Raw genomic sequence first — 72,089 nt, forward strand, 5'->3', positions numbered from 1 at the left:
AGAGGATGTTGAGTCCTATGAAACTAAAAATGGTGGACATTGAGTCCTATGAAACTAAAAATAGAGGACATTGAGTCCTATGAAACATAAAGTAGAGGACGTTGAGTCCTATGAAACTAAAAATAGAGGACGTTGAGTATTATGAAACTAAAAATAAAGGACGTTGAGTCCTATGAAATGGAAAAAAGAAGGCGTTGAGTCTTAGGAAAGTTAAAATAGAGGACATTGAGTCCTATGAAACATAAAGCAGAGGATGTTGATTCCTATGAAATTAAAAAAAAAGAACATTGAATCCTATGAAACATAAAGCAAATGACGTTGAGTCCTACGGAACTAAAAACAAAGAATGTGGAGTCCTATGAAACCAAAAACAAATGACGTTGAGTCCTATAAAACTACGAAAAAGGACGTTGGGTCCTATGAAACATAAAGCAGAGGACCTTGAGTCTTATGAAACTAAAAATAGAGGACATTGAATCCTATGAACCTAAAAACAAAGGACATTGAGTCCTATGAAACTAAAATAAGGGGATGTTGAATCCTGTGAAACTAAAAAATAAAGGACATTGAGTTCTTTGAAATAAAAAGCAGAGGATGTTGAGTCTTATGAAACTAAAAATGAAGGACATTGAATCCTATGAAACTAAAAACAAAGGACATTGAGTCTTATGATACGTAAAGTAGAAGATATTGAGTCCTATGAAATTAAAAACGAGGACATTGAGTCCTTTGAAATTTAAAGCAATGGATGTTGAGTCCTATGAAGCATAAATTAAAGGATGTTGAGTCCTATGAAACTAAAATGGAGGATGTTGAGTACTATGAAACTAAATACAAAGGACGTTAAGTCCTATGAAACTAATAAAGAAAAAGATGACGTTAAGTCCTATGAAATATAAAGTAGAGGATGTTGAGTCCTATGAAACCAAAAATAGAGGACATTGAGTCCTCTGTGAAACTAAAAACAAAGGACGCTAAGTCCTATGAAACTAAAAAAGAAAAAGACGACATTGAGTCCTATGAAATGTAAAGCAGAGGATGTTGAGACCTATGAAATGTAAAGCAGAGGATGTTGAGTCCTATGAAACTAAAAATGGAGGATGTTGAACCCTATGAAACTAAAAAAGAGGTCGTTGAGTCCTATGAAACTAAAAAAGAGAATGTTAAGTCCTATGAAACATAAAGCAGAGGATGTTGAGTCTTATGAAACTAAAAATGGAGGACATTAAGTCCTATTAACATGCTAATAGGTACTGGTATACAAAGGCTCATACTTGTATGAAGGCGAGAGGCTGACTCTTTAAAAGGGTCATTCATCCCAAACATGAAAAGGAAAAACACTAGATCTCAAAAACTGGCATATAAAGAGAAGATTGTGATGAACTTAAAGCCTGATATGAAGCATATGAGTTTTGGAATGCATTATGATGAATGAAAAGAGGCATGCGAACCTCCCAATGAATGACGGCTTTGTACCCAACAATGCAATGGAAAAGGTTTTAAGCCATGAAAATTGTGTAAATATTCATGACATTCTTTCTCTCTTGTTATACTTTGCTGGTCTTCTTCTTCTTTTTTTTTTTTTGAAAACACAGATTGGCTGCCTCTTTCTAGAAGATCTGATGATTCACGCAAACTCATCCTGCCTTTTGTTTGATTCAACCGCTTGGGAATTTTTTATGATGGCAGCAGAACCATTTGACATTTAATAAATCAACTGAAATATAATTCCAGGGTTTATCCCTGATGCAATCCTACCCTGCAAGGGCATTAGATAGAAGACTCCAAGAAGATTGAGCCAGAGATATAAGAAAAGGCCCTAGGGTTCTCATGAGCCTTAGGGTAGATTTCGGGCCCATGGGCTAAGTATGAGCCTGCTTATCTTTGTACATATTAGATTAAGGTTTCATTATTTTTGGGTCTTGTATTTAGGGCTCCATAATATAGGTAAGGTACCCTAGAAATGTAAGATTTTTCAGCCCTTGTATTTTAAGGCACCTAGAGTAGTTTTTGTATTAAGGGTAGTTTTCTAATTTCACATGCATTAAGTGAATATTTGATATGTGTGGTTGGAAATAAATGTAGAAGCAAGGCTTCATGGTGAATATGATTCAAAGGTGTTTTGATGATAACAATGATGACAACAAAAGATGATGACAAAGGTGATGAACAAAAAGCTCAAAGATCAAAGAACAACTCAAGTGAATCAAAGAACATTTCAAGTGAATCAAGAACAAGTCAAGAGTTCAAGAATCAAGAAGAATTCAAGACTCAAGAAGAAAGCCTAGAATCAAGAATCAAGATTCAAGATTCAAGATTCAAGATCTCAAGAATCAAGATCAAGATTCAAGACTCAAGATTCAAGAATGAAGAAAAGACTTAATCAAGATAAGTATTAAAAAGTTTTTTCAAAACTTTGAATAGCACATGGTTTTTTTGACAAAACCTTTACCAAAGAGTTTTTACTCTCTGGTAATCGATTACCATATTGTTGTAATCGATTACCAGTAGCAAAATGAGTTTGAAAAAGTTTTCAAACTGAGTTTACAACGTTCCAATTATTTTCAAAAGGCTGTAATCGATTACAATGTTTTGGTAATCGATTACCAGTGCCCTTGAATGTTGAAATCCAAATTTAAATGTGAAGAGTCACATCCTTCCACTCAAAAGCTTTGTGTAATCGATTACACTTATTTGGTAATCGATTACCAGTGACTGTTTTTGAAAAAATCAAAAGATGTAACTCTTCAAAAAAGTTTTGACTTTTTCAAATGGGTTTTAAGTTTTTCTAAAAGTTATAACTCTTCTGAATGGTCTTCTTGACCGGACATGAAGAGTCTATAAAAGCAAGGCTTTGTTTTACATTTCAACAATCTTGAATAGTTTTCCAATCATTTCATTACAATCCTTTACAAGCCTTGAATCTCTTTGAACTTCTTCTTCTTCTTTGTACCAAAAGCTTTCTGAAGTTTTCTGGTTTTCCAAACCTTGAAAACTTGTGCTATTCATCTTTTCATTCTCTTCTCCCTTTGCCAAAAAGAATTCGCCAAGGACTAACCGCCTGAATTATTTTTGTGTCTCTCTTCTCCCTTTTCCAAAAGAACAAAGGACTAACCGCCTGAATTCTTTTGTGTTTCCCTTCTCCCTTGTCAAAGAATTCAAAACGACACAATCTGAGAATTCTTTTGATTCTTCCCATTCCCTAATACAAAAGTGTTCAAAGGACTAACCGCCTGAGAATTCTTTTGTATCCCCATTCACAAAGTATCAAAGGTTTAACAGCCTGAGATCTTTGTCTCAACACATTGGAGGGTACATCCTTTGTGGTACAAGTAGAGAGTACATCTACTTGGGTTTGACTGAGAACAAGAGAGGGTACATCTCTTGTGGATCAGTTCTAGTGGAGGATACATCCACTAGGTTCAAAGAGAACAAGGGAGGGTACATCCCTTGTGGATCTTTGCTTGTAAAAGGATTTTTACAAGGTTGAAAGAAATCTCAAGGACTGCAGGTCGCTTGGAGAGACGGGTTGTTGCTGAACCAGTATAAAAAATCTTGTGTGTTTGTTTCCTTCTTCCCTACTCTTTTACTTTCTGCTGTGCATTTAATTTTCACTTTTACTTTCTGTTAAGTTTCGCTTCTACTCCTCATTCTCTTAAAAATTTAGTAAAAGCCTTAAAAGAGTAATTTTTTAATTAGTAAAGGTTTAGGAATAATTAATTCAACCCCCCTTCATAATTATTCTGAGGCCACTCGATCCAACAATAAATTTAATTGAATTGGAAGAAGCCCAATCGATCCAACAATAAATTTAATTGAATTGGGAGAAGCCCAATCCAATTAAATTTTAGAGGTGAGCATTTTCTTGCTACACCCCATTCCGACATAATATAGTCACATTTTGTGCATGTCCTTCATGCTTTACATGTCTCATGACACCTAAGCACACTTAGTGGTTAATCTTGGACTTGATCTTGAATTAGTGGGCTGAACCATAGCTAAAATTCACTAATCATAATTAGTGAAATTTTGGCTCTACAAATTCAATTTCAAATTCAAGTGAAATTTGATTAGAAATTCAAATTTCCCTCCAATTTTGTGTGGCACTTAGGCTATAAATAGAGGCCATGTGTGTGCATTTTTCAACTTTTATCATTTGAGAATTATAATTCAAAGTTCAGACCTCTTTTGAGGCATAAAATTTTGTGCTCCCTCTCTCTTTCTCGCTCCATTTCTAGGGTACTAGTCATAAGGACCCTCTATCTAGAATCTTTGATGAGTTGAGTTCCCTCAAGTTATGGAAAGAAAAACTAGAAAGAAAAGAAAAAGGAAAAGAGAGGGTAAAAATAAATCAAGATGAGAGGGAACAAATAAGGGAAGAAGAAAGAAGGAAAATACTAAAAGAGTTAAGAAAAGAAAAACATGTCTCCTATAGTAGTCATAACTCTTGCAAGAGCCTAAGTGAACAACTTCGTGACTATTATGAAGGAAGGCATAGGTCACATCTTAGACCTCACTCCCATAGGAAAGAAAGCCTTAAGAGGCTAACATTAACCTCCTATACTTCTATGGGAAGGACAATGTAGAGGCTAACTTAGATTGGGAAATAAGGGTAGAGTAACAACTTAAAAGGAAGTCAACTTCAAAATCTTATGGCTTTCACTCTTATCCAAAGAAATACCAAGGTCAAGGCATCTTAGGGGTGACACCTTCTAAGCCCAAAGATGATAAGGGGAAGAAAATAGAAAAACAACCCCTTAAGGCTAGTATGCAAGAGAAGACTAGCTCCATGAAGTGATTTAAATGTCTTGGAAGAAGACACATTACTTCTCAATGCCCCACCAAGAAAACCATGATTATGAGGGGCCAAGACATTTATAATAGCCTATCTACTACTTCACCTTCCTCTAGTTAAGGGATCTACCCCCAAGAAGGACAACCTTTAATGGTTAAGGAGGAGTGTAAGGAGGTAAGTGTCTCCTCCAAGAGGTTAGCTAAGAAGGAAAGGCATTTTGAAATAAAGGCAAATATTAAAGAAATTTCCCTTCTTAGACAACCTCCACATTTTCTCTTTAGTAAAAAGACACTTGTTAGCATTGCCATACCTCTTAGGCTTGAGTTTATTCCTCAAGTAAAGGAGTTGTTGGATGAGGGTTTGGTTCGCAAGAGCTTAAATCCTTGTGCTTTGTTTGTGCCCAAAATAGGTATTATTAGGCACCAAATCCATAGAATAGGTGGTATGATGAATGTTTTGAGTGGTGCAACCCGCTTTTGTAAAATCACTCGTGCACCCAACATCTTCATGATCTGTGTACATAGGGACTCATTAGGTAGGTTTTTTCTTATTTTTAGTTTCAATACAAACTTAGGTACTCATATGGGACACCTTAGGTTTGTTATACTTTTTGGTAGGAATAATCAACATGAAAATACAGAAAAAGGTATGTTTTATTGCATTACTTTTCTTAATTTTTTAAATAGTGATCAAGGGGTTCCCATGAACCCTAAGAGAATAAAGGTCATTCCTGAGTGGCCCACTCCACCAAGTATAAGAAAAATTTGGGGCTTCCATGACTTAACAAACTTTTACAAAAGGTTTATCCCATTATTTTCTACACTTGTAGCACAACTCATTGAGTTGGTGAGGAACCATGTTCCTTCATGGGAAGATGCCCAGGAAATGGATTTTCAGACCTTACCTTACTTCAACATACCAAACACCACTAATACATATGTTTTTGTTCTTTTTATAGGTGTTGAGAAAAAAGCCCAGAGTTTCAAGAACCTCGGGATTTGAGGTCAAATCTTTTTCAAGGGGGAGGGAATGATGCAATCCTACCCCGCAAGGGCATTGGGTAGAAGACTTCAAGAAGATTGGGCCAGAGATGCAAGAGAAAGCCTTAGGATTCTCATGAGCCTTAGGGTAGATTTCAGGCCCATGGGCTAAGTATGAGCCCGCTCATCTTTGTACATATTAGATTAAGGTTTCATTATTTTTGGGTCTTGTATTTAGGGCTCCATAATATAGGTAAGGTACCCTAGAAATGTAGGAATTTTCAGCCCTTGTATTTTAGGGAACCTAGACTAGTTTTTGTATTAGGGGTAGTTTCGTAATTTCACATGCATTAAGTGAATATTTGATGTGTGTGGTTGGAAATAAATTTAATTGAATTGGGAGAATCCCAATCCAATTAAATTTTAGAGGGGGAGGTGAGCATTTTCTTGCTACACCCCATTCCGACATAATATAGTCACATTTTGTGCATGTCCTTCATGCTTTACATGTCTCATGACACCTAAGCACACTTAGTGGTTAATCTTGGACTTGATCTTGAATTAGTGGGCTGAACCATAGCTAAAATTCACTAATCATAATTAGTGAAATTTTGGCTCTACAAATTCAATTTCAAATTCAAGTGAAATTTGATTAGAAATTCAAATTTCCCTCCAATTTTGTGTGGCACTTAGGCTATAAATAGAGGCCATGTGTGTGTATTTTTTCAGCTTTGATCATTGGAGAATTACACTTCAAAGTTCAGACCTCTTTTGAGGCTCAAAATTTCGTGCCCCCTTTCTCTTTTTCCCTTCATTCTTCTTCTCCTACCTTCAAGCTCTTATCCATGGTTTCCTATGGTGGTGAGCTTCTTCCTGACTCATCTTCTCCTTGAAGTAGCATCTCCAATCATCTTTCTCCTTCTCCATTCCGCTGCTATTAATCTTCAAGAGGCAAAGGACTCCATTGATGAAGAAGATCCAAGGCCTACAAGCTCCACAAGGAGCTACATCAGTCCCTTTGTTTTTGTTTAAAAAACTTCAATTACCGTGCACAACACGGAAATATAAGTCTTTGACCACGTGAACCATTGAAAGATGGCAATGGATTGTTACACTTATGTATATGACCAAGTAAAACTTTCCTAATTTAAGATCGTAAAGGAATTCCATGGGTCCATTGATCCCGTTGAAGCTTGATGATATGGGTTGACCCTGAAAAGAGTTACTTAACAAAGACTACCCTCTTATTGGAAAGGAGCCCTAGGGACTTTTGTTAAGACTTTTGGTAAACGTACCAATTGTTGTCATAGGTTTCACATTTATAAAAAAGTTTGTTTCCACAGGGACTTGAGTTTACTTAATTTATTCGGATAAAGGTTATCAGTTTAATAGTTATGTACAAATTTAATCGAATGTCATTTGGTTTTGGTTTAACTAACTAAAGATAACTGAAAGTAAAAGAATAGTAAAAATAACTGATTTTTCAGAAATATGGAAATAACGGAATTCAGTGCGTTGAAAATACGGAAATTGCAAAGACGATTTAAATTAATTCAAGAATGTTGGACCTTGTGGCCTTAACAACTTACGAAGGGGTGAATTAATTTTCCACTAACCAAATTTTAACTCCCTTCTTAAAGAGATAGGCTCAGAATGCAAAAGAAGCAACAATAATTTTAATAATGTTTTTTAAACATGCAAGACACAATTGATTGCAACAAACTAAATAAGATAAGGGAAGAGAGAATGCAAACACGGTTTTATACTGGTTCGACAAATTCCGTGCCTACGTCCAGTACTCAAGCAACCCACTTGAGATTTTCCAATCCCTTTGTAAAAATCTGTTTACAAAGTCTGAACCACACAGGGACAATCCTTCCCTTATGTTCAACATTCCCTACAACTTAAGAGACCCTCAGTCCCTTAAACAATCTCTTTGAATGAGAAGAAAGAAAGAAAAATTCTCTCTTGAAGAGAAGGATATTACAATTGATGTCCATGGATGAACTCTTAATAGATTTGCAGGTGTTTGCCCAAGAGTTTCTTTTGAGAGAGCATTTGACAATGAAGTTCTCTTGGAATCTCTCTCATTTTATTTTGAGAGGATAAGACATTTTGGACTAGCAAAACTCTTTACAAAATTCATGCCCAAGTCACCTATTTATAGGCCTTTGATGGCCATTCACAAATCCAATGAAAAGATGTGACTGTTGGCAGATTTTCTGAAAACTCTCCACTAGTAATCAATTACAATGTCTGTGTAATCGATTACACAGTTATAATTTGAAGGGTCATGACTTTTGAATTTGAATTTCAAGAGTTTCGTTGCTGATAATCGATTACAGACATTGTTAGACAAGTGGCCTCAGATATCTTAAGAAGGGGGGGGGGGGTTGAATTAAGATATCACAATCTTTTTTCCTATTCAAAAAATTCTATTTTGATCTTAACCCAACAACTCAAGATTCCTTTCAAAAATGAACTCCTAAATAATAATGAAAATTAATCTTATTGAATAGAAACAATAAGCAATAAACAATAAAGAAGTTTAAGGGAAGAGAAAATGCAAACTCAGATTTTTACTGGTTCGGCCACACCCTTGTGCCTACGTCCAGTCCCCAAGCAACCCGCTTGAGAGTTCCACTATCTTGCAAAATCCCTTTACAAGTTCTGGACCACACAAGGACAACCCTTCCTTTGTGTTCAAATTTCTTTACAACAAGAGACCCTCGGTCTCTTCATCCCTTTTGAGAAATAAGATGAAGAGAAGAAGAAATCTCTCTTAAAAGAGATAGATTGAACAATTGAGTAGTCAAATAATTCCTTATTGAATTGCAAGTGTATTGGCCAAGGAATTTTAAGAGGATAAGATGATTTTTCTTTTTAAGAGGATAAGACCTTTTTGTTCTGAAAAACTCTCAGCAAATTCGTGTTCCAAGTCACATATAAATCGACCTTTGATGGTCATGTAAAAACCATTTGAACAGATGTGACCCTTGGAAATAATTTTCTGAAAATCTCCTCTGGTAATCGATTACAAGACTTTTGTAATCGATTAGAGACTTTAAAATTTGAATTAAAATGTTCAGTAACTTCTGGTAATCGATTACCATTCATGTGTAATCGATTACACAATGTAAAATTTAAATTCAAACTTGTAATGGTTGTTATAAATCATTTTGGCCACGAAATTGAAGAAAGAAAAAAAGGAGAGAAGTTGAACTTTGAGTTGTGTCTCACAAGACTCTCATTCATCAAAGTTACAACAAGTGTTACACATGCTTCTATTTATAGACTAGGTAGCTTCCTTGAGAAGCTTTCTTGAGAAAACTTCCTTGAGAAGCTTCTTTGAGAAAACTTCCTTGAGTAGCTAGAGCTTAGCTACACACTTCCCTCTCATAACTAAGCTCACCTCCTTGAGAAGCTTCCTTAAGAGGATTCCTAAAGAAGCTAGAGCTTAGCTACACATACCTCTCTAATAGCTAAGTTTACCTCCTTGAGATGAGACGCTAGAGCTTAGCTACACACCCCCTATAATAACTAAGCTCACCCCATGACAAAAAAACATGAAAATACAAAAAAAAGTCCTTACTACAAAGACTACTCAATAGAATGGCCAAAATACAAGGCCCAGACGAAGGAAAAACCTATTCTAATATTTACAAAGATAAGTGGGCTCATACTTAGCCCATGGGCTCGAAATCTACCCTAAGGCTCATGAGAATCCTAGGGCCTTCCCTTGGATCTCTAGCCCAATCTACTTGGAGTCTTCTACCCAATGCCCTTGCGGGATAGGATTGCATCATTCCGTCCACCTTGGAAAGGATTTGACCTCAAATCCCGAGGTTCTTCATACTCTGGGCTCCTTCCCTCCACACCTGTAAAAAGAACAAAAACATATGTATTAGTGGTGTTTGGTATGTTGAAGTAAGGTAAGGTCTGAAAACCCATTTCCTGGGCATCTTCCCATGAAGGAACATGGTTTCTCACCAACTCAATGAGTGGTGCTACAAGTATTGAAAAATATGGGACAAACCTTTGGTAAAAGTTTGTTAAGTCATGGAAGCCCCAAATTTTTCTTATACTTGGTGGAGTGGGCCACTCAAGAATGACCTTTATTCTCTTAGGGTTCATGGGAACCCCTTGATCACTATTTGAAAAATTAAGAAAAGTAACGCAATAAAACATACCCTTTTCTGTATTTTCATATTGATTATTCCTACCAAAAAGTATGACAAACCTAAGGTGTCCCATATGAGTACCTAAGTTTGTATTGAAACTAAAAATAAGAACATACCTACCTAATGGGTCCCTATGTACACACACCATGAAGATGTTAGGTGTACGAGTGATTTTACAAAAGAGGGTTGCACCACTCAAAACATTCATCATACCACCTATTTTAGGGACTTGGTGCCTAATAATACCTATTTTGGGCACCAACAAAGCACAAGGATTTAAGCTCTTGCGAACCAAACCCTCATCCAACAACTTCTTTACTTGAGGAATAAACTCAAGCCCAAGAGGTGTGGCAATGCTAGCAAGTGCCTTTTTACAAAAGAGAAAATGTGGAGGTTGTCTAAGAGGGAAAGTTTCTTTAATGCTTGTCTTTATTGTTAAATGAGTTTCCTTCTTAGCTAAACTCTTGGAGGACACACTTACCTCCTTACACTTCTCTTTAACCACTAATGGTTGTCCTTCTTCTTGGGGGTAGATTTCTTCACTAGATTCTTCCCCTTTTGCTTTTTCACTTTCACTAGAGGAAGGTGAAGTAGTAGCCTCATCTTGGCTACTATAAATGTCTTGGCCCCTCATAATCATGGTTTTTGTGGTGGGGCATTAAGAAGTAATGTGTCCTCTTCCAAGAATTTAAAGCACTTTATAGAGCTAGTTTTCTTTTGCATACTAGCCTTAGGGGCTTGCTTTTCTATTGTCTTCCCCTTATCATCTTTGGGCTTAGAAGGTGTCACCCCTAAGATGCCTTGACCTTGGTCTTTCTTTGGATAAGAGTGAGAGCCATAAGATTTTAAAGTAAACTTCTTTTTAAGTTGTTGCTCTACCCTTATTTCCCAATCTAAGTTAGCCTCTACATTGTCCTTCCCATGGAAGTATGAAAGTTTAATATTAGCCTCTTGAGGCTTTCTTTCCTTTTCTCTTCTATGGGAGTGAGGTCTAAGATGTGACCTATGCCTTCCTTCATAATAGTCACGAAGTTCTTCACTTAGGCTTTTGCAAGAGTTATGACTACTATAGGAGGCATGTTTTTCTCTTTTCATTTCTTTCATTATTTTTCTTCTTTCTTCCTCTCTTATTTTCTTTCTTTCATCTTGACTTATTTCTTCCACTCTTTTTTTTCCTTTTTCTTTTCTCTCTTATTTTTCTTTCCATAACTTGAGGGAACTCAACTCATCTAAGATTCTAGATAAAGGGTCTTTATGACTAGTACTCTCACCATTAACACTAGATGAATGATGACTCATGTTGGTTTCTAAGTTGTGGTTCTTTTCCTTTTGGAGGTTTGAAAACAACAGGTAAAAGAAACTATGGTTGAAACTAGCCAAAATAAACACTAAAAGAGGTGTGAAAGATAAGGTAAAAAACTAATTGGTAAAAGGAAAGCTATCTAGGCGGTTTGACAATGGAAGGTAAAGGAAATAAGCTATGAAAGTAAGCAAGAAATGTAAACTAGGTGAATCCTAAGAGTGTTTGGATGACCACATTCAAGGTTCCCAACAAAACACTCACTATCCTAATGAAAAATTGCCAAAAATTATTACACAAATGGAAGTTTGGTAACCTATTGGAGGCTCCCAACACACTTCCAATGAAAGACCTTTTTGTTACAAAACTTGAAAGCAATGAAGGCAAGTAAATTGTAAATTACAAAATTACAAAATGGTCCTCAATTTTGGTGGTTGTTCTTTCTTTGGTGATTCACTCAATTTGGAGTGCTTCTTAGTCCAATAGCTCTTAAGGTGGTTGGCCCCTTGCTTCTTGACTCAAATTCTTCAAGGGATGGCACCAATCCTCCTTCCAATTCCCTAGATGGCAACCCACAAACAAGGAAACAAAGATACAAGCAACAACCAAAGACAAAAAAAAAATGAAATGAAAGCTAAACCAATGGAGTTTTAACAAGACAATTTTTCAAGTATTATTCAACAATTAAAGCAATGAAAAGGACATAGAAGCAAGCTAGGACTCAAAGAGAAACTTAGAATGGCTCTAGAGTAGAGTAAAACAACAAAAAAAAAAGACTCAACAAACCTCTAGCTTTGACACTTTTTTTCACAATAATTTTCAATTGAAATTTCGGAACTAATATTGGTATAACATAGGCACCAATTATAGAATAAATTTTGAGCCAAAACAACAAGTACACTTCTCTTTCACTGTTGTTTTTCCTGGATACTGATTTTTCTGCCAACTTGTGTGATTTTTCTTATTTTTTCCTTTTATCCAAATCACTTGTTTCTTTTTTTTTTAACTTTTTTCCAGATGTCTAGAAAATTCAATAAAAAATTTCAGCTCAAAATTCGAAGTAACCAATTCTCAGTAATTTTTACAAGTTTGTATGTCCAAGCTGCCAGCACCAGCGATTTTTTTTTTAAACATGGTATATTGATTTCCTTGGGCTTACTTTCAACCTTCCTATGTATGTTGAACTCACTAGGATTGTTTACCGCAGTTTTAGGAGTTCAATATTCATTTAGGATCAACATTTCAGCCAGCAATTCAATCACCAAAACTCAAATTCACAATAGACAAAATCACAAGGAAACCTAAAAGCTCAAGAAAAGGTTCACAATCAAAGACTCTCTAAGAATTTTGCGTGAACATGTTAAGGACTAATTAACATGAAAGATTTGACTCAAATCAAATAATAGGCTAAAAGAATTTCATACACTCGTTAACAAAAGAGTTAGACAAAGAAACAAGAAAATAAAATTCAGAACAACATAAGAAATCTTATGTGACAAGTTTCATGACTAGACATGACTTCTATGACAAAACTACAATAGGTGAACAAGTCACTCTAGATTTTTGAGGTTTTCTTCTACTTTGAACCATAGAAAATCAAACCTAGCTTCTATAGCAAGTTTAATCGGTGGAAAATCAAATCTTCTTTCTTCTTTCATCATCATCTTCTTTCTTCTCTAGTTTTTTATGTAGTTGCATTTCTCTCTACCATTGTAGGAATAAAGGAATCAAATTTAATGGCTTCGAATATCTTTAAATCTAAGGCTTCATTAAAGATCTGCATTTGGGTTTTCCAATAATGATAACCCTTATCATTGAACATAAGAGCCTATTGATAGAATTTCCTCAGGAAATGGTAAGTTGGATGAGGCCATATCTATTCTTGAAGTTTTTAAACTTTATACAAGAATTCTGCTTTGATACCACTTGTTGGACCTTGTGGCCTTAACAACTTACGAAGGGGTGAATTAATTTTCCACTAACAAACTTTTAACTCCCTTCTAAAAGAGATAGGCTCAGAATGCAGAAGAAGCAACAATCATTTTAATAATGTTCTTTAAACATGCAAGACACAATTGATTGCAACAAAATAAATAAGATAAGGGAAGAGAGAATGCAAACACAGTTTTATACTAGTTCGGCAAATTCCGTGCCTACGTCCAGTACTCAAGCAACCCACTTGAGATTTTCCACTCCCTTTGTAAAAATCTGTTTACAAAGTCTAAACCACACAGGGACAACCCTTCCCTTGTGTTCAGCATTCCCTACAACTTAAGAGACCCTCAGTCCCTTAAACAATCTCTTTGGATGAGAAGAAAGAAAGAAGAATTCTCTCTTGAAGAGAAGGATATTACAATTGATGTCCATGGATGAACTCTTAATGGATTTGCAGGTGTTTGCCCAAGAGTTTCTTTAGAGAGAGCATTTGACAATGAAGTTCTCTTGGAATCTCTCTCATTTTCTTTTGAGAGGATAAGACATTTTGGACCAGCAAAACTCTCTACAAAATTCGTGCCCAAGTCACCTATTTATAGGCCTTTGATGACCATTCACAAATCCAATGAAAAGATGTGACTGTTGGCAAATTTTCTGAAAACTCTCCACTGGTAATCGATTACAATGTCTGTGTAATCGATTACACAGTTATAATTTGAAGGGTCATGACTTTTGAATTTGAATTTCAAGAGTTTCGTTGCTGGTAATCAATTACAGACATATGGTAATCGATTACATGTTGAAAATTCAAAATCAAAACCCTTTTCAACAGCTATTTCTCAACCCTGTCTTCTGGTAATCGATTACATTGCCTGGTAATCGATTACTAGAGCCTTGCATGTCTTGAAATCACTTTGTTTTAAGGCAAGGCTTGATCTTGAGTTAATCTTGAAGCAATGCTTTTTTTGTTGAATCGATCTTGTATTAATCTTGAAGCCATGCTTATCCTTTGAAGCAACTTTGTTTGATTCTTCTTTGGCATCATCAAAATCATGTATACATACATTCATAAAGAAAACATAGGGTTGGATTTCATCGTTCATACCCTTAGTATCTTAATAAGATTAACATGTATAAATCATTTTCTAGCATTATTGATGCATACATAATTATCCCAAGTTGATTCCTCGCACTTAGAACCTAAGAATATTTACTAAATATTGATCCCTCGCATATATAGTAAATATCACAGCATTACGATTATATTCTCGTGCTTTTTGCAATCAAAACATTATGCTCTATTCCTGGCAACGTAACACAGAGTAAAATAATTTGGCTCAAATTCTAAGATTACTTTTCAGTCTCACTTAGAATCCAATTTCATGACACTAGTGATCAAATAGAATCAAGCATTACGAGCATAATGAAATTACAAACAATGAGTAGAAAAGATTAATACATATATAATATCAAAAGGGATACATAAGGGTACAAAGATTACATCCAATCCTTAAGAAAAACTAACCGATCATTGTCCAAAGCATAAGACTAACAAGAGAAATGACGAAGGAAGTGATCCACGGTCACAACTCTGTTGCGCCTCGGCTCCACTTTTACCCTTCTCTTTCTTCTTCTATGTTTTTCTACTGATTTCAGGCTATTGGTATATATTTTTTCTCTTCCCCTGCACGACTATTTATAGAAAAGCCATCTAGTGTAGGGGGAACTCACCCAGGCAAGCTTGGTTACTTAGGCCTTAATGAATCAACTCGCCCAGGCGAGCTGGAGCTCACCCAAGCAAGTGGTTTGCTTATGGCTGAAGTTTTCTCTTTAGCCCAGGCGAGCCAGATGCTAGCCTGGGAAAATTTATGGGAAAAAACCTTCATGAAATGACCATTTTGCCCTTCCTTAATCCATCAAACAACCATAAAAAACCTATAGAATCATGGATGAATCTTTCATATTTAAGCAACAATATTAGTAAATATACAATATATATATATATATATATATATATATATATATATATATATATATAAACAACTAGATTTAAGGGTAATTTGGAAGAAAACTATTACAATCAAAGGATAAGTGCTAACAATTTAATCCCAAAAACAACTGAAATTTGGCACTTTTCAACTTTGTGTGAATGACTGATGTTAAATGGACCCCACTATCACAATTGCCTTCGGGCTTCTTCTGCGAGCTCTTGGTTGAATGAGTTTTCTTCTTAAATGTGCAAGTACAAACCTTGAGATTCTCTTTTTTCTCTCTTTTTTAATAATCACAAGTGTTCCATTCCAGAATCCAAACTCAAAAGCAAAATTAGTCCTTCCTTGATCCACATGGGCTTTATCTGGCCTATCTGCAGGTTTCGTTGGTCCCACAGCTCCCTGTTTATCCAACACAGTTAATTAACATAATTTAATTACAGTGAACACTTTAATTGGAAAAAACATTTAATGAAAGTGAAATACTTGCTCTGATAAATGTTTGACAAGATGTGTCAGCCAAGCAACGAAGGTGTTAAGTGTCTGCCCCACTAACTGAACCTCTTTAGTGGGTACAAGAATGGGAGCATCTGCATCTCTAACTTCCTCAACACCAACTTTGACTTGATCATGGCGCAAAGGGATGCTATGAACTATTGTCGACCCCTCATAAAGTCTTCCTAGGGCAACTAGGAGGGGAGGATTTTCTTCAACGTACAACCCGCATTTCTCTAAGTCACCTGTGTCTGGATCGTTCCCTAAGGGATCAACACAACTCTCCTTTGTGCTGACAAGAGTAGCTGAAGGACCAACCTCAGGCTTAGGAGGCAATGCGAGTCCTTGTGAATGCATCTGCGATTGAAACTAGGACTGCCTCTGACTGAAGGACAACATTAGTTGTCGTGTCACTTTTTATGTGATCGACTCCTCCAGTTGGTCCCTAATTTTTAGTATCAGTTGGTCCAGGTCTTCGGGAGCCATGCACAAAGACGTATGAGAGGTCCTTGGAGCCGGTTCAAAGTATTGTTTGATCATGACACTGGCTCCAGCAGCACGCACACGACCAGGGTGTTTTGGTCGCCCAATGGTAGCAGTCAGTACATCCTGATGTCCATGGGCGACAAAGGAACCCTGTGAGGCCTGCTCCTCCAAGGAATCCTGTAAAGAACACATTTATTTGTTCACTCAATCAAACAATAAACATAAATAATTGCAATTCATAATTGAAATTTACTTACAATCTTGTCAGCAATTCCCTTAGCTGCCTCAGAAGTCATTTACCCAGTTTTCTTGGTGTAGGCCAGCTTCTACTTCACGTGTCGTCTGATGGGAGATGAAGGATCAATTAAATTAACAATCAACTAACTATGCACAATAATTTCTATTTTGAAATTTCAAATTCCAACTTCCAACTTCAACTTCCAGTAACTTCCACTTCCAACTTCCAACTTCCATTTTCAACTTTCAACTTCCAATAACTTCCATTTCCAACTTCAACTTCGAGTAACTTCCACTTCCAACTTCCAATTTCAACTTTCAACTTCCAATAACTTCCACTTCCAACTTCCAACTTCCAAATTTTAATTTCAATTTTCAATTTTCAATTTTAATTTATCAAATTTCAATTTCAAAATTTCCTTTTCTAAATTTGAAATAGTTTTCTTAAAATATGAAACTAATTTGAAAAGTTTAATAGATTCTTTATGCAAGTCATTGAATGCATCTTTAAGTTCATCAAAAGAAATAGATAAGTCATCTCATAGTTAGAAGACATTAACTCTTCAAAGACAATCAAAAACTCAAGTAGAAATAATCATCAAAGACAATTAAAACTCAATCAAGAACAATCATAAAAAACTCAATCATTAAAGATAATCAAAACTCAATCAAGAGCAATCATAAAAAAACAATCATTTAATATTAATCAAGCAAAAACAAGCACAATAACACATCAATCAAAAAACACAATCAAACATAATCAAAAGCAATCAACAAAACACAATAAAAAACAATTATCAATGACAATCAACATAACTATCAATCATAATCATCAAGGACAATAAAAAACTTAAGCAGAAAACAAGCATCAAAACTCAATCAAAAGTTAACAATCATAGACAAAAATCATCAAAAGTAATCAATTAAAGACAAGTGACCTGTTGGTATCATTTGATATCACTTGTTGGACTTGTTGATCAAGTGGCCTTTGTTTGTTGTCTTCATAAATCGCATATTCACTATTTTGGGGAGAAATATGAATAAACTCTTATGCATCTCCCGCCATGTGTTTGGAGAAATTGCTATCAATGTATCAACTTTGATCTTCTCCATTTTCATAGTCTTTCAACATGAAACCCAGACTTATGATTTTATTCTCTGAATCACTTGAAGAATTTATGACATTATATTCCCAAGTGATGTATGCTTTCTTTTCTTTCTTCTCTTTGAAATTCCTCTTGTCAAATTTTTCCATTCTTCTTTTAAAGACAGGATGACAATCAAATCTCATGTGCCTAAGTTGATCGCATTCAACATTATGGGGCTAAGGAGGAATCTTCTTCTTTCTTCTTTGGTCATCATTCCATTCTTCTCTAGTTTTTTTCATATAGTCACATTTCTCTCTACCATTGTAGGAATAAAGGAATCAAATTCAATGACTTCCCATATCTTTAAATCTATGGCTTCAATAAAGATCTGCATTCGGGTTTTCCAATAGTAATAACCCTCTCCATTGAACATAAGTTAGATGAAGCCATATCTTAAGCAGGGGTGAATTAATTTCCCACTAATAAACTTTTAACCCCTTTCTAAATGATAGGCACAGAATGCATAAGAAGCAGCTTTCAATTTAATAATGTTCTTTAAACATGCAAGCCAAAATTGATTGCAACAAAATAAATGAGATAAGGGAAGAGAGAAACGCAAACTCAATTTATACTTGTTCGGCCAATTCCCGTGCCTACATCCAGTACTCAAGCAACCCACTTGAGATTTTCCACTATCTTTGTAAAACTCTTTTTACAAAATCTGAACCACACAGGGACAACCCTTCCCTTGTGTTCAGTATTCCTTACAACTTAAGAGACTCTCGGTCCCTTAATCAATCTCTTTGTATAAGAAGAAAGAAGAGGAATTCTCTCTTGAAGAGAAGGATATTACAATTGAAGTCCATGGATGAACTCTTAATGGATTTGCAAGTGTTTTCCTAAGAGTTTCTTTTGAAAAAACATTTGGCAATGAAGTTCTATTGGAATATCTCTCTCATTACTTTTTGAAGTCAGACACACACATATATATAGGGCCTTCATGCCTTTCCAAAATGGTTTGAAGAGATGTGTCTTTTCAAAAAGCTTTTTCTGAAATTCTTCACTGGTAATCGATTACAGGTTTCTGGTAATCCATTACACAGTTATATTTTGAAGGGTCATGACTTTTGAACTTGAATTTCAAGAGTTCTGTTATTGGTAATCGATTGCAGGTTCAAAAATCAAATTCAAAATCCCTTTCAACAACCCTTTTTCAAACTTCCCTTTTGGTAATCAATTACACTTCCTGGTAATCGATTACTAGAGCCTTGCATGACTTTGAAACCCTTTGTTTTGAGGCAAGGCTTGATCTTGAAGAAATCTTGAAGCAAGGCTTTGTTTGTTGAAGTAATCTTGTATTAATCTTGAAGCAGTGCTTATCCTTTTGAAGCGGCCTTGTTTGATTCTTCTTTGACATCATCAAAATCATGTATACATACATTCACATTCTCCCCCTTTTTTATGATGGCAATCATTATCAAGCAAATTCTTTTTGACATCATCAAAACCTGCATGATTTACAATGTCGTACTTTTCGCATACGGTGTCATCGACATTGTCCTTGTCAGCTGCAAGTGCCCATTTTGACGCCAAATCAGGTTTAAACCATCTCCACCGCTCCCCCACAGTCTAAATTATTATCTTTTTTTTCCTCGGATCAGATGCTTCAGGGATATCAAATTCAGCCTGACAAACGAAAAATTACATTTTATTGTTACTAAATTAAAATTTTATTGTTCATCAACAAAATGCAACATTTAACTCAAATACTTAAATATCCTCCCATATCAAATCCTTCTAAGCAGTACGGACTAGTTTCCAATTCTCGTATGTGACATTCACCTTATCACAAGTGAAGATCCCCAAATATGTTCTTAACTTCTTTCTGTGGGGATCGTCGACTTTCCTGGTCGCAGGATCCACATGGACTAAGAGTCTCTCTGCCCCAACTAGTCTAGTCATCAATGGTCTTAGGCGTGTGGCTTTTCTTGTCCGCTTCAAGCTAGAGGGCGACTGTGATGCTGCACCAGTAGGAGGAGGAGGAGGAGGAGAGCTGGGTGGTGTAGCCATTTTCCTGTAAAGAAAAAAACATTAATTTTCAACATTATCACAAAAATCAATAACTTATGTAATTAAATGGACTAAAATGAAGTACATAATAGAAAATTACATTAGTCGATGTTAATTAATTCTCCTTCATTATGATCATTACGATTAGCATGAACGTTGTCAGCTTCTTCTTCTCCGACGACATTAGGCGACATTTGTGTGGACAAAGGACTGCTAGGCAATGCTTTCTTTTGGGGAACTGCTAGGCAAGACAGAGTCAACATCTCTTTAACCACTATTGTTGTGCCTCTAGATATGTTGTGGATGGTCTGACCATGATCAAAGACTAGGAGAAGGAGATAACCCAGGAGACGATGGGAAAGTTGTTCTATGGAAAGCCTCGCCCAGAAAGAGGTGACAAGAAGTCTCTCAACACCTTCTTCAGGATAATAAACTTGACCTACTTGTGTAGGATGATCCACAGTGTGTTGTTGAACATAGTTATGCCTGGAGTAGGCTCAAGGGACTACGTTAGTGACATAGATCGTTTCTAGATCTACAAGATCATGGTAGGTGAGAAGGTGAATCTACCTGAGATAATCTTCTTTTATTGGATGCAAGCCTTCAAGGACAAGTTCAATCCCAAGGTGAAGAAGAATCCTATTCCATATGGAATGCTCTTCACCCAGATTTTGAGGCTAGCTAGAGTGCAGGTTTCTTTGATGTAGCCATCATCTAGAGTCACTCATTTAAGGTGGAAATCCTAGAAACACCTACCCCTTTACCTTCACCTTCCTTAGCCCTTCCTTCTCAACCAACACCTAAATCTGCTTCACCCCATCCTAGAAAGGCTAAAGTTAGTACCATTACTAAGGCCAAGCAACACTTTGTTGAAAATGCTAAGAGAAAGGCAAAAGCAGAAAAGGCCATGAAGAAGGTAAAGGCAGAAGTAGCAAAGAAGGTCGTTACCCTTAAAGGATGGGCTTCAAAGGAGATTCATCAAGAAGCTATTATAGAATTTCTGAAGACATCTATCATACCCTAATTTCGTCCGGGGACCATTGTTTGGTGGCATGCAACCTTTGCTTGACCGCCTTGAGGTACTTAACCCCCATCGTTAGGTAATCCGTAAAGTTTCGCAGCATTCCAGAAGTAAAGAAGAAACATTGTTGCGCAATCCGTAAAGTTTCGCAACATTCCGGAAGTCAAAAAGAGCATTGTTGCGTAATCCGTAAAGTTTCACAACATTCCGGAAAGAAAATGGATGTCGTTACGGAATCATTAAAGTTTCGTGAGATTTCAAAAAGAAAACAGCCAAAAACATAAAAATGGGGGGTGAACTTATCAAGATAGGGGTGTAAATAGCAATTCGAGTCTAGGCTCTTCTGGAACATTTCGGAAGTTGGGTTGCGTAAGGAGGAAGCAACTGGGCGGCAAGCTCTTCCACGTTTTTGAAAAATCATTTCCGGTTCTTTCGTGGCTTCCGTAAAATTTCTGAAAACCTTGGATAAACATATTTCACTTAACATTGATGAAAGGGAAGAGAAAAAAAGATGAAAATCAAATCCGAACCACTTCCGTAAGGGTTCCGTAACTTTTCCGTAAAATACGAAAAGGGGGGTGAACTTAGTAATTTGGGTGCTCTTAGAAATCTTCTTCATTAAGTCTCGGGGTGGCAAGCACGTCTCTTTTTCCCTATAAATAGGGGAGGGGGGCTGTTTCAAAAAATAATCATCACCCCTTAGTTATGCATTTCGGCTATTTTGGGCAAAAAATACGTTTTCGTGAAGAAAAATCGAGTCGAAGTGCTTCTGTAACACTTCCGTAAGCGATTCTATGGAAATTCTTCATCGCTCTTCATTGTTCTTCACCGTTCTTCATTCGTTCTTCGTCGTTCTTCGGTCTTCAACCGGTAAGTTCCCGAAATCGAATCTTTCAATTCATTCTATGCACCCTTAGTGGTCCCTACTTGTTTTGTGTACTTTCACTTTAATTTCGCTTACTTTCAGTTTTCTTTTCTTCCGTTTTTAACGTGCTTTAACCGTTTATTTAAGCCATTTTCTATCCTAATAAATGATAAAATGAATTTCAACCGATAATTTGCGTTGTAATCTCGTTTAATCACTGTTAAAACAAAATCTAACCGACCATTCACACTGTAATCTCGGTTAAACCAAAAAAGGCAAAATAATAATAAAATAATCAAAATATCTTTGAATAAAATAATCAAAAAAATCAATCGGACATTTTTCTTTGAAAGTTTCCTTGGATCAATTGACTAATAACCAAAGTGAAACTAAGGCTAAAATCAACTCACAAATCAAGCTTTGTCTGCAAAAAATCACTAAAAACCATTTTAAGGTCCAACGCCTTAAATGATCCTCTTTGCTTTTATCGGTTAACATGGACCATTCAAAAGCATAAAATCAACATGTAACTTTACTGCTTTTGTGAGAACTACGTAGGTCTGATTTCCTCTTCGATAGAGGATACGTAGGAGCAAAAGCCCCGCTTTTGTCGATCTCGTGAGATGATTAGAGGTCCAACACCTTAGCTTTCTCACCAAGTAAAATGGATCATTTTAAGGTCCAACGCCTTAAATGATCCCCTTCCAAGTAAAAAGAATCACTTGATTCGCCCCTTTTGAAAGAACTACGTAGGTCTGATTTCCTTATCACAATTGAGGAATACGTAGGAGCAAGGGAAACACCCTTGTCGACCACAAAAAGATAAAAAATACAAAAAGGCATAAAAACGTAAAAAAGGGAAAATAAAACAATTTGAAGACATCTTTGCACACTCGATTAAAGGCTGCCATCCTTTATGACGAACACGCGGGGTGCTAATACCTTCCCCATGTGTAAATACAACTCTCGAACCTTTCACACTTAAAGTTTGTAGACCACACCTTTCCGGTTTTTCCGACGTTTTCCTCGAATAAACGTTGGTGGCGACTCCGCGCATCTTCCTCCCATGGAAGACGCACCCGTGAGCCCTCGCGTCGCCCTTCCGTCGAAGGGTAGGTTGCGACAACATCGATAAGGGAAGAGGAGCTGAGAAATGTAGTTGCCAATGACCAAGTACCTGATGAGGTGCTCTTCCATCCTAAGAGTATGTATGTTTTCTTGAGAAAACACTTTTCAAAACCAGGGAGGTGATTGCTAAAACTCTTCATGGTAGGGCTCATGCTAAAATAGAAGTCAAAAGATGGAAAGTCCTTAAGGAGTTCTTATTTAAGAAGTTTTTTGAAGCCTCAATGGATAGTTCCTCTGATGACGAATTTGGGGATGAGTTCTTTCTCAAGCTTGAAGAGGAAGAAGAAGCTATCAAACAAAATGGGGAAAAGAAGTAAAAATAAAAAGAATGCACCTATAGCAAAAGAAACACAAGCTCAGGGGGAGTGAATCATCTGAGGGGGAGATTTTCCTAAAATCTTTAAATTGTTATTCTTTTTTATTCATCCTTTCTCCATGTAATATGCTTTTAATGAATAATATGAGAGTTTTCTTATTAAAGGACTTTATCTCAAAGTCTTATGATGCATTATGTTCTTACATTTCATATATTTCCTCTGATAAGACTAACATTGCACTTAACTATCATTATATATATCATATATATGTCTTCAAATTTTACATCTGTATTTGTTTGACATCATCAAAAAGGGGAGATTGTTAAGTCAAAAGAAATTTATGTCTTCAAGAAAAATCAGGACTCCTAATTATTTTGATTAGATGCAAATAAAGGCAAATAGTAAAAGTTGTGTATGATATGCTATGAGATCATAATCTGTATTTGTCCATCTATATTTTCAGACAATACATTCATAAGATGATCTGGTATAACATTTAAGTAATGCAATTAAGACCTTCACTTAATACTCTGTTTTTGAGATTCTATTATGCTGAAAACATTCTCCTAGGATTTGTCACATTCCAAAGAAGAATAAATGAAGTCCACAATCTGGAAGACGTTGATCCTCGTCAAAAGGTGTGCTTTATTGTTATAAACCTAATATGATGAAAGAAGTGACTTCCTATACTCCTAGGCAAGCATACCAAGTTGTACAAGTAGTATTAAAATGGTATGACCGAGTATCGATTCCACAGGGACTTCGTTGTACTCAGAGTTATATATATCTAATGTTAAAGCAATTAGTGACTCAAATCGAATCTTTTTCATTGATTAACTACAAATATAAACTAATGTGAATTAACTACAAAGCAAGAAACATGAAAGGTTAAGAAAAAAAATGCTCGAAGTTGTGAGATGATGTTGTGATGAGTTTAAGGAACGTGTTGGGGCTCCGTGTACCAAAACTACTCTTGATGTAATTATAATAGAGATTTCTCTATTTAACATGAATATGATTATTACCTGCCCCTTCTAACATACTCTAACCATGATCCCTCAAGTGAGAGAGTCTAAATCACCTAATATCGCTTCTAATCCCTTAAGAGTTATATTAAATAATTTGCATTGCGAGTAGAGATGCATAAATAGGCTAGACAATCCCACTCTATCTCTAGACATGGATTACCTAGATGTTCTTTCCAAGTTCTTAGCATATAAAATTTCCCAATGCCTAAATCCTAAAACAGTTCATGAAAATGGATGGTGAGACCAAAGACATGTGAATGAGCAAAGAGATGAACAATAATATCAACATCATATTAATAGATAGTTTAGAATCATTATATCAAAGAGATTTTGGTTTGCAGAGCTCTCAAAAATGGGTGGTTTTAGCCTCTCATTGTCATGAGAGACTTACAAATATAATATGGGATCTAATGGAAGAAAAATAGAAAGAAATGGAATTTCCTTGCATCGATTGTGTATGGCTTCCTATGTCTCCTTTTCTCTCCTCTGTTGTCCTTTGCTTTGTAATAAAGGAATGAATGAATGAATGTTGATTTTTTATATATATATAATCACTTTTTGCAAATATCTTCCCACTTGATGACTAATCAAAATTGCCACTGTGTGCTAAGTCTGCATGTGCGCGCTGAGCGTACATGCAAAGTCTAGCTGGTATAAGTGATTATGCACTAAGTCGCCAAATGCATAGGCGCTAAGCCACCAAATGCATGTGCACTAAGCCACCAGATGCATGCTAAGTTGCCATATGCAAGCTAAATCGCCAGATGCGCCCTATAGTTGGCCTCTAAGTTAGCTTCTTGCACTAAGCAGGCTTCTTGGGCTAAGCGGTCTTGATGCGCTAAGTGAGAAGGTCACGTTGAGTGTGACACTTCTGTTCTTCAATCCTCTTCCATACCTCTGCTATATCTCTACAAGAAATACAACCAAAATTACTATAAAATCATTAACTTTAGCATCTCCAGGATAAAAACTCAGAAGAAGTTATGTTGCTATTGTTTTAACACAAAAGAAGCAATAAAAAAGAACAAAAATTGGATAATTGCTATGTGATTTCAAAATAAAAATGACGTATGCATAGCACTTATCACTTCCCTACTGGGGTACAAACCATGCTAGCCTATTAGCATGGACTTTGCATGAAGAAACGACATGCATTTAATGCAAGCATTAAATACTCCAACAAACTCAAGACTTCAAACAAAGAACAAAGTGAAGAATCCAACCATTGTGAGACAAAAAATACTTGGAGATGAAGGCTATATATAGAAGAAGCTTTGAAAAACAAGATACGAATCATCTACGCGAACAAACTCTTTCATTCTTTCCTATAAAGCTTTATGTAAATTCTTGTAAAGATACTAATTTCTCAAAACACTTTGTATACCTTAAGAGAAAAAAACTAAAAGTACCGAGTGATATCCATTTGTAAGATGATAAGAAATTTGATCAGTGTGCAAAATTCCAACAAATCTTATTAATCTATTTAGAGCCAACATTGGCTTGGTAGGACAAAGAATAGTGGATTTAAGTCAAGCTTGTGGTAGAGCTTGCAAGAGTAAGATTAAGAAGTGGCAATGAAAAATACTTGTAACTTTGTTAAGTTATTGGAAACTCGGTGGGTTACCAAGAACGAGATGTGGTCTCGGGTTTAGGATGAACCAACATAATTCTTTGTGTGCTTGTCTCTATTATTTTAACTGACAAATGATTTGAATTTGTTTTTGGATCTTATATGTTGTTTTGTTTTACAAAGAAAACTATTTTTCTCGTCATCTGATATAGTATGATCTCTAAGTGTTTTTAGGTCTATTTACATCATACGATAATCCTATTTTTAGTCTTAGAAAAAGTTTAAAATTTCTAAAAACATAATTCAACTCCCCTTCTTGTATTATTTGCTTCTATAGTTCCCCTTCAAGCGAAGCCTTTTTTCGATCCACGAGTATCCAATGATGGTCTTAGCTCTTAATCGTGGTTGCCAATATGCTCTCCATTGTTAGGCCCTTAGAGTTTATTCATTATTGCCAACATGTTATAGTTAATTACTTGCATATGCATTCCAGTGTTTCACAGTGACAGAACAGGCCAACTGGCCTCCATATACTAAAAGACTTTCAATCTCCATATATGGACCTAACGCTAGAAAGGATTTCAATACAAGGGATCCCCATGTCTAGATCCACCATCAATTCTATTATACTCGCTTGAGTTAATCACCTAGGCGAACCATATTAGCTTTGATACTGATTGTTGGGAAACTGATCGAGGGGAATAAAACACTGAAGAGATTTTTACCAATGAGCCACAAGAACATCACACAAGTAAACTTGACACCACACTTCAATCAAAAACTTTAAGGCATCATGTTTATGGGTCTTCCCCACTTATATGTTGTTCAAGTTTTCCATTTCTACTCAATGTTGAACTTCACCTTCAGACTTGAACTCCAATAGAGGGATTTGGAGAAAAGGGGAGGAAATTTAAAACATTTGAAGTGGATTGATTAAAATATCATTATTTATGTTTTAAAATCTAAAATTATAAGAATATAAAAGTAAAATAATTTTAATAAAAAGAAGAATATTAGCGACACTCTCTCAAACACTCTTTTTTTTCTAACACTTTCTATATGATATTAAATGAGATATATAACCCACAAAATTGATGATTTCAACCAATTACAAAAATAGTGTCATTGGAATTCATTTTTTTTTATAATATCTTCCTTTTTTCTTTTGAACCAAACATAGAAAGGGTTATTTCCCCCCTTCCTCTTTACCAAACAAAATGTGTAATCAAAACCCTTTTTCTTCCTTCCCTCCTCCTCAACTAAAATCCTCCCCCCTACCCTACAAACACAAATTTTAAAAAATTAAAAATAAAACTTATAGTTGCGTAATATTTTTTTGTGTTGCACAGACGTACAATTTTTTTTTTAAATATCTTATAGTTCTGTAATAATTTTATATTTTTATAAATAGATTAAAATTATTATTTTTATTTTATGCTTCCTTTTTTATTGAAATAAAATGTGATGTGTGATTAAAAAAGTAACACTTTGAGGGTTGTTAGTCTTTCCTAATATCTTACTTTTATAAATCATAATATTTTAACTCTCAATATACAATAGTTCTATTATAATATACTTAAAGTGCTTGTTTTTTTAACAAGACAAGAAATGCAAAAAAAAAAAAACTAAAATATAAAAAAAAAACTAAAAGTTAGTTATTAATATCAATAAGAAATGATATTTTATTATGGCTAAAATATGTTTTATATATATATATATATCAAAATGTTCGAAATTCGTCCTTGTAAAATTTTCGGTATGTTTTTTGTCCTCGCAAAATTGAAATGCATTGTTTTTTGGTCCAGAGCTAGATTTTATGAATCCAAACTTATGTGGCATTTTTTAATTGAAATTTGAAAATATAATTTTTGGCGGTTAAAAACCATCATAAATTATAGAAAAAATTTAAATAAAATTCAAATCACAATTTTTGTCAGTTAAAAATTGCCAAAAATTGTAGGAGTTATTTATTTTATTTTATTTTTTTGCAAAAACACCCCTTTCTTTTTTAAAGCACAAGCCCACCTCCATCACCAAACACCACCATTAACACCATCAAATTGAACCACGCCTCAACCACTAGTCCACCATCACCACTGCACCTCAACCAAATAGCCACCATCTTTTACCCTCAAATATGAAATTCCCAACCCCAAATCTGAAATCCCTAACCTCCAAATAACCTATATTTAGAAAATATTGTGGAGTGTGTGTGGGGAAGAATAGTGTGGTTATGGAGAGTCATGTGGACAAGGAGACTTTTCGGTGACATTCGTCAAGCCACTTTGTCTTGTCCCATGTCTATTATGATATTCCATATTCCAATTCAATTGGATACCAGAAAAAATGAATTCGGATTGTAAATTGTTTGGCCACAGAGGAGCCAAGTTGGGTGGGAATACATCTTCTAAAGGACGTGAGTATGGAGTTTTACACGACATGGTTAACTAGCTAGGAACAAAGGGGTGAGGATGATGCCATTTGATGTCAGGGTTGAGCCAGCAGCCTTGATGAGGAGGAAGTCATTGTCGAAGGTTGTCGTGGAGGTGGGAGGAGGAGGGGCTGAAAGGGTTCAATGGAGTAGAAACAGAGGGGGTGGAGGGAGAGAAGGAAGAGACCATGGTCATATTAGAGAGAAAAAGAAAGGGAAAGAAAAAATAGGATAAGTGTCTAATTTTTAATGGACATACCTCAGAAACTTAAGTTCGGATTCATCCAAGTCTAATTTCAGGCTAAAAAACAAGACATTTCAATTTTGCGAGGATGAAAAACATATTAAAAATTTTACAGAGACAAATTTCAAGCATTTCGATATTTATATGGATAAAAAAAAACATATTTTATCTTTTTATTATTGATAGATGACATGGATGGATTACAAAATTTTCTTTGAGGGATATTATATAAATATTAAATTTAATTATATTTGAAAAATATATATGTATATTAAAATTGTAAAACATGTGTCAGTTCCACGTGAGTTTACCCAAACTCAGTAATATCTTATTAGAATGTGGATGAGTATAAAAAAATATAAACTTGTCTCTTTTAAACTTGAACTCATTCTGTGTCTTATGCAGTGGTTGGGGAGAGTTAAAACTTCTCCCACCATGACATGTTGTTATACCTATTTTATATATGAATATTTATGTATATAAAATATTTTTGGAAGATATAAATTGAATGACAGAATTGACATAAGAATAAATTAAATAAAAAATTACTGTAATGTATCTTCTAATATTTATTAATTAAAATTATGTTATTTTTCTACTGTAATAAACTCTATTGTGTTTAATGAAATTACGTGATTAATTTTTAACATATATTTATAGTTTTAAATACTTTTAAATATAAGTTGAACTTATTTCTTATTTGACCTCAAACTTACAAAATTTCAGGACCTGCTTGACACACATTGAATCATTCTTACACCACTTTATTTTATAAACAAGAAAATATAACTCTCGATACATTCTTAGTCTTTCTTTCCATAAGTAATATTTAGCATAAAAAATCTTACACTGCGCTATTTTACACTTCACTTATCTCAAAACATGATAAAAGAAAAGGATAATATGTTACAATATATATTTTATTTTATTTTATTTTCTAGAAAAATTAAAATTAAAGTAAACAAGAATAGTATATATATACCTCACTTTTTCTTCAAATATCATTAGTGATTTATATAATTTTATTTTTCTCCCCTAAACAATGTACAGAAGTGTAAAATAATAGTGTTTTTCTCACTGCTGTAAAATAATAAATTAAGTAGGGTACATTGCAAAAGTGATTTCCAAAAGAAAAAAACAACACTCGAGAACAAACAACAAGACATGTATATTCATTCATAAAAAAGACAGGTTCAAACGTTCAGTAGTCTTTAAGGAACACAACTGACAAGAAGAGCATTGAATTGAAGGAACATACCAGATAACTGATTAACGGAGTTAACGATCCAGCTACACTATGTAGGTTAATTTCTCCTACATCACAAGGACTAAAAAGTAAATACACGAAAAATATGTTGATATGCTTCAACTATGTGTGTATATCATAAGGTGTTATGACACTGACAAGACTACAAATATTCAATAATTACCAACATAACCAACAAACAAGTTTCTGCACACAGAATCAGATATCTAATTAAACTCTAGCTACATCATATTCACACGGAAATTCAAGCACTTAACTTCTTGCTCCAAAAATAAGCAATTCCTCACATTATAAAAGGAGAATAGAATTTGCTACTGTTGTTGCATGGTGTTGGCATCATCTTCTTTCCTTCTTCTTCTGAACCAGTTTTGTGACGCAGTGTTATTCTGGAACTCAATCGAATCTTCTTCTGTTCCTGAATCATGAGAACCCCTTGCATGATTCTTCAGCCATGGAATCATGAGGACGAACACAAAGAGTAGAAAGAAGGCAGAGAGAAAAACAAAAAGCAATATCTTTCCATGTAGGGAAAAGTGTTTGTCATCAGAGAATTGAACCTCATCTACTTCTTGTTGTTGTTGTTGAGGACTAAAAGAAGTGTAAGGGTAAGTGGTCATGGCAAATAGACTCTATAAGAGTAAAGTGTGAAAACTAAGTAAATGATGATATATATAATAATTAAGGCTTATAATATTTTCTTTGATATATATCTTGTTTGGCAAGTTTTTGGAAAAGTGGGTATGAAACCTTTGACTTATCTTTCAAAATGCACCAAACCTTCTCATTCAATCTTTTTCTTTCCTCTGGCTATTGTTTTAATTTCTTCCTTTCTTAATTTGTTGGTTTGTATGGTATGCTTATAAACAATATTTGCTTTCCTATAGATTTTTGTATTTTTCTTCTTTCCTTGATGTTGGAGAATATTTTAGGGTACAACTGCAGTGGTGGCAGCTTAGTAGCGGCAGAACCAGGTGGCCCATGGTTACTTTGCTGTTTTCACTTTTTTTGTGTCATCTGATCCTTACCAGCGATTTTTTTTCATGTAGTGATAAAACAAGGAAAAATATATATGAACACCTAAATGCTAATTAACGGTTAGAAAGAGAATAAAAAAAAAGAAAACTATACATATCATATGATGTAATAAAAAGAAAAAGATAAAAAGAAATAAAACATTTTGATGAGATGTTCAAAATAATAGAGTGTTCAAATATATCTGTATAAAACAATCCTTTATTTTTTATTTTTTTATTGGGTGTCGACAATTGGATATCGTCCCTAAGCTCAGTCGATATTCAGAAATTAATATTTCCAAATACATACATTTTTTAAAGGTATGACCTCTTAATTTTAATTTATATATATATATATATATATATATATATATATATAACACATGATACAAACTAAATTTATACTGCTAAGTAAAGTAAAATGTAAGTTTTTCAAATATAATTAACACACTAAATAACGTTGAAAACTCTTCTTATGACCCTTGTCTTTTTAATTTATTATAATAATTTTTTTTGTTAAACATTAAATTAATATGTTAGTTTATTTTTATAATCTTTATGATTAAGCTAATGACATAAACCCTCATATAATAAAATTATATTGAATAATTGCTTAATCTGTTTTATGGCCGCAAAACACTCATGGAGAGATATGTAAAGTTTTCATTTGAGTTATAATTATTCTCGTAATAAAAAAAATTATGAAAAAATTTAAAATTAGAAAAAGCTGTATTATACGAGTTTCTTCAATCAAATATATTTTTATAAGTCATTCAAACTGTATCTAAAATATGTACAAAATAATATACAATAATGTACCAAAAAAACTATATCTAAAATATTGATTAAAAAATAATATAAGGATTTTCAAATTGTATATAAAAATTAAAAAATATACAAACAATTCTTTAGTAGTTGATAAAGGGTATTATTATATAGGTATAAATGTGTAATTGTAAAAATATTTTTTCAAATCTGAAGCAGATATTACTCTTTATTAAATTATTTTAGTTCAGTGAATTAAAAATACTGAATGTATTTTTAGTATGCAAAACATTTAATATTTTCTTTAAATAATTTTATTATTTGTAAGATTTACTGTAAAATTAAATTTATGTATAAAGTAAACAAATGAGATTATTTACTTTTTATTTATTTTAAACTAGTATTTTAATTTGTGTATTATATAGGATAAATACTTATATATAATTAAAATTATGAAAATAAATATTTTAATATATAAATTATATTTAATATTTATGATAATAATTTAATGGTGATGAGATTATTTTTAAATTAAAATGGATATACAATTAAAAAAAGACTTACATATTTTTGTAGTCGTTATAATTTAGTTTTTTTTTATACTTTTGGTCTTGCAAAATTATTTTTTTAGTTCTTACTAATTATATTTCTCTCAGTTTTGCAAAAGCAAAAGACAAAAGGACATTAAATTACAAGAATTAAAAATATATTTATATCTTAAAAAATTATTTTTTTATTGGAAAATATTAATTATTTATTATTAATTTTTTTATTAATAAATGAATCAAACACGCAAAGTTTTTCTCCCTCCCTTTTCCTTCTACCATCCTTCCAATCTTATAACTCCCCCCGTTAAAAAAATTAAGAATATAGATAAAAGGTTTGTTTGAGATGGTTTAGGGAGATTTTTTTTTTTAATCATCCGTTAACGACGTAGAGAGATATACCTCTCAAGAAGAAGAAAACAAAAACTATTGACAATATCTAATTTAGAGAGTGAGTGAGATGAGTATTATAATTTATAGTATAAGAGTAGGTAAACAATATTGTAATTTTAATTGACTAAAATTTAACAAGCCAAATATTATTCTTGAGTTTGAATTCCCAAATGCAACTGCACCAAAAAAAAAGTTTAACGTATTTAATGATAACTTAACTGAAATTCAAATAAGGTAATTAAGTTGGTCATAAAACTCACCAAGATTCCAATAATAGATTTCAAATTCTACATGAAACGGACAATCTCTGCATAGCGAGTAGCGACACATAAAAAGACAAGCCCAATCTAAATTATCGTCATTTTCTTAATTTTTATGCATGTTATCCTCTCTACATTGTGTTAAAAAAAGGTTTTAAAATTGTATGTCTGATACTTTCATCTTCTTAATTAATTTCAATGCTTGGATTAATCAGACATTTTTACGGTAAAAAATATTACTTTCATCCCCGGCCGAATTAAGTCAATCTGAGGTATTATTCATTTTCATGATTTGAACAAAAAGACTAAAATATTATAAATTTAAAATTTAAATATGAAATTGATAAAAAAAATAATATTAAAAACAAATTAACGCTATCTCTATGTTTTTAGAAATAGCCGATTAGTTAAATGCCATCTGAAACCGTTGCATATATAAATGAGATAAGGAAGGACCACCAAAGATTCTTATGGTTCATACATTTACAATCACATGTTTTTTCTGGTTAGATTTTTGAATTTTTTAAGAGATGTTAGGTTGGAAATTTAATTTGCATTTTTCTAGCTAGTCACCGACTGACCGACACAGAATTTGCATTTAGAATATGCTGTTTTTGTTTTGTTACTTTTGTGTTGATTAACTCTTTGAAAAAACTCATCAAAGTTGACCTCAGTGCACAATTTTAATATATATTTACAAAATTTCTATTTTGAACATATATATATTGTATTTACACTATTAGAAAATAAGTTTCTAATATTGGTTATTAAAGACTTTTAAAATCGGTTATTAACTGATGTGAAAACTATCAATGTTAAAAGTATTAACATTAACATCGGTTTTTGAAAATCAATGTTAAATTAAACTACACAACATCAGTTTTCGGAAAATCAATGTTAACAAATTCATTTTATTTACAATTATGTCATCACCTTTTTGTTATCATCAATTATCGTCAAAACCGATGTCAACCAGGCAATGTTAAATCCTATTTTTGTAATAGCATTACCAAAATCTGAAACTGTATCATGTCAGGTTGGACATGGCCAATGCAGACTCCAAGATCTTGCACCTTGGATTGAGAGCTCCCTTTGTTAAGAAGACAAGAGGGGGAACTACAAAATAAAGAACCCCAACGCTCAAGTACGTGAGTTAAGAGAGTATGAGTAAGTATGAAAAGAGTGAAATGAAACCTGATATTTATAGAAGGGAGAGTGAATTGTGGGTTCTTATTTGTAGGGACTGTTATAATGATGTAACAACCCTTGCAGATAATTACCGATTTTTAGATAATAGTCACCAGATAATGTTGGCTTATAGATAATGTGTAGCTTAGAGATGATTATTTACCTGTCACATGATAAGGAAATTGCAATACATTTAAATAATAAGATATTAGAGATAATTTGTCAGTTGAGAGTCTGGCTGCTAAGGGCATGTTGTCCGTGCTCCTTTGTCAAAACTGACATAGAATGCTAACATATATGTGTCTCGGAGTACCACCACTATTGCAAAATTGATATTCTACAACGTGTTTTCAACGTCGGTGGTGCAGAAAACGTCTTTGTTTACAAGACAATGGCATTTTAGTAAATATAACTTGTATTTCAACTACATTTTTGTTAAAAACGATGTCGAATTCGCTTTACAAAAACGGGTTAATAGGCACGTCGTTGTATTCTATTATTCAAAGACGGTCGTTATAAACACCATCTTTGAAATTGAAGCAATTTAATTAATTTCTTTTTCCCTCACAAAGTCGTATACCCTAGCCCTCGTCTGAGTTGCTTCCTTTCTCCCTCTTCATCTTAGTCGATTGTCTCCATAGGCTTTCTAGCACCTCAGTGGTGTTATTTTCATTTTGCACTACCCTTTCTCCCTCTTCGTCATAGTCGATCATCGTGAAGGCTTTCCAGCACCTCTGTGGTTCTCGCGCATGGTTGACTACCATCTTCGCTCCTCGTCTTCGATCAAGGTTTGTTCCTCGTCCTCGATCAAGTTCCATTCCTATTTTATGTTTTGTTTTTCTTTCTTTCGTTTGTAGTCTCATGTTTTAACTGAAATTGTTGATTTATTCCATATTTTGTGAATTTAGTCATGGTGAACCCTAATTGTAGTATCCTGTGAGCATTCCTATTTGGTTTGTCTCCTCTTCTTCGATTTGTCAACATCACAGTAAACCAATGGTTCGATTTTGCATTTTAATCTCTTCTTCGATTTGTCTCACCTCGTCGTCATTGGGTCACTACTTACTATGGAGGCCATGTAAGTAGTTCTGCTCAATTGCGACATTCATATAGATATTATTCATTCCACAACATACCTTTTGTGTATTAATTATAACTTTTAGAAGCTGTTGTACTCAGCATTGGGTAAAATATTCATTCATTTTCTTTCAATAAGATATTCATTCTGCAAATTAAAGTGGTTCACGAACCTTACCTAAGGCTCTCTTTCGGTGCTCTTGAAAACATGGGAAAACAGAGCACACAATTCTCTGCCCTCAACTACACCACCTTGCACTTGATCTGGATGCTATTTTTTTTTATCAGCCAGAAATGCTTGGAGAGCCCATTGCATCTCTGCGTTTGCTGCACTATGAAGGTATTGAATCTATAGCCTTTATACTTGGTATAGATACAAAATTTTCTCAATAAACTCGCATATCATGTACTGAATTCAACATACCACATCTAGGGGTCTCTTTAAAATTTTCCATGTTTGCATGTTCATGTTGAATCGTATTTATTTCTCGTGTTATATAACCAGGCTATTTCCAAGTCAGGCCTCAAAAATTGTATCAATGATTTGTTGTTTGTCTTGAGAATGATGCTGGATCAGATCATTCATGTTACGGAAAAGTGAAATTGAATGAGTTAATTGTATTTAATTTAAGAGAACAAAATGAGTATATACATTTATTAAAAAGCTTGGAGGAGCTAAATATACCTTTTGATGCTAAATTCTTTCTTCTCTAGGATGGAGCTCTGATGGCTTTGTTTAGAGTGCTTTTAATTGCCAGTGATAAGTGTTAGTTCTTATTACTATTAGTAGTGCATGGCTTGTATTGTACAATTCCCCTATAATTAAATAATAATGTCAAAATATCCCGTACAAGAAGCTTCTAAGAAAATTTAAAATTTGTTTCAAAGAATAGACTAGATTATTATCCTAAACTAGAATAGAGTTTTTCTAATAAGCCAATAATAAAACTAAGTGAAAGCAATGTTGCAGGTGAACGCAGACCTTGACATGGAACTAAATCCCCAAGCACAACCATGGCCATATCAAGCGAAGAGCCTTAATAGAATGTTTGGAAATGGTAATCCTCACAACATTTGCAAATTGCAAGGACACATATCACTAACAGTTCCCTCTTCCCATGCTAAATTTAATTAAGAGCATGTTGTTCCAGTTTTTCTTATTTTCATCCTCTAGTGTGCTCAGCATAGGAGATTATGTGACTACGGAAGGAAGGGTAGTAGTACGAGATCATGTATCTATCATATCAAAGGTATGTAATTGTTTCCTGATCTTACAAGTTAACCTCTTTGGAATTCTTTGCTTTCTGGACTAAACATTGATCAGTCAACACTACTTGACAACTATATATTTGGTTGCTGTTGTACTATTTTTATTTTTGAGAAATTAGGAACTTGGGGTTTAGGAGAAAATATCTGATTACACAGCTTTTGCAAGTTTGGCTTGCTGCAGCAAGTTGTGTAACCAAGGATATCAAAGAGCTTGGGGTTTAGGAGAAAATATCTGGTTCAGGTTTGTTGTGAACTTAGTCTTATGATGCTTGCATAAAACAACAATCTGGTGATCTTTTATTCACATACATTTCAGAAAACATTCTCTTTTTTATTATAGTAGTAGTTCCATTTTCATTTTTCTTGTAGCATTGATTTTTATTTATTGTTCTGGAATGCTTAGTTTGTGAGAAAATGTCTTGTTGCGAAGAAGCACAAAAGGGTGCTTTAATGACTGCCCTTGTCTTTTGATCATATACTATAAATATATAACTTAGAAAGGCAAATATTGTTGTTGATAAATTATTCTGCATTCAGGATTAAATTTAAAGAGAAAAATGATCATTATATACCACAAATATTATTTTTGTTACATCCAGCTATACTCATTCCTTATAATTTTAAATTTATTTAGATCTTTCTTGATTTCTCATCTCTTTTTTTAATTTAAATTAATTTAAATAAGATGCTTTATACTTTAATTCATTTTATATTTCCTAAATGCCATTGTGATGACAATTTTCTCATAGGTAGCCCAAGACACATTCTCTCAGGATCATGTAGTTTTAACTAAATTTCATGTAGTTTTAACCAAACTTCTCTTCAGGACTAATGTCATCAAGGCCTGAAATTGGAAACAAGAGTAACACACAGAACAATGCAGAAAATGAAGGGTTTGCTGAAAGCCAGGGCAATGAATTTATCCCTGCAGGTTTCCCCGTTGGTCCGTGGGATGATTCTGCAATCATGTCTGACAATATGACAGGTCTGAAGAGATTTAGAGATGAAGATGTGAAACCATTTTCTGGTTTAAATGCACCTGAAAGTCAGGTAGAGTACCACTGGACCAAGGTAATATATTTGGTGTGTAATTTTGAACTGCAATGTTAGTGACATGCTTTTGGAGATATTATTGCTTATTTTTTTTAAAAAAAAACTATTATTTCTCTAAAATAAGTTGAATTCAAATACACACACCTAATTTTTGTCATGTTATAAGAAAGAAAGATACAAGACGTTATAATAGGACCCACCATAATTTGTCTAGGCTCCATCAATACTTCCTCTCATGTAACAAGACATTGTCCTGTTACTGAAATTATTTCCTTTTATTTTTTCACTTGTACTTGGTTTCTTGATTCTAAAATAGGCTGCTGAATTTTCCTTGATAATTTTTCATGACTTGGAAAGGACCAAATATTTTACACTGTTGAGTATTTAATCCACGCCTTGGCATAATTGGGCAAATTGCAAATTATTGGCATCTAATAAGGTGAAACTGGGCTGTTTAATAGTTATCTTTGTGTCAACTTCCCTTCAGGTTAGAAGAAATAAAATTAGTGGAAGTTGGTCCTAGTGTAGGTATTGAGGCTGGTGATCATATCTAGGCTTCAAGGTACATCCTCGAGGTAATTCATTTTGACTACTTGATACATTGTTATTCAAGGGGGGAAGGAAAAAATAATTACGAAGTGGATCTCTTCAATATATATATAATAAAAAGTTTTTTTTAACGTAAGAGCCAAAAGGTATTTTGTTCTTAATTGCCTTTTTTTTATAAAAAAATTTGAACTGCTAGCTAATATGTTTTGGCACATTAATGGCTTGAACAAGGATTTTCCTATGGCTTTATGGAGTTTGAAGTGGCAAGTGTTGCGCAAAGTGCACTTGAGGTATTTATTAAATGTACCTTAATATAAGGAATGGTTCATTTCTCTAGCTCTAGCTCACCCTGTTATATTGGAGTCCTTTATGTTTCCAAGGAAAAAACATAAGATTTGAGGCTATCATATTTGTGTTAAAATTGAATTTAATTATGAAGAATGAGAGAGGGAAGGATTAAATTTCCAGTGACATGATCATGTAGGCTCTAATACCATCACTAGAAAAACCAGATTTAACATCGGCAGATTAAGATCGGTTTTTGACAAAACCGATGTTAACGTAAATGCGGTGGCATAATTGTAAATAATGTGTATTCCTTAACATCGGTTTTTAAAAAGCCGATGTTAACATATCATCAGTTAACATCAGTTTTTTGAATAAAACCGATGTTAACGTTCACATCAATTTGTTAACATCGGTGTTTTATTGAAAAAATGATGTTGAACTTACATTTTAAATTATATTTGACGCGACCTATTCCGCTCACGCTCTCTTCTTCTCCGTTTACCCTCTCACGTTCTCTTCTTCTCTGTGTACCCTTTCGCGCTCTCTTCTCCATTGCACTGTTAACATCGAAGCTTGTTGTTCTCCATTGCACTGAAGACCGTGACAGGTACGTTTCATCTACCTGTGTTGTTCTATTGAACTAAAGACCGTGACCGTGCTAGGTCTGTTTCTGGAACTCGTGGTTAAGCTAAGGACCTTTTTTGGTTTTTGGTGCAAGGATTGGCGAACTGGTGGTCACCTGAGGTACATTTGACTGGTAGTACGTGGTCTTTGTGGTCAGCTGAGGTACATTTCACCTGAGGTACAATCTCGTCGGCATTGTCGCTGTTGGGTTTGAGGTAAGCTTCATGTCTTCATTGTAACTTTGTGCTTCCGCGTACGTGGTCTTTGTGCTCTTTGTTCTTATAGATTGTTAGTTAGTTTTTTAATTAGTTATTACTACTAGGGTTTGGAATGCAGGTAATCTTGCTTGGAAAGTTGTGTCAAAATATTACCTTATTTTGTTGAGTTGTTGCTTGGAAGCATCTACTTTCTTCCTTCACTATTGTTGTATACTCGTTTCTTTCACGCTCTAGTTTTTGTTTCCATGCTTCATATCTTATAGCTTTTTGGGATAGTGGTTGTTCAAGTTTTTTGGCCTTATTGTTCATAGCCTTCTACCTGATGTTTAACTTCTGCCTGATGTTTTTAATATCCCTATTGATTCCTAGTATTTGTACCCTTTAATTTCTCTTGTTTAAAAGATCAATTCACTTCTAGGAGCTTGAAGGAACATAATTTGGTTGGATTGATTGAGGGTCAACTATCCAATGCATGTATAATTCGAATTATTGAGGGTCAAGATACCCTACAGACCCTTGTGGAGCTATGGAGACATGGCTTACATCATAGGGGAGCAATCTTGAAATCCCAAAATCTGGTGTTCATACCTTTGTGCTCTAACAAATCTGTTTGTTCACCTGATAGCAATCATTGGAGAAAGAACATGATATGAATGGATTTCTATACTTAGCTAATTTCTACTACTACTGCTATGAGACTATACTGATAACACTTTTTTTCCTTGCTTTATTTCATTCATTCATGGTATTTATAATGGTTGATACACTTGATAGTGGGGGACAAGAATATAAAAAAATGGAAATATCACTAACAGAATTTGTGAAATTATCCTATTAGCTATAACAAACTCCCGACAAGATAATAGCAAGGCAAAGCTGGTCTAATTGTGGGCCTGTGGCTGCTATCTGCACCCCTCTCTCTGTGTGGTATTGCTATCAGAACACTATATCTGCTTGGTGAATCTTAATCATGAATAGAAACTAGAATAGTATGCGTGTCACATGAATAACAAACACTTTTAATAGCCAACAAGCAGTTTGACATAGTTTGGTTGAGAAAAAGCTGAATTAGTTTGTTGTACTTGAACTTGGTTTGGCTTTGAGTTCTTCTAATGCCATTACTCGTTATATGAACTCCAGGTGAAGCTGAATTACTTTGTTGTAGTTGAAGTTGGTTTGTCCATTGGTGTTCTTGTGGAAGCTGTTTCATTATATCAAGTCCAGGTAAAGCACATTGTTACTACTTGTTATATATACATGCATATGTGTAAATCATGTATTAAAACCTATATTAAAACACTACAGCCAAATACAACTAGCAGGTACGTGTTAAAGTCCTTGAAGCTTCAAGCTGACAGAGACTTCAGAAGTTTGTATAATCTCACTTGAAGCTGTGAGTTTTCATTGATAATTTTTACATCTATTCAAGCTTACTTACTTGAGAATGTCTTTGAAATTGCTGTTTTTTTTTTACCATATACCCGATTTGAAATATCTTGTTAAATGTATGTCTTTATGAAAATTAGTTAAGGTGATAATTAGAAGGATTAAGCCATATATAGTTTAAGTGCAAGGTTCTAAGGCCAAAGTATTATTTGGAAACAATATTTGTCTTCAGATGAATTTGTTACCCTTCTCCGGGTCTTCCTCTCCTTAGTTGCCATTTTCATGGCCACCTTACACTTTGGCTGACTTATATATATCATCAAACCACTTAAAGCACAAGCACATGTTCTATCTGACAGCAACTGCTAGCTACCTCACATAAGGCATTTCATGCTTTTAGGATTGTTTCGTTCCAGTTAAAAAAGAATGAAAAAAAACAGTAAAATAAGATAGAGTCCATTCCTAATAAGTTATTAAGTGTATGCCATAAATTAAAAGGAATATTTAGTGAGAAATTGTTTGAACTATAAGGTGTAGCCTGCAGACTGATAAAAAAGCTATATATCTATCATATTGTCTTATGCAAAAGCATATTCAGTAACTTGGGAGCACAAAAGTGACTTTGGAGAGAAAGTGGCTCCTTTAGCTTCTGCCTTTGAGTGATCAACTTGTGCCTTTCTCTCCTTTAGCAATGACTTTGTACCCCACTCATTGTTATTCTCACTATTTCTCTCCTCAGGTTCTGCCTTTGAGTGATCAACTTTGGAAACTTCAGTAACTTGTCCATTCTTGTGAGCCAACCTATGTTCCTGAAACTGCTGATTTTGTACCCCAGTCATTGTTATTCTCACTATTTCTGTCCTCAGCTTCTGCCTTTGAGTGATCAACTTTGTAATCCTTGTCGCATTTTTGCATGCTTTGTCATATCTTGTAGCTGCTGTTCTACTTGAGAAGTGGCTTTTGTTGCTAACTCACCAACAAAGACTGTATCATCAGCATATTGAAGGATATTAGTAGGCTCTTTTTGCTTCCCAACCAGATAGCTTCTATAAAGGTTTTTATGAAGGGCCTCTCTCATCATACCAGTGAGACCTTCACCCACTATATTAAAAAGCAAAAGGGCTAAAGGGTCCCCTTGCCTCAAACCTCTAGTGGGGGCAAATTCCTTTGTAGGGCTTCCATTAACTAGGATTGAAATGGTGGCTGATTGGAGGTAGGTAGCAATCCATTTTCTCCATTTAAGACAAAAGCCTAACCTTATCAACATGTAATCCAAAAAAGACCAATATACATAATCATAGGCCTTTTTGAAATCCACTTTGAAAACCATAACTGGCTTTTTTCTCTTCAAAGCTTCCTCAACCACCTCATTAAGGATCAAAATTCCATGAAGGATATGTCTGTCCTTTATGAAAGCTGGCTGCTTTTCATCAATTATCCCAGATAACACACTCCTCAGCCTATTTGCCAAAAGCTTGGCTATTACTTTATACATGCAACCAATGAGAGAAATAGGTCTATAGTCATTTAAAGACTGTGGATGGGTTGTTTTAGGAATAAGAGCCAAGAAGGAGGCATTGCTGCCTCTAGGGAAGCTGCCATGAATATGGAATTCATCCACAAATCTCCTGAATTCAGGTTTCAAAACCCCCCAAAATTCCTTATTAAAATTGAAATTAAAGCCATTTGGCCCCGGGCATTTGTCTCCACCACAACTCCAAACAACATCTTTAAGCTCTTGGTCTGAAAAAGGGGCAGTTTTCCCCTCCCTTTGCCTCTGATCAATCATAGGGAAATATACCCCATCCAGAGAAGGTCTGAACAATTTATCTTCAGTAAATCTATGGAGAAAGAATTTGAGAACTTCATTCTTGACTAAATTAGGTTGTTGAACCCATACACCATCAATGAAGATTGCCTGAAAAGCATTGAAGTTTCTTCTGAAATTTATAACTTTGTGGAAATAGGTTGAGTTGCTATCACCTTCCTTGATCCACTTAGCCCAAGATTTTTGTCTCAACAGGGATTCATATGCATTTGAAGCATTCCACAAATCATGCTGGATGGATTTCTTGGCCTTAACCTCATCTTCGGACAAGGTTCTATCACCAGCTATGGTTTCCAAGTCATTTAGCTTCTGCCTCAAATTTTGAATCTTGCTAGCATTGATATCCCCATTAACTGTACTCCATTGTTTTATAGTATATTTTAGATTCCTTAATTTGTTTTTAAGAGCAATTCCCCCCCCCAACCACCCTGCTGATCATTGATCCATGCCTCCCTGACCATTCTTTGGTACCCTATTTGATTGAGCCACCAGTCCACAACCCGAAAAGGCTTGGGACCCCAATCCACCATCCTTGTTTTCAAGATGACTGGATAGTGGTCTGTGTAGTCCCTTTGAAGGATATGCTAAAAGGTATCAGGCCATAGAGATATCCATTGATCTGAAACCAGAAATCTATCAAGTTTGCTCTTGACAGTACCATTGGGCCTAAACCAAGTAAACCTGCCACCAAAGCCTTTAATTTCCTGAAGTTCCATATCAGATATCCACTCATTGAAATCTGAAATGTCAGAAGTGTCAGCCATCCTTTGGGATGAGCCAATTCTTTCCTCCTGGCTCCTCATGCTATTAAAATCCCGAAGAAAGCACCATAAACAATTAGGATTAGAAACTTTCAGCTGCCTTAACTCCTCCCACAAGGCTCTTTTCCCAGCTATATCACAAGGGGCATAGACATTAACTATGTAAAGCCTCTGATTTTCTATCACCCACCTCCCATCCTGCATTAGGAAATTTCTTCCTTTAACCCTCATTTCCACATGAAATGTTGAGTTGTTCCACATACAGAGCAAACCACTAGCTGCCTGGACAGAGGGAACACTATCCCAAGAAACAGTGGAATCCCCCCACATAGACTGGCAGATGATCTTATCAAACTTCTCCTTTTTTGTTTCTTGAATACACACAAGGTCCACCTTGTGTTTTAAATTGAGCCTCCTAATAGCAGCCCACTTAATCCCCCTTCCCAAAGCTATGAAGTTATAGGATAAGATAATCATGATTGATGTTTTTTAATACCCCTCTCAACTGCCACAGAGTTGTCTCTCTTCTCCATTTCTAGCATCGTGCCCTTGACCTTCTAAATGTCCTCCCCATAAGTCAGACCCATGTCTTTAACTAAAGCAAATTGTTTTTCCAAAATAACATGCTTATAATTATTGGCTGGGCCTAAACTATTGTCTTGGTGGTTGCTATTTGGGTCATATTCTGTGACTTCAGAGACAATTATACCTCTCGGGTCCCCCTTACAAGCTATACTTACTACCTCATTTGACTGTGAAGTTGGATCCATGGCAGATTCCGGATTAGATTGGGCCTCTCCATTAAGGTCCATAGTCTCGTTTCTTCTAACATAAAACTTCATAGCAGCAGGAGTTGGGCCTTGTGACCACTGGCCCAAATCCCCCCCTTCCTTACGGATATTATTATAACCTAAGGATAAAAAGGTTTGCCTGACCGTATTTGTTTTTGGAAGGCAGAAAATATATATTATTAATAATAAGCACAGCAGTACCAGAGGTACTGGTGAAATATACATAAGTACAAGACATCAACAGTGTCGCCCTCCAAAACAAACCCAACACTGACCCCACCACATAGGATAGATATACCCAACCCGTATTAACCAAAATACTCCACAAGGTTTGAAGACCAGTGGTTGAAAGAAATACTGAAGTTTTTCTCTCTGGTTTTTAACCATGACCATGCTAGGAATAAAGCATCATCCATCACTTTGGAAGGTTCAAAGTGATTGCCCTGGAATATCAATAGATTCCTATGCTGCCATATTGAACTAGTTAATCCACCATCCACACCATCGAGTATGATTTCTCCCTGCACCAAGGCTATCACAGAATTGGACAAAGTGAGATGCTGGAGAAGCTGAAAGTGGTCCTACCATTTGGTTCCACCTCATGAACTCCCACCATAGACCTCTGGTCATTTTGCAATTGAAAAACAAGTGGTCAGCCTCCTCTTGATCTTACCCACAGAGAGGACATTCATTTTCCTGAATGGCCACATTTCTTCTAAGGAGGTTATATCTAGTGGGTAATCTATCTTTAATAAGTCTCCAAGAGAAAACCGCAGCCCTTGGGGGAATTTTCAGCTTCCAAATTGCCTTGAAGATATTTGCTTCTGGAATTTGTCTATTACTGCTCATCAAAATTCTATAAGCTGACTTAGTGGAATATGTGGAAGCAAAGCTTCATGATGAATCAACAATGATTCAAAAGTGTTTTGATGATAACAATGATGACAACAACAAAAGATGATGACAAAGGTAATGAACAAAAAGCTCAAAAGATCAAAGAACAACTCAAGTGAATCAAAGAACATCTCAAGTGAATCAAGAACAGGTCAAGAGTTCAAGAATCAAGGAGAATTCAAGACTCAAGAAGAAAGCCTAGAATCAAGAATCAAGACTCAAGATCTCAAGAATCAAGATCAAGATTCAAGACTCAAGATTCAAGAATGAAGAAAAGACTCAATCAAGATAACTATTAAAAAGTTTTTTCAAAACTTTGAATAGCACATGATTTTTTGACAAAACCTTTACCAAAGAGTTTTTACTCTCTGGTAATCGATTACCATATTGTTGTAATCGATTACCAGTAGCAAAATGAGTTTGAAAAAGTTTTCAAACTGAATTTACAACGTTCCAAATATTTTCAAAAGGCTGTAATCGATTACAATGTTTTGGTAATCGATTACCAGTGTCCTTGAACGTTGAAATTCAAATTTAAAAGTGAAGAGTCACATTGTTTCACTCAAAAGCTTTGTGTAATCGATTACACTTATTTGGTAATCGATTACCAGTGACTGTTTCTGAAAAATCAAAAGATGTAACTCTTCCAAAAGGTTTTGACTTTTTCAAATGGGTTTTAAGTTTTTCTAAAAGTTATAACTCATCTAAATGGCCTTCTTGACCAGACATGAAGAGTCTATAAAAGCAAGGCTTTGTTTTACTTTTCCATTGAATCTTATACAATCTTTTACAAGCCTTGAATCTCTTTGAATCTCTTTGAACTTCTTCTTCTTCTTTGTACTAAAAGCTTTCTGAAGTTTTCTGGTTTTCTAAACCTTGAAAACTTGTGCTATTCATCTTTTCATTCTCTTCTCCCTTTGCCAAAAAGAATTCGCCAAGGACTAACCACCTGAATTCTTTTTGTGTCTCTCTTCTCTCTTTTCCAAAAGAACAAGGGACTAACCGCCTGAATTCTTTTGTGTCTCCCTTCTCCCTTGTCAAAGAATTCAAAACGACACAGTCTGAGAATTCTTTTGATTCTTCCCATTCCCTAATACAAAAGCGTTCAAAGGTTTAACCGCCTGAGAATTCTTTTGTATCCCGATTCACAAAGTATCAAAGGTGTAACAGCCTGAGATCTTTGTCTTAACACATTGGAGGGTACATCCTTTGTGGTACAAGTAGAGGGTACATCTACTTGGGTTTGACTGAGAACAAGAGAGGGTACATCTCTTGTGGATCAAATCTAGTGGAGGGTACATCCACTAGGGTTTCAAAGAGAACAAGGGAGGGTACATCCCTTGTGGATCTTTGCTTGTAAAAGGATTTTTACAAGGTTGAAAGAAATCCCAAGGACCGCAGGTCGCATGGGGACTGGAGGTAGACACGGGTTGTTGCCGAACCAGTATAAAAACTCTTGTTTGTTTGTTTCCTTCTTCCCTACTCTTTTACTTTCCGCTGTGCATTTTAATTTCCGCTTTTACTTTCTGTTAAGTTTCTCTTCTACTCCTTATTCTCTTAACAACAAAAGTAAAAGCCTTAAAAGAGTAATTTTTTAATTAGTAAAGGTTTAGGAATAATTAATTCAACCCCCTCTTCTTAATTATTCTGAGGCCACTCGATCCAACAGAATACACACCACAGGGATCAGCTTTCCACACCATGATATCCTGTAGATGAGTCTGAATTTGTGTAGCATTAATTGCTTCCATAAAAGCCATAGCTACATCTTGTTCATGGTCAAATAAATTCCTCCTCCACTTTAAATCCCAACACCAATTACCCTGAGAGAAGCTTCCCATTGTAGAGATGGTACTATTCTGCTGTCTACTAATCATGAAGAGCTGATTATACCGCTGTTCAAGATTACAATCATACCCCAACCATTTATCTTTCCAGAATTTAATTTTATCCCCACACCCGACCTTCCATACCATCTGCTAATGGATAGAGCTAAACTCAGGCTGCTGATTTAGCTTTCTGAGGTCCCTCCACCACTGGGAATGCCAAACTTTGTCTCTACCATTACTGAGCTCTGACCAACCTCCATATTTGGATATTAAGATTCTGGCCCATAGCTGATTTTGATTAGAGGATAAGGCCCAGATCCATCTACCCATCAAAGCTGCATTGAATTTAGAAATATCCTTAATCCTGAGGCCCCCATCCTCCTTGGGGAGACAAATCACATCCTACTTCACCCAAGGGATTTTCTTATGCTCTTGATCTCCCCCCAACTAAAAATTCCTTTGCAAGGACACCAATTTGACAACTATTCTTTGTGGAATCTTGAAAAAAGATAAAAGATATATGGGTAGGGCAGTCAAAACAAAGTTTATCAGTGTAACCTTCCCAGCCAATGATAGAATTTTCTGATTCCATTTAGATAGTTTAGCTTCATATTTCCTGATCAGAGGTTCCCACACAAAACAGCTTCAAGGCTTAGCCCCAATGGGGATGCCCAAATAATAAAAAGGGGTCTCCATATGGTTGCAATTCAAGAATTGGGCTGCATCATGAACCCAATTAGTCTCATGTCCAAAAACCCCAAAATGACTTTTTGCAAAATTAATCTTCAGTCCAGACACCATTTCAAAACCCCTAAGCATGGCTTTCAAAACAATGACATTGTCCCATGAAGCATCACCCACAAAAACTGTATCATTTGCATACTGCAGAATATTTACAGGCTCATCTTGCTTTCAACCATGTAACTTCTGTACAGACTTTTGATTGTTGCTACCCTCATCATTCCAGTCAAACCTTCTGCCACTATATTAAAAAGCAAAAGGGCTAAAGGATCCCCTTGTCTCAAGCCTCTAGAAGGAACAAATTCCTTTGTAGGGCTGCCATTTACTAGGATTGATATGGTGGCTGATTGCAAACATGCAGTGATCCATTTTCTCCATTTAAGGCAGAAACCCAGCCTATCCAATATGTAATCCAGAAAAGACCAAGATAGAGAGTCATAAACCTTTTCAAAGTCCACCTTGAACACCATGACTGGCTTCTTACTCCTTTTAGCTTCCTCAACAACCTCATTGAGAATCAAAGTTCCATGAAGGATATGTCTATCCTTTATGAAAGCTGATTGTCTTTCATAAATGAGCCCAGGCAACACTATCCTCAATCTGTTTGCCAATAATTTGGCTATTATTTTATACATGCAGCCTATAAGGGAAATGGGTCTATAATCATTAAATGACTGAGGATGGTTTGATTTAGGAATTAGTGCCAAAAAAGATGCATTGATGCTTTTAGGAAAGCTACCATGAACATGGAATTCATCCATAAATCTTCTGAATTCAGGTTTTAACACCCCCCAAAATTCCTTGATAAAGTTAAAATTGAATCCATCTGGCCTAGGGCATTTGTCTCCTCCACAGCTCCACACAACTTCTTTGAGCTCTTTGTCTGAAAAAGGGGCAATCAGCTCCTCCCTTTGACTGTGAGTAATCATTTTGAAGTGAACCCCATCCAAAGTAGGTCTGGAGAAATTCTCCTCAGTGAATCTACTAACAAAGAATTTAACAGCTTCATCCTTGACCAGTTTAGGTTGCTGAACCCATACACCATTAATAAAGATTCCTTGGATTGCATTATGATTTCTTTTGAAATTTATGGTTTTGTGAAAATAAGTTGTATTACTGTCACCTTCCTTGAGCCACTTAGCCCTTGATTTATGTCTCAATAGGAATTCATAGGCATTTGAAGCCTCCCACAGGTCATGCTGGATGGACTTCTTAGCCATAAGTTTAGCCTCAGACAAAGTTCTATCAGAGGCAGTGTCTTCAATATCATTTAGCTTCTGCCTCAGGTGATGGATTTTGTTGATATTGACATCCCCATTCTCTTTACTCCACTATTTTAGTCTAGATTTTAAATTGCTCAGCTTGTTTTTAAGCACGATTCCCCCCCAACCAACCTACTGGTCTCTGCTCCAAGCTTCCTTCACTGCTATATGCTAGGCTTTCCTTAAATGGTCTATCTTTGGTCTTTTCCCCCTCTATATTTCGTGCTTTGACTCTAGGGATATCCACAATATCTTTTTCTTTCTGATCCTCCTCACTGCTGATTTTATTTTTCAAAAGAAATAAATTCAGTGTTACGTATGACATGGACTATGGTTTTTTTTCTAGGTTATCATATACTACTTTTAATTGACATTGTTCTTCAAGGTCTTTCGGGTTATAGCAACTCCAGGTAAGTACGTAGGAACTAGTATGTATATACTGGTGTTTGATTTAAAATGTTATATACTGGTGTTTGCGTTAAAATGTTATATACTGGTGTTTGATTTAAAATGTTATATACTGGTGTTTGCTTTAAAATGTTATATGCTGGTGTTTGATTTAAAATGATGCATACTGGTGTTTGATCTAAGTTGCCACCCCAAAGAAAGTGTCATTGAATGGCAGTTAGACTATTAATCACTTCTGTACGGGCCCTGAAAAAGACAGATAAAACAAGGGCAATGCTGTTAAGACAACATTAATTAGAGTGCCAGCCATAGAAATGCTTCTCTGGTTCCATTTGCCCAATTACAAGGCACAATTTAAGTAATCAGCAGCAAGACAACACCTATCCTTAGATTGCCCAATTGCTCCAAATTGGCTCTTAGCAAAATTGATTCTCAGGCCAGAAACCATCTCAGAACTTCTAAGAATGGCCTTCACAGCTTTAACATTATCTAGTAAATTAGCAATGACTTTGTAAACACATCCTATGATGGAAATAGGTCTGAAATCACCAATAGATTGAGGGTCCTTAATCTTAGGAATAAAGGCAATGAATAAGGAATTAATTCCCTTAGGAAATGAAGCATTCACATGAAATTCTGCAGTAAACCTTAGAAACTCAGGTTTCAGCTCCTTCCAAAAATGCTTAATAAACCTGAAATTAAACGCATCTGGCCCCGGGCTTTAGTCAATGCTGCAAGCCCACACTGCACACCTTATCTCCCCCTCTTGAAAAGGGTCAACCATCATCTCCCTCTGAATAGGAGTCAGGACATTGAATGAAACCCCATCCAGGTTAGGTCTGCGCAGATGAGGTTCATTGAATCTGCACTGGAAATGCTACAGAATTTTTGCCTTAACCAAATTAGGATTTTCCACTCAGATACCATCAATCAGCATCCCCCTCAAGGCATTTCTCCTCCTACTATTATTAATAATTTTGTGAAAGTAGGAGGTATTACTGTCCCCCTCTTTGATCCATTTGCTTCTTGACTTTTGTCTCACAATAGATTCAAGAAAAGTAGCCTTTTCCCAAAATTCAGCTCGAATTTTCTTCAGCTCTTGGACTTGTTGGTCAGAATGCTAAGCTGTCAAACAATTCTCCAAATCATTCATCTTCTGTTGAAGCTGCTTCACCTTGTTGCACAAATCTCCTATATTGTCTTTACTCCAATTTTTCAGCCTTTGTTTGAGGTTCTGTAACTTGCATTTTAGAGCAAAACCACCCCCACCCCATAGGCTGATTTTCTGCCCAGCAATCCCTCACTACCATCTGTTAATCGTTATTCATTAACCATCCATCATAAACCTTAAAAGGCTTAGGGCCCCAATCAATGCTCTTACAATTCATGATGATAGGACAATGGTCAGAGTAATTCCTCTCAAGGTTAAATTGGGAACTATATGGCCACTTGGATAACCAGCCATCAGAGACTAGCACTCTATCCAATTTTCTTTTACATGATCCATTTGGCCTAACCCAGGTAAAGGGCTTACCCACACAAGGAATGTCATCTACCTCCATAACAACAAGCCAATCATTAAATTCAGTTAACTTAGCTTTTGAGAATGTCATTGTTATCCATTGGTAGTTGCATAATACATCGCAAAATTGTAGTGTCTTCCAAAGAAGGTGAATTCATGCTGCAGCAAATTGATTATAATGCTTGTTCTGGCCTCAGTGGTTTAGTAACTCATCAATATAGGAGTGCATCGTGTGGCTGATGATGTTTAGAATATAATGATCCTTTGGTACCCTCGAATGAACCCCCACACACGCAGACACACACAACCACACACACACACACACACACACAGATACACAAACACACACACATAGAGACAAACACATGCAGACACAGACACAGACACAAACACACACACACACACATAAAGAGACAGACAAACACACACACATAGAGTCACAGACACACACATAGACAAACACACACACACACACATAAAGAGACAGACAGACACACACACACGCAGAGACACACACATGGACAACTATTGATGTCCTTGTATGTTATTGTACGTCATGAATGTTCTTGTATGTCATAAATGTTATATGTCATGAATGTTCTTATACGTGCTGAATGTAATTTTCTATATAAACAATTGTTGTTCATGCTGAGTGAACCGTAGATTCCTATTTGAGACTGAATGCAATGATTCTTGTGGATAGTTTGCATTAGTCATTGTATTTAGTCTTGAATTATCCGTTTGGATAGTTTGGGGAGACTGGTGTTTTTATTTTAGACTCATTCGGTAAGGTTATTATTATTTTGATTAATTTGATGAAATTTTGGTTGAATGCATTTGAAGTTGTTCTCTGAGTGCATACTTGATTATTCAGTAAGGTTGAATGATTTCAACTTTTGTTTTGTAAATTGCAGTGTAGTTTACAAAAGCAAAGGTGAAAGGAAAGATATTGAGCTAGTAGAGGAGGAAGAGCCACAGATTGGTGCTGATTGTTCTAGTGCAACCTCTAATAAATCTAAGATTTATAAGGAGGAAGCAGCGAATGTAGCACATAAGCATAAACTAAAGAGGGTGGAGAGTGTCAATGCTGATGCAGAAGCCTTTGGTGATCACTGGAAAGTTCAGATTGGTCTATGCATTTTGAAGCTGAAGCACTACAACATATGAAGAAAAGAGATACATGCCATCAAAGTGTGTCATTGGAGAATAAGACAGGAGATTCAACTGTGCTGAACATAGGAGATTCGTCTAAAGTTGTGATAAAACAAGACATGAAGGGAGGAGAGCATAAATATGGGTTTAACAACAATAAACGTGAGAAGCCAGAGAAGGTAAGGGTGGTGGATGATGAAACTGGCGACAAACATGAGCTGTTTGAAGTCCTACGGATACCATCTAGATGTGTATTTTTGAAGGTCTTCATGTCATTCCTTCATCATTCAACGTCTTCATGTCATTCCTTCCCCGAGAGTTTGAAGTACTATTCTGAATGATTTGTCTACAATTCCAAAAATCTAAGAAAAGTTTGCTTGTATTGACCCCACTTTATCATCCTTTAAATCCCATGGAAATGTAGCTTTCAGTGCACACTATGTAATCTTCACCTGTCTACGATTATTGTTATTTGTGCTACACAGTAATTTTCTTTCATTTCTTGAAACAAATTTAAAGCACAAGTATCACAACACATCATCAACTTGAATTTATCAGACTTTTCATTTATCAGACATTTTCACTACTATTACATCTTATCCTGTTTTGAATCACAATTAAAAACCACAAGTAAATCACTTATGACTTATCCTCTTTTGATTAATCTTTTTTTGAAAGCACACACACACACACACACACACAGAAAGAGACACACACACACCTACAATAATAAAGCATGACCACCCCCGAACCCCACTATTCCAGATTACTTACATAAAGAACTGTTGATGTTGATAATTGTCTGTAATCAAAATTTACATTTTGTATGTTTTTGTATGTTATTGTATAAAGGATCATGGCTTCTCCACCTGCCTCCCCTCCTCCTCCTCCTCCTCCTCCATCTCATCCTCTTCCTCCTTCTGCTCCTTCGGACGCATCGGCTTCGCCGTCTGCCGTGAAGCGGACACGCAAAGCCTCACGTCTATGATTGTTGTCTACTAGACCACCTGGTGCTGAGAGACCAGTGGTCCATGTAGATCCTGCTACCGGCAAGGCCGACGGTCCCCATAGGAAGAAATTAAGAACATATTTGGGGATTGTGGCACGTGATAAGGTGGACGCCACCTACGAGAACTGGAAGGAGGTCCCTACTGCTTAGAAGGACCTAATTTGGGAGGATATTCAGGTATTTTCCTTTTCTTATTTGATTTTGTTTAATTAAAAGCCAAAAAATATATTATTGTAACAAATAAACTTTATTTGATGTTGTCAGGTGGAATTTGAAATCCTAGAGGCTTCAGACCGTGGAGGAGAGATGGAGGTAGTTTAAATTAGACCTCACGAGGAAATGGGCCCTTATAGCCGATCAGGACGGTGTGGAGGACACTATCTGTGAGAAATACGACATTAGCAAGGAAAAATGGGCCCAGTTTTGCCAGACTCGCAGAGACCCTTCTTGGGAGGTATGTTCCTTTCCATTTAAGTTGTTTTCCAAAAAAACATTAACTTGTTATACTTCATTCTAGCAATTTGAAACATTATTGTTTTATTTTTGCAGGATGTGCGCAAAAAGGCACAGGTCATCCAGAAGCAGAACACTGCCCCCCACGTGCTGTCTCGTGGGGGTTATGACTATTTGGAGCAGAAGCTCCTGGATGAGAAGACCAAGAAGAAGCTGGAGGAAGCTACACAGTCAGGAAGTGCTGATGGCGTCATCGACCCTCCATCCCCGATCAGACGCCACGTGAAGTGGAAGATGGCCCGCACGAAGAAAACAGGGGAGATGGCGACTGAGGCCGCAAAGGAAATCGCTGAGAAGATCGTAAGTCATTTTCAACTAACCATTAGAATTATATTTCAATATTTTGTGAGTTCCATGTACAACTATGTTTTCTGTGTAGGATTCCTTTGAGGAGCAGGCGACACAGGGATCCTTCGTCCCCCATGGACATCAAGATGTTCTCACCACTGCTATTGGACGTCCAGAGCACCCTGGATGTGTCCGTGTTGTTGGAGCCGGTGTCACCATCAAGCAATACTTTGGATCGGCTCCACGGACGTCCCACAGCTCTTCGTCCCTGCCTCCTGAAGAATTGCAGCAGCTGACCCATCAAATCAGGGACCAACTAGAGGAGTCCATCACAGAAAAAGTGACGCGGCAACTCATGGCATCCTTCAGTCAGATGCAATCCCAGATTCAATCACAGATGCAATCTCAGGGACTTGCACTACCTCCTGAGCCTCTGGTTGGTCCCTCCGGTCCTCGAGTAAGCACAAAGGGGAGATGTGTTGATCCCTCAGGAAACGATCCTGAGACGGGTGACTCAGATAGGTGCGGCTTGTACATCAATGCATATCCTGCCCGCCTGGTTGCCCTGGGGAGAGTTTATGAGGGATCCACTGTTGTTCATAACACTCCTTTGTTGCCTGGCCAAGTAAAGGTGGGTGTGGAGGAGGTTACAGATGCAGATGCTCCAGTTCCTGTACCCACTGATGAGGTTTCCTTAGTGGGGCAAGCACTTCACACCTTCCTTGCTTGGCCGACACATCTGGTCAAGTCTTTATCATAACATATACTTTACTCTTACTATATGTTTCTTCTTTTTAAATTAATTCATTCAGTGTGCCTCAAATTAGGCCATTTAACTTTGTTTCATGAACAGGTAGTTGTGTCTCGGGTAAAACCACCTCCAAAGCCTGATCCGGAGGTTGATGATCCACTTTATTTGATGACATTGACCATCCTAGAGCTTTTCTTGAGGCCTTATCAGGTTTCTTGGGATGACACCGTGTTCGGGGTCTTTAATCCAGATTTCCCGCTCTACATAAAGCACGAAGACCTCTCTGAAATCGCACACGGTGGTCAATGTCTCAGCATATCAGTGTTACAGTTGTGGATTCTGTAAATCATTTTATATTACTTTTAATTACCTAAGTTATTGCTTTGAATTCATAAATATTTAACTTTGACTTAACATAAACAGGCATCTCACTGATACAAGTATGCGAGCGGGGAATTCTGATATCTATGGATTCCTTGAGCCACAGTCCATTCAGAGGTCTGGGCAATCGCAGTTTGAGTCTGAAAGTTACATAAAGACTTGGATGCATAGTTCAAAATGCGATGTCTATCTTGGAGCCTACCTAAATGGGTAAGTCACACAAAATAATTGAATTTAATTAATGTTTACTAATATACTAACCTATATTCGTCTCCATTGCAATGGACACTGGCAGATGGTGGTCATCCTGCCCAAGGAACACCTAGTTGTCTGGTTTTGTTCATTGCATAACAGGCCAGAAAACTACCTTAAGGGGATTATTAACAGGTTAGTATTCTTTTCAATACATTTGCATTGAAATACCTCATCGTACAACACTAGTTTTTAATTGTTACTCGTATGGAACAGTGCTTTAAAAGGTCTTGATGATGCTCCACAGCCTAAATCAAAGGCTCCTGCTAGGTGGATTGTCGTCAAGGTACGTCATTTACATAAAACTTCCACTTATATATATTTTTTATGTGTCTGTACACTAGTTGTTTAATTAATATCCAAATTTCATTATGTATTTAGTGTAATAAACAAAAAGGAAGTACTGAGTGCGGCTACTATGTCATGCACTGGATGTCCACCATCATTTTAGGAACTTTTAGGAATAATTGGGAAGCGGTACATTTATTTCAAACAAATTCGATTTTTTATAATTTGTATTACATTATTAACTTATTATGATTTATTTCATCATGCAGTATTTTAATGATCCTAGACCATTGGAGCCAGAGAGATTAAAGGCGTTGCAGATCCAGTGGGCACAACATTATCTCCGAGTTAGAGATCAGACCTAGGATTTAGGGACATTAACTTTAGCTTAGTTTACTTTGGTTTAACATTTTTGACATTTCCTATGTAATTTGAACATTGAATTCATTTGTTGATTGTTCTTTATGATAAATGAATTATTCGATGTTTATTATGATTAAAACTGCTTGAAAGCATAATAAAATATTTATTTGCTGTGAATTGGGTCTGAAATAGCATTTTACATGTACAATTTTGGGTTTATTGTAAAAACAGAAAGTTTATATAAAAAAAAACTTGAAAACAACATCGGTTATTAACAAAAACCAATGTTAATATAGTAAACAACATCGGTTATTTACGAAAACCGATGTCCACATGCACCTTAACATTGGTTATAATTGAAAACCGATGTTAACGTTTACATATTAACATCGGTTATTTGTAAATAACCGATGTTAACGTTTGTAAATTAACATCAGTTATTTTTAAATAACCGATGTTAACGTTTGTATATTAACATCGGTTTTTTGTAAATAATCGATGTTAACGTTTGTATATTAACATCGGTTATCTATACATAACCAATGTTATATATAAAGAACTACACCAAATAAGTGTATGCATCATCAACGTTGACATCGGTTTTCTATTGAAATCGATGTTAATGTAATATATTAACGTCGGTTTTGGTAGGAAACCGACGTTAATAAATTACATTAACATTGGTTTTTCTAGAAAGTTGATGTCAATATACAATATTAACATCAATTTTACTACAAAACCGATGTCAACGTTTATCATGTATACACTTTTTTTGCTATAGTTCATTGTGTTTAACATCGGGTATTTAGAAAACCAATGTTATCATATTTATGTTAACATCAGTTTTCCAAAACCGATGTTAACAATGATACATTCAACATCGACACTTTCAACATCGATTTTAGAACCAATGTAGAATGCCCTAAATAACCGATGTTGAAAGTGTAATTTCTAATAGTGCATGTCAACCACCAATTCATACAAAAGCTTTAGATATTAGGAGGAGCAGACCACATAATATTTTGGTGTGTATGATGTATATATACTATATACACAACGTGTACAGTGGAAATCATACAAGTGCTGAGATTCTGATCAGAAAGAGAATAGTTTGTTAGAATAGTTGGGAAACTGAACCTTAGCTCTGCTGCAGAAAGGGGAAATCCTTTGTGAATAGGAAACCCTTTGAAGGATAATCTCAACTTTGTTTCTTTGCAATTCAAGAAATACTGTCAAAGCATATTTGTTCCCTTTCATTCCCTTACCATTATGCTATTCTGCTACTAACTTTAACTGCATTTAAAGCTTGCTCATAACTAACAAAGTTTATTTGTTTAGATTGATTCATTGAAAGCCCTTCAATCATCAAAGCTCATTCCCATGATCTTTCGTTACCACTTCAACAACCATTTAGCTTTCTTAAATTTGGGGATACAGATTGGGTCATTGCTGGCACATGCTTGGCAAGTAGGACTGAATATTTCATTAATCTCCATTGTTTGCACTATAAGATACCTTTCTAAGTTAACTGCTGCTGCACGTTGACAAAAAAAATAGTACTACACTTTGCAAGCTAATATATTTTATTGAAGACAAGGAACATATTTTTTGTTCTTTTTGTTCTTCTTAGGGAATAATTCAGAAAGTCATGGGCTATATACTTTCCACGTGGGCACTGCGCTTAAAGGGGGCCTGTGCATTCTCACCTCTCCAAATTGTTTTCTCTGTTGCCATGGGTGTCATATTCCTTGGTCACACTCTTCATGTTGGAAGGATATATATATATATATATATATATATATATATATATAATGCAATTTTTGCATTTCAAATATATTTTTTTCAAAATAAATAATTTTTTTCAATAAGTTAAAATTAGTTATGCATAGACTAATTTGTATAAGTTCTAAAAGATGATTGATAACTTATGTATAAATTAATTTTAATTAATAAAAAAATTATTTTAATTTATTTATTAATTTTTTCTCCTAAAAATACTTTTGAACAAATTTATCCAAGTTTCTTATCATTACATAAAATTTAAGAATAGTATAATATATTTTAGTAGAGTTCAACGCAAGTTCTTAACTATTAAAAACAATGTTGTCATTGTTTTTAAAACCAGACATATGCAATATATTCAATTTTGTACATAAAAGGTTCATTGGAGTATAGTTGGAGCGGCAATAGTATCATTTGGCTTTTATAAGCTCTAATTATTTTTTATTTTTAATAAATTTTATCGAATAGAAAAATATGTGTTAGAAAGATTATATTCCTTATACTCTTTTTATTTTTATTTATCTCAAAAGATATGACCCAAAAGAGAAAAAAGAGAGTGAGTAGACAAAGAAGAGAGATAATTTTCTTAAAATCTTCACCTACTTTTATATAAAAAATGCATGTTTTTCTCTTCTCTTTTGAAATAAAACTACGCAATGACTTGTGAAATTTTAATATGGTAGAGTGGTGGAGGATTGGCCGAGTTTGCTGTTGCTAAGAAAAACATTTTGATCAATGCTGCATTAGGTGGTGTAGGTCACTATGCACTCCAACGGGCAAAGCTGGGAAGATGAATGCTAGTAAGGCACTTTTCAAAAAGGCAATTAATTACTGGTGGACATAGTAGTGTCATTGGCCTTCATTACATTATGACATTTCCTTTTTTAATAAGCACATTATGAAACTGCTATCCTATTTTTTTTTGTTTTGTTTTATGCTTGATAATATGGTTTTCATTTTATTTGATTGTTGTCATAATGAATGAAGGAATAGAGGGTATATCTAGGATACATTTTTTAGTACAACAATGATCACATAGATGTGCTGGAACAAAGGAAAAAAGGTGAGAATATATATGCTTACCTGTCACAAACTGCAGATGTTCTCTGTAAGAAGTTGGGGGATTTTCAATCAATGATTTATAGATAGACATTTGTGTAACCGTGTTAGTTTTTCCTCTGGTTTTGTCTTATAGATTTTGGGGAGCCTTCATGATGCATCATTGGGGAGATGAATGAATTTGACTATTTAAAATGGAATCTTGTGCATTTTCACTTTCTTTAACCTTAATCGTTTGTTGAATGTGGAAACATAAAGAAGGTTGTACTTGGGTTTATTTTTTAAAGAATAAATATCATGCTTTATTTGTTTTTAAAGAACTAAAGTCAGTTGTTGAATTGCAATTACAAAAATAATAAATCTCATGCACTTTCTGCTTTATCTCTGGCTTTGAATTAATTTTGTTAACATTTTTTCAGAGGAACTTATATCAATTGGAAGCATTACTGAACAAGCTTAAATCCAAGACCATAAGGACTGAACCACCTTCTCAATCTATTACTGCCACAAGGTGACCTTTGGTATCTTAGTTTGACTTTATGATCCCCATGCCTATCCTATAGCTTGATTTTTTTTATTATTTTGTATCACTTAGTAATTCTAGTCTCTTAGTAGTCTGTGACACATTTTCTCAGTTTTTTCAACTGAATATAAGTTTTTTCAAGTCAATATAAGTTGCAATTAGGAAATCTTTGAATAATGAAAGAAGGTATCAACTGTCAACATGGTTGAGTGGCTGACTAAGTCAGCTTATGTTACGGAACTATAAAGTTATATAATCGTGCCACTGCTACAAGTGTACAAGTGTTATTCCTAATGTCCCTGTTGTGTTGTATGTTTGTCTAGGTTCTGTGGGTAATGTTGGGTCCTGCACAAAGATTAATAGGCCCGTGGACATTATCACAGTTGTGGGGGTTAAAATAAAACCCCTAAAAGACAAATGTAAATGTTTTACTCAGTACTAACTTTATGTCCTTTTTTTTCTTGGAAAAAAAGTGATTAGGTGCGGCTTGGGTTCAGGGATTAATGTAATTTTATTTTAACTGTTTAATGTCATTTCATATCCTTTTTTATCTAGAACTCTGCTTCTATATCTGATATGTTGAAGATGCCTTATTTATTTTGCTTAACTAGGCCAGCTTCCTTCCATAAATCATGTGGATTTTAGGATTTGTGTCCAGATTGCTCTTGTCTCTCGATGAAATCTAATTGTGTTGCTTATACTATGTAGTATTACTTATGACCTTATCTATGAATCTTGGGAATGGTCATTTGTTTCAACAGGGTCAAGGATACTCATTACCTGCAGATACACAATATCTTGATGCTAGATGGGAAGTTCATGTTATGCTTCCTCTACGTGATTGTTTTGCCCAAGAGATCAACATGCTATGCCGCCTTGATGGGTTTACACTCCTCTAGATATGTCATCACCATTTAAAAGAATAAAAATTGGCATTTTTGTTTGTTTTGTTTTATGTTGTGTAAATTTCAGAGAATAAAAATTGTCTTCTATGTTTATTAGATTGAATTATATAAATCTTGTTGAATGAATGTGTCTCGTCTCTTTTTGGAGGGCAGTCTAAAGACTCTGAAATCCTAAAGGACAGAATGTAGATCTTGGTTTCCTTAATCTGTTGTAATTAATAGTAAAATTCAATTTTCTTAATTTGTTGTAATTAATAGTAAAATTTATTTTCTTAATATTTAAATGATAGATTAAATATAAATAATACATAAATCTCTTATTTTATTTAATCTATCATTTAAATATTTATTTATTAAATAAATTTTACCATTTATATTTATTTAAATATTTAATTATAAATACTAATTTTCATATTATATAATAACATTTATCGATTATTAGCAATACTGATAATATTGAAAATATAAAAAATGATCATTAATTAATCAATTTTTAATTGCAGGTTATCAAATATTTAACATTGTTTTTTAACTGAGTACCGATGTGGAAATCACTATTTTACATCATTTCTTATGATAACACCGATGTAGAAGATCTAACTTCTACATCATTTCTTAACTGAGCACCGATGTGGAAAAGCGCTATTTTACATCGTTTTCTATGATAACACCGATGTAGAAGTTCTAACTTCTACATCGTTTCTTAACTCAGCACCGATGTGGAAAAGTACTATTTTACATCGTTTTCTATGATAGCACCGATGTAGAAGGTCTAACTTCTACATTGTTTCCTAAGTAAGCACCAATGTGAAAAAATGTTGTCTTTCTACATCCTATTCAACATCGGTTGACCACCGATGTAAAATGTGTCTTTCTACATCCTATTCAACATCGGTTGATACATAAATATTGATATTAATTTAAAGTCAATGTAAGTTATATATAAAAATGAAAATTTAATTTAATTAAAGGATCATATTAAAATATTAATTTAATATTTTTCCCCTGAATAAAAGTATATATACTTGCAGGTTTTAGAAGGTCAGTCGAAAGAAAATGAAAATTTAATTCCACGGTTCATGTAATAGTTGACTAGAAAAAGAGTCTTATCCTTTAAAATATTTTTCTTATTATAATTAAATTAAATCGAGAGAAGTTTAAAAAACTTCAAATTTAAGCAAAAGAAAAAGTTTAATGGATATTCAACCCTCTATGCAACACCTAGAGACTGAGAAAAACACACATATTATATGATAAGAAGAGAGGTAGAAAAATAAAAAATATTGATGAAATATTGATGAAATATTAAAAAAAATAAAGTGTTTGTTTATCATTAAACAAAATCATAAGGGTGCCCAGTTTGTTTGGTGTCTTTTACTATATGGATGTAGGAAATCACTTTTAAAAACTCAAGAATCTTATCAAATCTACTTAGGTACACTTACATCTTTAAATGTTTTCCTTACTAAAATTTGGTTGATCAGAGTTAAAAAAATTCAAAAATTAGATAAAGCCAAACGCATCATGCTTAGATTGTTTTGTATATTAAATATGGATATGAAACTGATGTTATTAAAAATTAGGCAAAGCCAACTGAATCTCCTTTTAAATTTGTAGGTCAATTTGGGGTTATTAAAAAAACAGACAGTACATTAAAAAAAATTCAAAAAACAGCATCGATTTTTAATAAAAATCGATGTTGTATGTATATATTAACATCGGTTTTTTTAAAAACCGATGTTAAGCTTTACTCACAACATCGGTTTCTATAAAATCGATGTTGTTGGTGAACATATAGCATCGGTTTTTACTAATAATCGATGTCGGTTATTAGAAAACAACATCAATTTTTACTAATAACTGATGTTGGTTATCAAAAAACAACATTGGTTTTTAGTAAAAAACCAATGTTGTTGGCTAACTACTAACATTGGCTTTTTGTAAAAACCGATGTTAATATATACATAACATCGGTTTTTACTATACATCGATGTTATATGTAGATATTAATATCGGATTTTACTAAAACTCGATGTTGATGTGAACGTATATGACTTTTTTTTATAATTCTTACTATATAACATCGATTTTGTGAAAAATTGATGTTGTCATTTTTATGTTAACATCAGTTTTACAAAACCGATGTTAACGGTATTACTTTCAACATCAGTTAATAACCGATGTTGAAAGTCTTTAATAACCGATGTTAAAACCCTATTTTCTAGTGGTGGGAGGTTGAAGAGATCACGAGTGGCCGAGAGAAAAGTTCCCTATCAATTGGAATAATTGCTCTCAAACTAAATGCAACTCCTCTATAACCAAATGTGATTCCTTTTAAGTGTTGTCACAAATTTGCAAGCAATCCTTAAGGTTTTTGATCTCAGAAGCACAAACTTCAGATGAATGTCAAGTCCACATGTTAGACACATTTTTGACACCGAAACTCTCTAGACACTATGTTAGACACGTTTTTGCGGTGTCCAATTTTTATTTTTATTTTTGCTTTGCAAATACTTCTCCAAACAACTGGACACGCAGCAAACACATCTCTAAACACACAACAGACACTTCTTTGGATACACAACAAACACATTTGTGGTTTATCCCTTTTGCACAACAACATCTATTCACATTCTCGAATACGCCATTATCACTAATTATTTTCCATTCATCATTGTCTCATCGACATCTAGTTGTCTAATTTGGCCGAGTTCACGTTCATGATCCCTCTGTTAGTCACTTCATCTAATTTTTCTTTTCTAGTTCATTGACTTTCTCTCCTTTCGATTCATGTGTTTCTGGTATACCCTTTGTTTTTCTTGATATAAATCTTAATTATCAATTTATATTTTTGTCATGATATATATATATATATATATATATATATATATATAGTGTCCTCATGTTCTATGTTTTAGATTTTAGTTGTATCTGTGTTTATATATGTTATTACCGAAATCTAGAGTTGATTGACGTTAGGGTAGACATAGCCTGGATGGACTCCACAATTTCACACGTTGGACTGTAGGTACCCTTTGTTAGGAGAACACGAGGGGGGACCTATAAAATAAAGGACTCCAACGCTCAAATAAGTACATGAGTGGGTTGAGGATGGAATGAAACGGGTGAGATAGAACCTAATATTTATAGCGTGGGTAGGAGCTTCGGGTCTTTGATTGTAGGAGCTATTACAGTGGTGTAACAACTCTTGTAGATAATTCCTAGCTTGTAGATAATAGCTAGAAGATAAATCGTAGCTTATAGATATTTTGTCTCTTATAAATATTTAAGTACATGTATCTTGATAAAGGAATTGTAACATTATCATTAATATTCAAATATTGAGGTATTTAGTGATAACTTGTTGGCCTGGTAGCCTGACTACTAAGGGCAGTGTGTTCATGCTCATGTGCCAAGGTTGACATGGAAGGCTGGCATGCATATTTGAGTGCCACATCACTGGACACATCAACTTTATGGACCCCGGACAGTACATAAGCCCCTCAAGCTCTGAGTCCAACTTGTTGGTGAAAGAGATTGTCTGGTGTCGAGGGTGGTAGCCTCGACAAGCTCGAGAGTTGTAGGTTTTTTAACCTTGTCAAGCCCTCCAAGCTGAACAGATGTTGTCCGAGTTGCTTTGTCTGAGGTGCATTCTTTTTTCTCTACAAGCAAAGTCGGGTGTATTATACGAAAATTCCTTGCTTCTGACTTTAGAGAATGCATTAAAGAGGGGCGTTCCATTTCTCTTTGTTACAGGATATTGTAGCACAAGCATATTGCTTTTGCATATGTGTCACCCTGGGAGTAGGTACGTCCCGGGGACACAGTACATGGGTTGGTGGGATTGCATAGTGGTGCGAATTTTCAGGATATCATTTTAACTCCCGTTAGTTACTGGAGGGTCATGCCTTCATTTAAAGAGGGTGTACACTTAGTTTTAGTCACCACCATACCTTCGTCTCCCTTTCTACATTTTTGTTGTGATCATGTCCAGTTGGCTCCCAAAGATTCTTTCTTTTGTGTTTCTTCCTTCCTCATTTTAAGGTACACTTCCCTTCTCTGATATGTCTTTCGTATTGAATTCAACTTTGGGTATGGGTGGAAACGATTTTGAGGGCTCCATTCAACAACCCCTGGTTGAGTCAGTGGTTATTCCGATCGGTGATTCCTCGATAGAGGAACCACACCATGAGGCTTCTGACAATAGGTCTTCCTCTTTCGAGAGGTTGCTGGACCTGCGCCATATCAGAGAGGGTAGCTCTCGGGCCTGTGAGAGGGTCCCACCCTCTGCTTCTTTTTTGGAGGAGGAGCCCATCCCTGTCATCACAATCCTTCCCTTTTCTCCTCCGACAGTTAGAGGAATGGGTGACGGTGGCATCATTAGGGTTTCGCCTCAGAGTAGGCATAGTCGTAGTGCTGGGACATTCTCACCTCCTCCATTCGTTGTTGGCTATGAATGAGTAAGGGATGATGTCCTGAAGACCTTTGTTGGCTATGGGTGACGGTGGCATCATTAGGGTTTCCCTCATTTTCAAAATACGCAGACCTTTGTCCTTTTTGGTTTTTCTAGCGTTTTTCCTCTAATAAGCATTGGTGGTGACTCCGTGCGTTTTCCTTCCTTGGAAGATGCACCCGTGAGTCTCGTGTTGCCCTCTTGCCGAAGTGTAGGTTGCGACAGTTGGCGATTCTACTGGGGACTATTTTTAGAGAGTTGGGCCATTTTAATCCATGTGCATTCTTTATCATGACTCACTGTTTTGTTTGTATCCCTTTATTTTTGAGGAAGAGAAAAGCATGAAATTTTATGCTCTAAAAGAACTCTAAAATCTGAAGTTTAATTTTCAAATTATCAAAGTTAAAAAAAATGCACACACATGACCTCTATTTATAGCCTAAGTGTCACACAAAATTGGAGGGAAATTTGAATTTCAATTCAAATTTCACTTGAATTTGAAATTGAATTTGTGGAGCCAAACTTTGGAGCCAAAATTTTACTAATTATGATTAGTAAATTTTAGTTATGGTTCAGCCCAATAATCCAAGATCAATTCCAAGATTCTCCACTAAGTGTGTTTAGGTGTCATGAGGCATGTAAAGCATGAAGTACATGCACAAAGTGTGACTATATGATGTGGCAATGGGGTGTAGTAAGCAAATGCTCACCTCCCCCTCTAAAATTTAATTGGATTGGGCTTCTACCAATTCAATTAAATTTATTTCTCAACACACACATCAAATATTCACTTAGTGCATGCAAAATTACAAAACTACACCTAATACAAAAACAAGTCTAGGTGCCATAAAATACAAGGGCTGAAAAATCCTATATTTTTAGGGTACCCTACCTACATTATGGAGCCCTAAATACAAGGACCAAATATAATGACATCCTAGTCTAATATGTACAAAGATAATTGGACCCAACCTTGGCCTGTGGGCTCAGAAATCTACCCTGAGGTTCATGAGAACCCTAGGGCCTTCTTCAACAGCTCTAGCCCAATCCTCTTGGAGCCTCTGGCTCAGGGCTCTAGTGGATGGTCCCTTCCTAGGAAGGATTGCATCATCTCCTCTCCCTTGAAGAGGATTTGACCTCAAATATGTTAGTTCCTCCTCCTCAATATCAGCTCCACCTGCAAAAGGAATTAAATTAAAAATGTTAAAAGTGGTGCTGACTCCATACTCTTCTGGAAGTTCCAACCTATTGGCATTGTTATTGATCATCTCCAAAACCTGAACAGGTCCATCCCCTCTAGGGATAAGCTTGGATTTCCTTTTAGTAGGGAATCTATCCTTCCTAAGATGGAGCCAAACCTAGTCACCCTCATTAAGAACTAGCTCTTTTCTTCCTCTATTGCCTTTAGTTGAATACACCTTTGTTTGGTTCTCTATTTGGTTCTTAACCCTCTCATGCAACTTCTTTACAAACTCTGACCTAGATTCCCCTTCTTTATGTATATAAGAAGTGTCCAGTGGGAGGGGAATGAGGTCTAATGGTGTTAGGGGATTAAACCCATAGACAACCTCTAAAGGGGACTGCTTCGTGGTTCTATGAACCCCCTGTTGTAGGAAAATTCTACATGAGAAAGATACTCATCCCAAGACTTATGGTTGCCTTTCAGAAGAGCCCTTCAAAGGGTGGATAAAGACCTATTCACTACCTTTGTTTTCCCATCAGTTTATGGATGACAAGTGTCATACCCTAATTTCGTCCGGGGACCATTGTTTGATGGCATGTAACCTTTGTTTGACCACTTCGAGGTACTTGACACCCTTTGTTGCACAATACGTGAAGTTCCGAGACATGCCGGAAATCAAAAGGAAGCATTGTTACGCAATCCGTGAAATTCCGTAACATGTCGGAAATCAAAAGGAAGTATTGTTACGCAATCCGTGAGTTTCCGTAACATTACGAAAGCTAAAAAAGGAGTAATTAAATGACCCGTAAGGTTCCGTAACCTTACGGAAATAAAACAAGTATCGTTACGAAATTCGTAAAGTTTCGTAACGTTACGGAAAAAGAATCACCAGAAAAGCAAAGGGGGTGTATTTAGTAAAAAAAAGGGTGCAAATAACAACCAGGCCTTCCAGATTGTTCCTCCAGAAGGCGGCTGCTTCTGGAGGAAGCAACCTGGCTCGCCTGGGCGAGCTGGGTGGCAAGCTCCTCCCCTATTTTCCTATAAATAGAGGGAGGAGTGAAGAAGAAAAGGGTTCAGCCCTTCTGATACATCGTAATCACTTGAAATTAGTGAGAAAAATTGTTTCCGTGAAGAAAATCCAAGCCGAGGCGCTTCCGTAACGTTTCCGTAGGTGATTTCGCGAAGATTTTCAACCGTTCTTCGTCGTTCGTCGTTCGTTCTTCGGTCTTCAACCGGTAAGTTCCCAAAATCGAACTTTTTAATTCATTCTATATGTCATACCCTAATTTCGTCCGGGGACCTTTGCTTGGTGGCATGCAACTTTTGTTTGACCATTTTGAGGTACTTGGCACCCATCATTAGGCAATTTGTGAAGTTCCGTGACATGCCGGAACCCAAAAGAAAAGCGTTGTAGCACAATCCGTGAAGTTCCGTGACATGCCGGAAATTAAAAGGAAGTGTTAGTGCGCAATCCGCAAAGTTCCGTAACGTTCCGAAATGCAAAAAAGGGATGATTACGTAATCCGTAAGGTTTTGTAACATTACGGAAAGAAAACAAGCGTTGTTACGAAATTCGTAAAGTTTCGTAACGTTACGAAAAAAATCACCAAAAAAAGGCAAAGGGGGTTGTATTTAGTAAAATGGGGGGTGCAAATAGTAATTTTCGAATCTGGCCCTTCTAGAGGTTTCTGGGCAATTTCTTGCTTAAGGTGGAAGCAACCTAGCTCGCCTGGGCGAGCTAGATGGCACCCACTTCCCCCGTTTTGTTAAAAAATGGGATTCCGGGGCTTCCGGGACACCCGTAATGCTTCCGTAAAATTCTCATAACCCTAAATAAGCATATTTCACTTAATACGGTTGAGAGGGAAGAGAAAAAAAGAAGAAAACCAAGTCCTATATGCTTCCGTAAGGCTTTCGTAACTTTTTCATAAATTACGAAAGAAAGGGTGAACTTATCAAAATTGGGGGGGGTGCAAATAGAAATTTTTAGATTTTGAATTGCGTCTTCTTGAATGTTTTTTTGAAGCTGGATTGCTTCTGGAGGAAGCAACCCAGCTCGTCCAGGCGAGTTGGGCGGCAACCTCTTCCCCCTTTTCCTATAAATAGGCTGAAGGGGGCTGTTCTAAGGACCCCTGAGCCCCATGGCTATGTATTTCAGCTGTTTTGGGTGAAAAAAAATTGTTTCCGTGAAAAAAATCCAAGCCGAGGTGCTTCCGTAACGCTTCCGAGATGTGTCCATAAGCAAATCCGTGAAGGTTTTCGTCCGTTCTTCATTCGTTCTCCATCCGTTCTTCGTTCTTCAACGGGTAAGTTTTCGAATCCGAGGCTTTCAATTCATTTATTGTTTTTTAAGCTTTCATCTTTATTTCGTTCATTTTCGATTTCTTTTCTTCCGTCTTTAACGCGCTTTTACTGTTTATTTAAGCTGTTTTCTCACCTAATAAATGATAAAAATGAATTTCAACCGATCATTTGTGTTGTAATATCGTTTAATCACTTTTAAAACAAAATCTAACCGATCGTTCACGTTGTAACCTCGGTTAAACAAAAAAAAAAGCAAAATAATAATAAAATAATCAAAATATCTTGAAAAATAATAATAAAATAAATCAAAATATCTTTGAATAAAATAATCAAAAAAATCAATCGGACGTTTTTCTTTGGAAGTTTCCTTGAATGAATTGATTAATAACCAAAGTGAAACTAAGACTAAAATCAACTCACAAATCAAGCTTTTTCCGCAAAAATCACTAAAAATCGTTTCAAGGTCCAACGCCTTAAACAGTCCTCTTTGCTTTTATCGGTTAAACATGGACCGTTCAAAAGCATAAAATCAACATGTAACTTTACCGCTTTTGCAAGAACTACGTAGGTCTGATTTCTTCATCGCAATTGAGGATACGTAGGAGCAAAAGCCCCGCTTTTGTCAACCACCCCAAGAGATCGTTAATGGTCCAATGCCTTAACGTTTCTCTCCTTTCAAAAACAAGAGATCGTTAATGGTCCAACGCCGTAACGTTTCTCTCATTTCAAAATCAAAAGACCGTTTAATGGTCCAACACCTTAAATGACCTTTTGTTCAATAAAAACATATTTTGCAAAAAAAGACAAAAACAACTTAACCAAACACTTTGTTCCCAAAGAACTACGTAGGTTTGATTTCCTTATCACAATTAAGGAATACGTAGGAGCAAGGGAAACACCCTCGTCGACCGCAAAAAGATAAAAAATATAAAAAGGAATAAAGACGTAAAAGGAAACTTAAAAATTGAAGTCATGTTTGCACATTTAATTAAAGGCTGCCGTCTCAAGTGACGGACGCGTGGGGTGCTAATACCTTCCCCGTGCGTAAATACAACTCCCAAACCTTTCACTTAAAGTTTGTAGATCACGTCTTTTCCGGTTTTTCCGACGTTTTCCTCAAATAAACGTTGGTGGCGACTCCGCGTGTATTCTTGGAACACGCACCCGCGAGTCACGCGTCGCCCTCTCGCCGAAGGGCAGGTTGCAACAATTGGCGACTCCACTGGGGATTATTTTTTGAGAGTTAGGCCATTCAATCTTGTGCAATGTTTTATCATGACATCCTCCTTTGTTGGTTTCCCTTTATTTTTCTTACGTTCTTTGTATACAACTCTTTGATGCTTTTAGTGTGTTTCAAAATGTATGCATGAGGTAAATATTTATTCATTTGATGCACACAAACACCAACACTATTTGCACACACTGTGAGTTGAAAAAAGGGCCCTATACCCGGGTTCATGGGAACATAAGGAGTGGAGGTGAATCTGTGATCATGCTAGGTCTCCGACTTGCTTGATTACAGTGAACCCTCATCTAGAGTTTTTCTCTTTCAAAACATATTGTTGCTAGTAGTCCCTACTGCTACAATATGTTCTTCAAAGGGGATGATACCTCTAGAGACCATCAAGAGAGATATGACCACCTTGGGAGTTATCACTAAAAGCCTTTTTAGCTCTCTCCCATATAGGTCCCTTAAATAGGGGCACGGAGCAAACACACTGCGTGCCATTTTTCCACTGCCATGCATAAGTTTCATGTACCCTTTTTATATTTTGTGAACATTGTCATACTATGTTGCGCCTTTCGCATATGCGTCACGCACGGATTCTGTCTTGATCCCCTCTCTTTAAACAAACCAACGGTGGGTCCGTGTCACCTTCTTAAATACATACGTTGGGCACTTTGCTAACCCAAGACGTTGTATCTAAGAAGGAGACAATTTCCCGGGCTCCCATATTCATAAATTGCATCTGTGTCATATGCATTTCTTCATGCATTCATCCATTCCACCCATGATAGATGTTGGAGTTTTGATTCGCACCAATTTTTGTTCACTTTAGTAAAACATGGGATCAAGTCAAATGCCTTCGCTTAAAAAGAGGTTCTATCAAGTCAAGGTCCAGAGCCTAGGGATCACCAGTCTAAAAGAGTTAGGGCAGTTGATGGGTCAGCTCCAGCGACAAGCTTTTCGCAAAGCTTACGGTAAAATCTGGGACCTAGCCATGGTAGAAGTCTCCATAGAGGCCATTGCCTCCCTCACCCAGTATTTTGATCAGCCGTTGAGGTGCTTCACCTTTGGGGACTTCCAGCTATCATCCATGGTGGAAGAGTTTGAAGAAATTCTGGGATGCCCACTGGGAGGAAGGAAGCTATATCTTTCCTCTGGGTTCTATCCCTCCATGACAAGAGTTGCCAAGGTAGTGAAAATCTCAGCACAAGAGTTGGACCGTGTAAAGCAAAACAGGAATGGGGTAGTCGGAGTACCAATGAAGTGTTTGGAGGAAAGGGCAAAGACCTTGACAAATCAAGGCGAATGGGCTTCTTTTATTGACATCTTGGCACTTTTGATCTTTGGAGTTGTCCTCTTTCCAAATATGGAAGGGTTAGTGGACCTAGCAGCGATTGACGCTTTCCTCGCCTTTCATCATGGCAAGGATAGCCCAGTCGTCGCCATTTTGGCCATGTATGACACGTTCGACCGAAGATGTGAAAAGAGCGGCGCGAGAATTGTTTGTCGTACACCGGCTCCCTATGTGTGGCTGGTTTCACACCTTTTTCTCCAAGAAGGTAGGCCCGTCTATCCGCTACAAGGTCACCGCTTGTGCGTCGAAAAAGGAAAGGCGAATTGGGACCAACTCTTGGCTAGCATGGAGGGGCGTTTGTTAATTGCTTCCCTCGATGGAAGGAAGGAAGAACCAGAGTTCTTATTTCATGCGGAGGATTTCCAAATGTTCCCTTGATGGGGACGAGGGGTTGCATCAACTACAATCTCGTTCTTTCTACAAGACAACTTGGCTACCCTATGAGAGGGGCGCCACTAGAGGATGAGCTCACGCCTGTCATTTCACGAGGTTTCAATAAGACCAACATGGAGACACTTCAGAAGGTCCGCAAGGCATGAGAGGTGGTAAAAAAGAAGGACAAAGAGCTCAGAGGTAATAACAATGGGCCCATTGGTGGCTACCATGAGTGGTTTAAAGCCCACGTGCAAGGTTTGGATTGGCTCCCAAGTCTGAGAACCGCTAAGATGGAGGAAGATGAGGCACCGGAGGAAGATGAAGAGGTGCAGGCCCTTAGGACGGAACTCAAGCAAGCTCAAATAGTCAAAGAATGGTTCAAATCAGCAGCTCTTAAAATCCGAAAGGAGAATGTCGAACTGAGAGATATAAATATAGCTACCACCAAGGCTTTGGAACAAGAGACCAAGAGGGCTCGTAGGGAAGAGCATGGCCGGAACAAGTTCCGAGGGGCTCTATGGGGTAGTAACAACGAGCTTAAACTCTGGAGGGAGGAAAAGGACCAATTGCGAGTAGACAGTTTGATCTTGAAAGATGAATTGAAGGCTTGCTCGAGGTCCAAAAGAAGTTTGTCTCAGCGGTTATGCGAGACAGAGACCAACATGTTAGCTATCATCACCAAGTACCAAGAGGAACTAAGTCTAGCCACGGCCCACGAGCATAGAGTGGCGGACGAGTATGCCCAAGTGTACGCAGAAAAGGAGGCTAGAGGAAGGGTGATCGACTTGTTACATCAAGAGGCAACAATGTGGATGGACCGATTTGCTCTTACTTTGAACGGAAGTCAAGAACTTCCATGATTGCTAGCCAAGGCCAAAGCAGTGGCGAACACCTACTCTGCCCCCGAGGAGATCCACGAACTTCTCAGCTATTGTCAGCATACGATAGACTTAATGGCCCATATGATTAGAAACCGTTGGGAAGTTTGTATTGTCGCTCAGATCTTGACTAGTTATAACTTTCTGAATAAAATGAGTTTATCCCACGTTTTTACTCCCGAAAATCAGTGTGAATCAAATCACTCCCGCATTTTATCTCTAGCATGCATTCATATCATGCATTGCATAAGCATCTCTTCATGGCATCATAATGAACATATCGTTCCTGCATTTGTCCATTGTCATATTCCAGCATCACATTTTGCATGAGTCATTGCATCATCATGCATATGTGTTCAACATACTTTTTGTTCTACAAAACTGCATACCTTTTGTTTTCATGTTTGCTCATGCATAATCCTTGCATTTTCCTATGTAAAACAAAAACAAAAAAGGGGAAGCATGAAAATTCACGATGCATTCTTAGTTGCATATATTCGGTACCATGAGCCAACCATGTTGGGATCATAAACCCATTTCACTTAAAAACAAAATGATTGAACATGGTACCTAATGCATGGCTAACTAAGAAAAGATGTTTCTTCGGGCATCTCAATTTCATAATTACATTTTCCATGCATAGCTTAAAGTATGCCCGAGTCATTCATCCCTATGAAAGGTTGTTGAAGTATTGGCGATCAGAATTGCCATTCCTTGGATTATAGGGTTGAATTAAGCTCATGCTTTTTCGAAAAAAAGTTCATCAAGTCAAGTTGAAGTATGGAAGTAACCACCTTGCATAAAATTGGGGCAAAACATGGATCAAGTTACATCACTGCTTCCTCTACTGCCAAACATATTTAGGATTGTTGATGTCCTTGTTACTTCCAGTTTCACCTTGACAAAGATGTCATGGACCATGTTGAAAATCTAAATTGATTCAACCCCATATCCT

The 72,089-nt window shown here is 35.8% G+C and overlaps 3 long non-coding RNA genes across 14 annotated transcripts; 2 read left to right on the top strand and 1 right to left on the bottom strand.

Annotated features, from left to right (window-relative positions):
- Positions 1-24,187: 24,187 nt before the first annotated feature.
- LOC114373867 lies at positions 24,188-30,207 on the bottom strand. The gene is made up of 2 exons (XR_003658484.1): positions 29,421-30,207; positions 24,188-24,825 (listed from the first exon to the last, which is right to left on the bottom strand). It is a non-coding gene; the product is annotated as an uncharacterized LOC114373867 (long non-coding RNA).
- A 4,635-nt stretch (positions 30,208-34,842) lies between these two features.
- Positions 34,843-52,145, top strand: LOC114375088. Of its 12 annotated transcripts, none has more exons than XR_003658705.1 (12): positions 34,843-35,010; positions 35,641-35,728; positions 35,822-35,920; positions 36,059-36,180; positions 36,766-37,010; positions 37,480-37,831; positions 38,402-38,436; positions 38,548-38,668; positions 39,812-39,895; positions 39,977-40,064; positions 48,510-48,573; positions 52,098-52,142. It is a non-coding gene; the product is annotated as an uncharacterized LOC114375088 (long non-coding RNA). The 12 variants fall into 12 exon arrangements; XR_003658701.1 differs by lacking the exon at positions 52,098-52,142 and adding an exon at positions 51,008-51,329; XR_003658709.1 differs by lacking the exon at positions 52,098-52,142 and adding an exon at positions 51,008-51,329 and having other exon boundaries at positions 39,994-40,064.
- A 242-nt stretch (positions 52,146-52,387) lies between these two features.
- On the top strand, positions 52,388-54,074 carry LOC114373583. Its single transcript, XR_003658424.1, has 4 exons — positions 52,388-52,431; positions 52,519-52,708; positions 52,804-53,491; positions 53,909-54,074. It is a non-coding gene; the product is annotated as an uncharacterized LOC114373583 (long non-coding RNA).
- The last annotated feature ends 18,015 nt before the right edge of the window (positions 54,075-72,089 follow it).

Source organism: Glycine soja, chromosome 11 (genome assembly GCF_004193775.1).
Source record: "Glycine soja cultivar W05 chromosome 11, ASM419377v2, whole genome shotgun sequence".
Classification (NCBI taxonomy): Eukaryota; Viridiplantae; Streptophyta; class Magnoliopsida; order Fabales; family Fabaceae; genus Glycine; species Glycine soja.